The sequence below is a fragment of the Polypterus senegalus genome, chromosome 8 (assembly GCF_016835505.1).
Source record: "Polypterus senegalus isolate Bchr_013 chromosome 8, ASM1683550v1, whole genome shotgun sequence".
Lineage (NCBI taxonomy): Eukaryota > Metazoa > Chordata > Cladistia > Polypteriformes > Polypteridae > Polypterus > Polypterus senegalus.
The window spans coordinates 128,195,625-128,267,713 of record NC_053161.1 but is presented as its reverse complement, the minus strand read 5'-3'; positions in this window follow the sequence as shown (position 1 = coordinate 128,267,713).

Below are 72,089 nucleotides of genomic sequence, written 5' to 3'. Positions count from 1 at the left end.
TCCATCTTTCCACTTTATAAACAGATACTCAAAGACATTCATTAAACAATGCCTACACAGGATGCCAAAAAACTCGAACCAGAATTCCCCCTATATATATATATATATATATATATATATATATATATATATATATATATATATATATATATATATATATATATATATATATATATATATATATATATATATATATATATATATATATATATATAATTTTCAGTTTATGAAAGAGAACCGAGATTAATAGTTTTTTGGTTTTTTTTGGGTTTTTTTGTCTTATGGAGCTAGTGTAAAGGATTACACATGGATTGGTATCCCCGCCAGGACTGATTCCTTTCCATAAACCAGCCAGGAGGCCAACGTGACAGAATTATGGAGGGAGACTTTGTTTCAAAACTGTATATCTCCCCAACACGCTAGATGGCAGCAACCTGGGGAATGGGGACCCATTCCAATACCCACCATAAATCATGGGTCTTGTAATGCAGTAAGGCAGTCCTGCAGGCATTCATTGGTGCCACCAAAGTGCGCTACAGGGAGTTGTGCGCCCTGCTTTTGGGAGCTTCCAATTGACCCAGAAGTACTTCTGTCGGGCTATGCAATGGCACTGAAAGTATCTCAGGCCAAAATAAAAGGAGCCGCTCAAACTCATTCAGCAAGTTGGAGTCAGAGGAAGAGGGCAACACTTGCTGGAGGAAGAGGAGTTTGAGGAAAGAAGAGAAAAGAAAAGAATCACTGTTGATCATGTTTGTGTTGGTCAGAAAAGTATTAGAAACCTATTTGAACCCGTGTGTGTGTGGGGGTGCCCACACTGGAAAGACTAACTGTAATAACTTAACACTACATTTGCACTGACACTTCAAGCAGAGTACACTATTTTTACTATAATATTGGTAAAGTCTGTTGGTAGTTTTACTAAAAGTACGAAGAGCCTACAAACTGATAAAAACTAAATGTTGTTCTTTTTTATATCAATTTTTATTTTTTTCTTTGTTTTACATTCACAGCTAAATATACCTGTTATTATATAAATAATTCAGAGCCAAAATATTTTCCCCTGCCTCTTTTCATTCTCTTTATCTCAAAATGTATGTTGCTGTGTATCAGTTTCAGAGTTGTCATTTTCTAACCCACTTAATCGTGGGGTTGCTGGAGCCTTTCTCATCTCGCACAGAGAGCAAATCAGGAACACACCCTGGACAGCGTGTCAGTCCATCACAGTGTGAACACACACATACATACCCCCACACACACACACACTAGAGACAATTTAGCACCTAACATTAATGTCTTTGAACACTGGTAGGAAACTGGAACACCTGGAGGAAACCCCCAACATGTAAACTCCACACAGGGAGGATCTAGGACACAAACCATAGCCTCCTTATTGTGAGGCAGCAGAGCCACCACTGCGCCACCTGGTTCAGAGCTGCACCAGCACATATTAGAATCGTCCTCTCAAACTCACTTGCCATTTGAACTTGTAGAAATAATGTTGGATTCTTTCAAAAAGCATATAGCACTTGACAAACTTCCACAGATGTTTGTCTCTTCCATGAGTTTAAAGAAATCAAAGCAGTTTTCTTCAGAGCTGTCAAGCTGCAGAGAAGTGGGGTCAGAAGCTCCGCGAGCAGTCTGCAAGACGAAACAACCCCAGCCTGGAAAAGAACTGCTTGTATTAGTCAATCGGTCACATATACAGTAAGGCTTTTTATTACCTTGAGATATGTGCAAAACTGTAGATGATCCTGCGTTTCTGAAGACTACAGTCGGTGTGGAAGTAACTGAACCAGCTCAAGACAGCAAAAACACGGCCTGATATGTGACATACATGTATACTGTATATACTCATTATGTTTGATTAACTACATTTTTTCTATTCTAATTCTGCTTTGAGAAAAGGGGAGTAGCATAAGACTTATTTGCCGGAATATGTAACATTTTCATAGATGTGAAGAAAAAAGGAAGCACTTTAAAGGTGTTCATTGCTTACAAATTTATTTGACATGGAAATGTGGCAGTTTTCTTTTTCAGTTATTGCACTAATTTAACATTTGTCATAGCAAAAGAAAGCACTGGAAATATGCTCATTTCCCACATGTTTAGAAATGTGTGCACTAATTTCTCAACATACTGGCATACTAAAAATTTCAAGGACCAATTAACCAACAGTAGCACATGGAACTTTTAATTTTCTCACTACTATTCATCTGGCCATTTGTCAACGATAATATTGATAGAATTATATTATTGTCCTTTTCACATCTTTCTTTGTGAAATCACATCATATTACTGTGTTTAAACTAGTCTATCTTTGTGTGAGCATTAAGTAATTAGTAATTTGTAAAGGCTGTAAATGCATTTTATGTATGAACATGTTACAGCTACTTGTTACGCAATGGTAGCACTGCTGCCTCATGGTAAGGAGACCAGGGTTTGTTTCCCTGGTCCTATGTGCATGGAGTTTGCATATTCTCTCTGTGTCTGCATGGGTTTCCTCCCACAGTCCAAAGACATGCAGGGTAGGTGGTTTGGTGAAACTAAATTAGACTAGTTGTGGTGGATGTGTGGTGTGTGTGTGTGTGTGTGTGTGTGCGCACGCCCTGTGATGGACTGGTGTCCTGTCCAGGTTTGTTCCTGCCTTGTGCCCTATGCTAGCTGGGATAGCTCCAGCATTCACTGCAACCCTATTCAGGACTGAGTGGATTAGACAATGACCGACTTATCACAGCACTCCAAGCCTACAAATTTTGCAAAAAAGACATAACTGCTTTAGAAGCAGTGGTAAAATAGTTCAACTAAGTGTATCCCTAGATAAGGTCAGGTGTCCTATTTTAGCAGACTGAAGGAAATTAAACTGTTTAGTTTAGAAGAGTGGGTTTCTTGTGCAACTAATTTAGTTGTTAAACATTCCCAAAGGCTTTGCAATGCCATTGAGGTGCTTTTATGGATGACCTGTCACAGATAATGGCCATCAGAGAGCAATAAAGAACATTAATAACTCTGACATGAAAACCAAATATTAATTATCAGTATCTAATTGAGAATAAAGAAAGTCAGAACAAGTAAATGGCAAGAAAAAAACAAACTCAAAGCACTAATTCAGTCTGGGAATCTGTCATTCCAAATAAATGTCCTAGCATTTCTTGATCAGGATAATAATCTAAGGAAAATTGGCAATTTATTTTTAACAATATTTCATTAACTTAAATAACCAATTCTTAATATTCACTGTTAATGATGATATATTGTGAAATTAATGATAGTCAGGTTCAGTGAATCCATTGATTTAGATCACTGATACTTGTGTTTTGGAAGACATGAAAATATATGGTCATATCCTGTGAAAATCAATTTAAAGTTATACCCATTTTTATGGGACACTAGTAGAGATAGGCGCCTCCAGCGCCACATCTGTGTCATTCAGTTCTAACAAAAGCACATGGTTTAGCTGTAAGACACATCGAGTAAAGAGTCAAAAAAAAAATTATTTCCTGTCATAGTTTTTTATGAAAGTTGTGAGCATGTATCCATGAAGGACTTATGTTTGGAGTTGTTAATCATTGTACTTTTCCTCACAAACTTACTATCAAAAGTTAACCATTTAGAGTAAAAGTCTTTCACTATCATCATCAAGTAATTTTGCACATCCAGGAGATTTAACTATCATCTTAATTCAGCATGTCGGTAGGTGAGCTCCTAAATCAATTGAGTATTTATTTTTGTAAATGATTTGGCATTTGGTTTGTTAAATCTGAACACAGCTACCATTGGCATTATAAAAAAATGTTTTTTTATTGATTCCATAAAAGTTTGCTTGTTCTAGATTTGGGCATTTCTGGTTTGTGTTCCTGTGTCCAACCACTTCTGCTTGAATATGTTGCTGGGTTGGAAATGCAAAAGGATGTCATCCATCCATCCATTATCCAACCTGCTATATCCTAACTACAGGGTCACGGGGGGGTCTGCTGGAGCCAATCCCAGCCAACACAGGATGCAAGGTGAAGGGATGTGATGTTTGTTGTAAATCCTTCTGTGCTTTTCAGGCACCTCAGTTACATACAGAATGACTATGTTAAGACAGAAACTGGTACACTTCAAAGACCTCAACACCCAGACATGCAGCATTGAGTAGTGCAAAGATCTACACATTGGGTAAGAAGAAACAACCGCTAAACTAGCACATGGTTTGACATACAGGGCTAAATCCTCCAATCAGGACTCAGCTATCTACTTAACACATAAATGACAAAAGGCCTTGCCTTTAGGATAATAAGATAGACATTTTGGACACAGAAAATGACTGGTTTGAAAAAGCTATCTAGAGTATTCAAACTCCTTTCACTTATTTCACAATTTGTTATGTTGCATTCTTATGATAAAATTGTTTAAATTAATTTTTCCCTCATCAAACAACACTTGATACTCCAGAATAATAAAGCAAAAACAAGATTTTATTAAAAATAAATATCACACTGACACCCTTTACTATGGTAATGAAAATTTGGCTCAAGGGCATACCATTTTGTTAAACATCATTGAGATGTTTCTACACCTTGTTTGGAATCCACCTGTGGTTGATTCAGCCTAAATGTTCAACATCATTAGGAAAGGCATATGCCTGTCTATATAAGGTCTCGCTACAACTGACAATGTGCATCACTGCAAAAACCAACCCATGAGGTCAAAAGGGACTTCCTGCAGAGCTTAGAGGCAGGAATTTGTTGAAGCACAAATCTGGAGAAGACAACAACAAATCCTTGCAACATTGAAGGTTCCTAAGAACACAGTAGCCTCCATGATTCATCCTAGAGCTGGCTGCCTGGCCAAACTGAGCAATCCTGGGAGAAGGGCCTTGGTGAGAGGGGTGACCAAGAACCTGTGTGGGGATGGGAGAAACTTCCAGAAAGACAAGCACATCTACAACATTACACTAATCTGGGGATTATGGCAGAATGGACAGACAACACATGAATGCCCGCTTGGAGTTTTCATAAGGAAATCTAAAAGACCCTTGAACTATGAGAAACAAGATCCTCTGGTCTAATGAAACCAAGATCGAACTATTTGGCGTGAACGTTAAGCATCATGTCTGGAGGACAACTGGCACCAATCATTACCTACACAATCCCTTTCCAACAGTGAAGCACGATGGTGGCAGCATTATTTGGTGGGGTTGTTTTTCAGTGCTAAGGACTGGAAAACTACTCCCTTCAGCTTTCCCACAACCCTAGGTAAAGTAAAGAGACATCCATAAGGAAAACCTAAGTGTGCTAGAACTCTGACTAGACCAAAAATGTGACTACCAACAGGATAATGACCCTAAGCACAAAGTAAATTCTGCAAATGTTCTTGAGTTTCCCAGCAACAGCCCAGAACTGAACCCAATTGAACTTCTGTGGGGAGGCCTGGATATAATTGCCATCCCTCCAAAGTGACAGAGCTTGAGAGATTCTGCTGACAATGTTTGTGTGCAAAGTTTGGGTGTCATATTCAAGATGCCTCTTGGCCATCATTGTTGCCAAAGTTGTTTCAATAGAGTATTGAGTAAAGTGTCTGAATACCTGTGTTATTGTCATAGGTCTACATTTAATTTTAATTAGCAAAAATTTCTAAATTCTAGTTTTTGCTTTGTCATTCTGGGCTATTGAATGTTGCTTGATGAGGAAAAAAAATGTAATAATTTTACCATATCACTTTAACACAGGAAAATGTGTTAAAAGTGAAGAGGTCTGAATACGTTCTGAAGGCACTGTATATCAGAATGGAGCAACCATCTCTAAACAGAGGGGTAGGGCTCCGGCCCCATCTATCAGCCACATGCATTGCCATCTTAACAACTTTACCCCAGCAGTTTTTGAACAATTCACACTTCCAGCCATGTCATCCACTTAAAGCCTGTGTCCAAATGTTCTTGACACTATGGTGAGTGGATTATGTTAATTGAATCACCCATAAGTGTTTAAATGTCAGGGGAATTTTCCTTTACTTCACTGAATTGTTGAAACCTCTAAGAGGAGTGGTGAAACGTCTTCATGAACACGCATCAGGTCCCTTCACATACAATTCCTACATCAATTGCCCCATTAATAGTATATTAGTCTTTATTTATTACGATCAAGAGAGTGGGCTAATAAGATGTAACCAATCCCAGAATGAAAACCAGAGAAACCAAAATTATAAATAGGAGTGACTTTATTAAAAAAAAAAGCCATAAAAGCCAGGGAACAAACGATAGAGAAAAAAAATGAAGTTAAACAGAAAACTGTTTGATTACCTGACCTATTAAATAGCCTTGGTGGGGCTGTCAAAAAAACCGATCTGTTAAAGCCCATTGAAGCATTGCTTGTGTGATTTTGGGCTATACAAGAAATACATTGTTGTTGTTGGCTGGTCCCTTTTTTCCCCCCCTCAGTGTTTCATTTCCTTTGTCCTTGCCCCAATCTTCTGATCTTACTTGTTACTACCAGTCAGTTTACCTCCCAACTCCTGCCTTGCTGGGGCATACAATGGGAGTGCCTTTTAAGCCCATAAACCACTTCTGGAGTGAAGAACCTCATCTTCTTTCCTACAATCTCTGAGCACAGCTCTCACTTAAAGAATCAGGCAAATAGCCCACTCATCATAATGCAAAGTGGGGAGTGTATATATAATGTGATAAGCCTCCCTGATACCACCTGTCAAAATGTAGGTATTTCTGTTAAAATATTAAATGTGTCTTTTAGTGGTACGCTTTATGAAAATCTGTTCAGTGGCCCGTGTCTGTGTTTCATTTATCCTCCTGACCTACTGTTGTCCGCATTGCTAGTTCCTACCTGGCACATCTTCACATACTGTAATATATTTTAACTTTTTTTTTTTTTTTTTTACGAGGGCTAAAGTGCATGCTATAAGTTTGATAAGCGGCAGAAAATCTGTCCTTTTTCAGTGTATATACTGTATATGTGTGTGTGAGACTGGCATTCTTTTCTCTTGGCTTATGGAAACACAATAATGAAAAAGTGATGTTTAAAAGGTGTGGATGCATGATGAACACACATTTACAACATTGCATCACAGGTTACTAATAAGTATATTGTCACACATGTACGTTTAGGAGGCAGTCAAAGAGCCTAAAGGTGAGTAAAACATCACAAGATAAGGGGATGTCATGTGGTACTTACCTGAACTCTCTTTTGCCAGCAGGAAACAAGAAGAGAATTAATCCCACAACTTCAGGGTTTTCAAAATGGCCACGATGACGTCACTTCCAACCAATATTGATGACGTCACTTCCAGCACCCACAAACCACCTCCCTTCTGGCTTCTTAAAATGACGTCACTTCCAGTTCCTATTGCCACATCACCATTTTGCCAACCATTTCCTGTCACCTGTTTTTTGTTCTATAAAACCGCCATTTTGTTTCAGTAATGTTGTTCATTGTACTTTCAGGACTTTGAATCATTGCATTTTTTCAAGATTGTCTGCACAACAATATACGGGGACGGTCCCCAAATCTTTATTTTGTATTTATTATTTTATTTTAGCGCCCAGACTCTGGAATGACCTACCGAAATTAATCAGGTCAGCTGACTCCATGAATTCTTTTAAAAACAACTTAAAACTCATCTGTTCAGGAAGGCTTTTAGCTCTACTTGACTTCATTCCCTTCTCTCAGTTTACCTCTCTGTCAAGATGCTCATGTAACCTGTATGTGTGTGCTAGACCATCAGTTCTGTTGTCTGTTAGGCTTTCTCTGAGTTTACTGTCTTAATCTTCTTATTTATTAATTTGCTTTGTACTATGCTATATACTGTATACCCTGCGTTCTTTCTTATATTCTGTAAGTGCCTTGAGCATGGGAAAGGCGCTATATAAATAAAATGTATTATTATTTTGTATTTGTGACTTTCTTTTCGATCACAATATACATTCTGGGTGAATTTAGTGTTGCCATTTAACCTGTCAGAATATTATAAATACATTGACAGCAATCAAAATGCTAGTGTCTGGAAAGCGACTTAATCCCATGTTTGGCCACATATTGTGGCACTCTTTTTAGTATTTTGCATATAGTATGTATATGAATGTGATAAATACCATAACAGATGATCTTAATGGATTGTAAAATGTAAGTGATACTCCAATTTGGTGTATGTTAATTAGAAACTAACTTAATTAGTTTCAAGCCAGAGGTATGTCGGTATCAAAATTAGATTTAAAATAATCTGAAGAAAATGCTTAACTTATTATATGAAATAAACAAATTGAATATTTTTCATCTGTTTTTCTTTTGGTTATAAATCTGTTATGATAATAGAAACTGTTTCTTTTTTGTTATGTAATTGTAAAAAGATTACAAAGAATGAATTGCAATTCACTCTGGCAAATAATACTGTATCTTATTTGAATAGAAACTGCTATATTTAAAACCATTAAAGAAAAAGGTTCCTGACAAAAAAGCTCTGTTTTGGGCTTTAGTAAATGATTGAAAAGAACTTGTTATTTGGTTACAGTTTATATTTCATAACTGTACTGCAAATATATTAAAGAAAAATGACCTTTTTCATGACACCAAAGTTATGGAAAGAGCAACAATTTGAGCCCTTTCATGTGATGTGCAACCAGTTACAATCCCCTATGTGACAGGCCTTATTTATAAAATCTTGGAGGTATACCAAACCTGCAGTTTAGGCTTCAACACCAGGCAGTACGCCAGGTCTCTTAAATCAAACCAAATGCTCCTAATATACTCTCCTGAATTTTTCTAATTTAGAAACTTCTGAAAATAGACAGAATGTATCTCTAAAGGTGATATGGTGTTCCTTAGGGTCATAGACACGTACAGGATGACAGAGTCACTGAAAGACTGCAAAGCATTAGTAGGCAGGTCAATAAAAGCATCTTTTTCCATCCTTAGTGAATTTACTGTCTATTTGGAATTGCTTTTTCTTTACTCCAAATGCAATCGTTAACATTCCTAAATGATATGCTTTACACATAAGCACTGTGGCGGTGTACTTAAAATATCATTTAGTTAAAAGCGATACCAAAAATTGCATATATCACAAATTTGTCTGCAGTTGTGGATGCTCGGCCCTCTTTTATTGCATTATACCTTATTTTTATTAATTCTATTAATGGTATGTGGTAGAAAAAGAGAGGTTTTAATAACATCCTGCTACAGCACTACAGGGATATATATGTAGGAAAGTGGCTCTAGATTTTATTCCAGGCAAGGCTTGAATCACAAGTTAGGGTTCACCATTTTTGGACAACTATAATTAAACAGTCTCTTTGTGTACTAATTGATAATTCTGCCAAGCCAATAATACCATAAATGGTAATTTTGAAACCTTCACAAGACTGCTTATTCTTTAGAGGATAACCTGAGCCTACCCTGTTAGTATTGACTGCAGGGCAGGAACTGTTAACACATTGTCAGTCCATCACTCTGCCCAGCCATGCGCTCACTCTCATACTAACTTGGAGACACTTTTAGAATTGCCAGTTAACCGAACAAGCATGTCTTTAAGATGGAGAGGGTAAAAAAGTGTTCATAGGGAAAAATATTTCAAGACCTGAGAATAATGGACAGACTCCACATAAAATGTGGCATGGCACAGGATTCTAATTGTAGATAGATTTTTTTAAAATTCCTTTATTAAACAAAAGAACATTGCCATTATTTGTATCTGAGATGATTGCTGAAATGTCACCAATGCAGGCTGCCACTTTAAAAGATTCACTGAGGCAGTAAGGGATGGTCAGGCCTTGCATTTGGCACCTAAGCTATTAGAGCAGGGGACCGGAAAAACAGAATGGCAGACAAGGTACAGCCTTGCCAAATGCACTTGAACAATGGAAAGGGAGAGCCCAGCCCACTGTTAGTGGCTTAAAAATTAATACATCTGTACAGTATACTGTATAACTGTTTTATACAATTCATAAATGATGATTGCCCAAACCCAGAAGTTGTTAAAACAAAGGCATTGGTGATCCACCTTGTCCAAAGCTTTCTCCCGAGCAAGAGAAATAAAACCCACCTCAAAACCAAAAGTCCTAGAAGTAGCCACCAGTTCACAAACAAAGAAAATGTTATCGTAGACAGATGTACTGCACACTTGGCGATATATCTCTTCATTGGAAACAAGATGATCCATAACAGGTCTCAGTTGGACAGCTAACATTTTGGAAATTATTTTGTTGTGTGCACTTAAAAGACATGTGCAGTAGAGATCTCCTTTTTTTTGGTAGCAGAGCAACAGCTGCTCTGTGGCAACTCAATGTAAATTCATTTTTTTTTATTACTTCAGTTCAACAAGTTCTCTGCCCAGCTACTTCCAAAAGACTTTACTGTATAGAACCTGTTTGGCACTCAATCAATCCTTGGAGCTTTCCCAGAACTAAGAATGTTCAGGGCTGAGGTAAGTTCATCAAGGGGCAAGGAGAATATGAAAGTTCTCTTTCAAATTCTGAAAGCTCATGCAAATCCTAAAAGAAAAAGTCCATCTTTGGTGAAAAAAATCTCAGAAGAACTGCCAAAAAAATGTGAAAGCAAAGTCTCTAATGTCCTCAGGACTGTGTAGCTCCTTTCCATTGTAATTTTTTAAGCAAGGAATGACTTTGGATTGAGCAGATTTTTTGCAAAAAAAAAAGTATTCATTAAGGGCATCAACCAGACATAAATGAAGAAATCTGGATCTCAACAGAGCACCTTATTCCTGTTTCTCAATTAGGGTCATCAGAGACTTTCAAAACGTGCAGGATCAAAGCCAGCCTCCAATGCTGTATAAATGGAGGCAATGTCTTCCTAAAGTCTTTTGACTGCCTCGGTGACAGTGGACAGCATACTGCTGGTGGGACATCTTGATCTAAACTTTGGAAGAAGTGCCACAACTGCTGGTAAAACAGACATTTACACTTGCTACTTTTTCAAATTTCCCAAAAACAGCAGACCTGCCTTGCAAAAATGGAGTCCTTCATTTACCTGCAGTTCAGGTGCCAATAAGATTTGAAAATGGCTTTGATTGAAAAAGCAAACTACAAATAAAATAAACTAGCCCATTGGTAGAAATCGAGCACTCCAACACTAGTTTGAGCCCATAAATCTGATCTAATCTCGCCATTGATACTGAACCCCTGGCCATTCTCCCCCATGTACGCTGTCTGCCCCCAAGATGTAAATTTATCCACATCTACTAATTTGTAATTCTGTAACACTGACTGTAATGTCTTGGCTGACCTTTGATGAAGTTCAGCCAACTTCCTATCTAACATGGCATCTTCTGTAATGTTGAAGTTTACTGCTACATATGGGATACTGGGATATAATGTCATCCCTACTATTACACTGAATCAGTAAATCAGAGTTAGGAAAAAAGTTAATTTGGTCCTTTCCTTCCTTGGGGACATAAACTATAATAAATACGAAGAAACCTCTGTACCCTTGCTTTTAAGATTCACCCCTCAATTTCTACAGAGGATGTCGAGTATGGAGCAAAAGATGTCGTGCCACTCCAGTCCCTCTGCTGCTTTGCCTGATTATGTATGTCCGTGTGTGTTTTCTGTAAAAATAGATCAAACAGTTTGGCTCTTTTTTTACAGCATCTGTGTAGCTGTTAATGTTTAAAGAAACCAAAAAACAACAGAAATAGGAAGAAAACAGGGGGAAAAAAACATCAAAAGAAAGGAGCAGTAAGGCATAAAGACGACTTAGTTTCTGCTGGGTTTTAAGGAAATGTCTTACTTTGCTGATGTCTTTGCAGTTTCCATAGTCTGCTATGCTGTGCATAACTGTCTTTTATGAGGCAAAATAGAGATTTAAATCGGGGAAAATAATTATTACATTTATTCTGCACTTGGCTTTAATAACACCTGTCTAATGCTATCAATGTTATAGCCACTTCTTCTCTGAGAACTCGATAAAACATCACCTACTGAAGAGGAGTCGCTGTCATATGTTGCAGCGTCTTCAGCACTATCTTGCTATGGCACCTTATCACAGGACGCACCTCCTTAGATGGAGCAGCAGATTCCTTAGCCAGACTGATTTTACTGACCCATTTAGCTTTAACACCCTCCCCAGATTTCTCCTTCCTTTTCCGTTGCACAGAGTAACCTGTTCTTGTTCAACTAGCCTTCCTTCAGCCGTATCTGATCCAATTTTTGTCTTTACTTCAGTGGTAATCCTGATTTTTATTTTCTACAGTAGAGGGACTTTGTCCATCAGCTGGATTGGAGTCAATACTAGTCTCTTCCAGATCACCCATCTCATTTACTGTAAAAGCAACATCAGGCAGAGCCACAGACAGCTCAAGCAGGATATTGCCACAACCTTTATTGTGTACAGGCACACCATTTTTAAAAGATTTATCTGTTTATTCTATTAATCTGAGGATTTGTTGGTTTAATTTTGGGGTGTTCTGCCAATTCCAGCTAGCATAACTAAAGCATTACTGTCCACCCAACTATTTGCCAAAACTTCTGAGACTGCTGTATTTTTAGCAAACCTTTGGGTCGCAATTATCACAGAAATCTGTACATCGCCATCTGAATTCTGTTTACCACTTTTGGCAGCAAACTTCACTACACTTGAGTCCTAATCTGGTGCTTCATCTGTCCCATCTGACTCATTGACTGTAGTGCTGTCGTCGGACTCCTCACCCATTTCATTGATCATAATGTCAACACATTTACATTCACTGGCTTTGTGTTTGACTCTCCCACAACTAAAACTTTTCAGCGATTCAGATAAAATAAAAATAACATCATCAAAACCATCTACTGTACCTTCAATGTCAGAGCCATATTCAGTTCACCATCAATCTGCTATTGCTCCGTCCTGGGTATAACGTTAATCTGCATCCAGCCCTGCATGTAGGCTCTCCAACCTGCTGGGAAAAACTTGGGGGTTGGTGGCAGAATTGGCACTCCAGCCACCATGAACTAGTGTGGTGCTGAGGTGTCACCGATTGCATGGCTGCACTCGGGTCCGAATCTGGATCCTGAGTTGGTTTGTCGTGTGATGGGTGCGGCAATGCACTGTATTAGTGTGTGCTCCTAACCTCCTCGTCCTCATTAACGTTATGCAGCAGTATAAATGCTTGGCTTCTAAAAGAAGGGACATACCTCAGGTCAGGTGTTTTGCATCCTCAAGGATTAATTGTAAAATCGGATAAGATTTCACCCTAGTAGCACAGTTATTTCTTTAGCAACTTGTTTTTCGGGAATGGCTTTACAAAATTGTAATCAGTTTCACGGTTGTTGATAACAGAAGGACACACATCAGGGCTTAGTTTGTTACAATCCCCTCCTGTACCAAATTATGAACTAAAATGTCATCACTAAGAAAAACAATGACTGCTTTATTCCTTAGCAATTTCAGTTCCTTAGAAATTTCAGTAACACACTTCTACCAGGACTGCAGGATTAACGGCAATCGTGACCCTGTGTCTTCCTGTAAATTTATCATATTTGTGCGATAAAAACCAGATGTTGGTGTTGTTTTCCCAGCTGCCCCTAAAACACACACAGTTACATTAACCAATCAACTGTGTGGAAAATCCATCCATCCATTTTCCAACCCGCTGAATCCGAACAAACTGTAGAAAATGAAAAGCGTAACTTAACTAAATCCCTACTATAAACTAAAATAATAGAAAAAGTAAGAAAAAGAAAATTAATAAAAAATACTTGTAGATAAGCTCATCCAGGCACCTTCATCCAAATGTCCTCACCTGCCAAACTGTGGACATGCCCATGACACACGCAATAACAGAGTGTCCGACAGTCGAGAGAGTTTGATTGATAGCACTTTGTCCCCAAGGAGCTTCTTTTTACAGAAGCTCAGTAAATAAGTAATGTTATTATATTATGATAAACAACAAACCACTCACAAATACAGCCCAGAATGACTAAAAAGAAAAACCTTCTGACATGGTAGTCAGTCCCAGTGAGGCATTATAAAGGTGTATTGTTTTTGATAAAAAGGCGGCCCAGTAGCATTTCTTGATGCACTTTGCCGAATAATTCATTCACCGAAAGTCTTTAATGTTAGTGTGTCACAAGATGATGTGCAGCTTCGCTCATAATGGTCCTCACTACTACCTCCACGGTAAGTTAACTTGTTGATTTGGCGGACTTCTCTTGAATTGATTGTTACAAGCCCAGCACACCACAGTTTAATAAATTGCACTGGGTATCACAGGGTTGTAGATGCTGGATGTGTAAGGAAGCCATGCTAACCAGTGCATTAGACACATGTGGGGGAAGGTTGCTCGTCCAGAATTGGATCCCACTTTTCAACCAAACAGGAGAAAACACACTTTTGTACCAGGACATGTTGATATTATCTCTTGCAGTTTTTCACAGCACAGTAAATGCTTCAGATATTGCCATCAGCAAGCTCATGGTTGGCTCTCTAAGATTCCCAGCTAAGCAGGCAAAAGTATAAATAAAAAAAGCTTTGTGTACCAACTTCCCATCATACACTGCACTTCTTATCAGCTTGATAAGATTTCAGACTGGAAGCAAAGGCCTGAAAAGTTTAAAGTATCTCCTGTATATCCTCTAATAAAATAAGAAAATAGTTAAATATATACATTACATTCAATACCTACTCTTCCCAGCTAGTATTGTGAATCATGTTATTTATAAATGTATACATACTGTGCTCTGTCCATGTGCTGTATACAGTTTATATGTCTCAAGTGATACATCTCCTAAAATAATTTACACATTGCACACATGGCTCTAAATGAAATAAATAAATAGATAAAATGTGTTTTATTGAAAAATTGATCACAACTAACCTCAAAATTTGATATCAAGTCCATCACATTTATATAGTTTACTCTCCACTTTCTACATTTTAAACCAAAGTCAATACATTTAAAGTATTGTTAGGTTTCGACTACAACATAACGCAAGAAACTAACCCACAGGCTTCTCAAATAAATATGCTTCATAAAATATGAATGCAGCTTACTGAGAGAAATTATTGGAATGTATTGTTATATGAGAAATCGAACTTCAAACAACACCACTTCTTACAAGGAGGCAAAAGTCATTTTTCAGCTCAAGTCCAAAGCAGACAGAGTCAATAGAAGAAGCAGAAGTCAAATTAGAACTGAATACAATCAATGCTGTTTTATTATTGTATATTTTAAAATGTTGGGTTATCAGTGAAACTATAAATGCTTTTCTCACTCCCTGCTGCAAAGTATTAATGGACTACATCTACAAATTTGTGTACACACACACACATACAATAGCTTCAAAGAGTATTCAGACCCCTTCATTTTCTACACACTTTATTCTGTTGTACGTCTTATTTTTAATGGATAAACATGCCTTTCTTGACCATCAGTCTACTCTAAATAAACCGTGGTGACTAAGTGAAAACATGTAATGACAAAAACCAAGACATGAAGGTCTGGAAAATCTCTGTAGTCCTCCACCATAAAATTATGGTGAGACAAGAGTTCAGGGCAAGATTTTGAAATCATTTCTAAAACTTTGAGCATTCCCAGGAGCACAGTGGCCTCAATAATTGTGAAATGGAAGATGTTTGATACCACCAGGACTCTTTTTAAAAGAGTTGGCCAAGCGACCAAACTAATTAACCAGGAAAGAAGGGACTTGGTCAGGGAGGTGACCAAGAACTCAGTGGTCACTCTAAAAGAGCTTCACCAGTCCTTTGCTGAGATGGGAGAATGTGTTGGAAGGATGGCCATCTCTGCAGCACTCCATCAAGCTGGTGTTTATAGTAGAGAGTCTAGATGGAAGCCATTCCAGTGTTAAAGGCATATGACAGTTTAAAAGAACTCTGAGGGCATGATAAATATTTTCTGGTCTGATGAGACACAAATTGAACTCTTTGGGCAGTACTCCAAGCACTATGTCTGGTGTAGAACATCTGTGGAAAGCCCTGAAGACGGCAGTTTACAGATGCTTCTCATCCAATCTAATGGAGCTTGCCAGGATCTGCCAGGACAAATGGGATAAACTGCCCAAATCCACATGTGTAAGGCTTGTGTAGACTTACCCAAGAAGACTTAAAGCTGTAATTGCTGCCAAAGGGCTTCTACAAATTATTGAATAAGGGTCTGAATAATTATATGAATATGAGATTTTTGCAAAGCTTTCTGAAAGTGTGTTTTCACTTTGTCATTATGGGTTACTGACTGTAGACTAATGGGCAATATGGAATATCTAACAATTATAATAAATCTACAATACAATGAAGTGTGTTGGAAAGGAAGTGGTCTTAACACTATTTGAATCTACTGTATATATTTATACAGTGTATATATACCTGTATATAGAAAGAGGTGGACAGATAAGACAGATGAAAGGAGAGAGCCATCCTGGCATCTCTCTACTCTTGGTGTAAATGCAAAGTCATCTCAAAGACATAAAAACTGAGTTTTTTTGATAAAAATGAATGTACTCAACAGAAAACACAAAATACACATAACCAAACACAATTAAAACCCCTGGCCCACCATCACAGCTAATTACTCTGTGTGATGTGCCCAAATGGCTGGTTGCGAGATTAAAGGCATTCTGCCAGACCACCTTGGCCCTCTGTCAATGGAGGATTTACGTCTTGAAGAGGGCAGAATCTACCGGTGTACCACCCTCTTGCTCAACCTGTCCTCCCAATTTGTTATGCCGAAGTGTTCTGGCCCTGGCCACATTGTGCTTTTTCTTCTGCGTAGATTTTGAAAGAGGCCAAAGACCTTACCATTTAGATAATTATTTTAATAGAACACAGGAAGGAGCAAAGTTTCAGTACTAGGAGCTAACACATGTCTCCAGAAGAACAACAAGCCTATAATTCATGTGTTCAACATTCTATTCTGATTTTCATTAATTAAAGGAGACCTCCAGTTTACCTTGAGAATGTAACAACTTTGTGACTCTAAATTGCAGAAAGAAAACTGTTGGAGAAAAGATTGTTGTTCTCCTTTTCTTCATTGACCTACCTCTGTTCTAATAAGTGAAGAACCTGTCTGGAAGCCTAATCTATTTACTTTCTTCTTTTACAGTTAGCACTTTACATTTATTCTGTTTTATACATACTATATTGTACTGCTGTAACTCCTGACATTTGAGTGCTTGTTCTTGCTCCAGGCTCGTATACATTTGCGGCTTGGGCTGGGCTTAAACCCCAGCCAGTTGATGACACGGTCAGTTCTGAAATCTTCTCATTTCTGGGTTTAGGGAAACTATGTAATTATATGAGGAATTACAGGGAAGTGAATATTCTATGAGTCTGGCTTTGAGCTCTAGCAAGAGGTCAGGTTTAAACTCTGATCCTGACATTCAGGTCCCTACAAGGCTCTGTTTTTCAACATCTCCAGTCTCTTCTCTCCATACATCCCTCCAAGAAGTCTCCATTCTGCATGAGTCTCTCTCTTGACTATTCCTCCTCTTGGCAGGTGTGCCAAAATTAAATGATGCCTCTCAATTCTCATAATCTAAGAAATGAGCTTTCATGACCATTAAAACTGCTCCTGAGCTACAAGTGTTCAGACACTTCTTGTCTTGACATGACATAAAATAACTTGAGACTGCATAGATTCTATACCTTTCTGCTGCCCTCCTGCATACGTGAAGCTGTACTCACTAATCATCAGTCAAGCAACTCTAATTCTAATTGCTAGTTTTTATCATGCCTTAGGACTAACTGTACTACTACACTTGTGCTTAACTTTCCTCTTCAACGTTTGTTAATTTTGTTGTTATGAATCATTCATGTTAACATCAACATCAGATTTGTGTAAGCTGTCTTGAATTATGACTTAAAATAAATGCTCAGTAAATAAGAAGCCTTTAAGAGCAATCTGAGTAAGGTAGCATCAAGGCCGTCTCACTCAAAAGGGCCACACAGCTCCACTACATCCTGTCAATAAACATTATTTTGTAATTTTTGTGCAGGACAGCCACATATTTGTAAGATTTTGTAATCGGAAGATGGTTCAGAAGAGTCAATGTTGTAACCTGGAAGGCAATAACTAAGGAAACAATGACCAGGGAGTGTAGCAAAAAATAGTGTGAAAAAAATCAAATGCTCAGAAAGATATACAAGAGCAAAGTTTTGTGGATTTCTTTTAAACAATCACACTGAAATGCTTCTAAAAGTAAAAGGGTTGTGTTTCTTCTACTCAGTAAATCTTTTATAGGGCAGAAGCATAGTACTTTATAAGCTGACTAGACAAAGATATTTCTTACTATTCATATGCAGAGATAAGAAATTATACATTACTATAGTCAAGGATTTGTTTTAGAGAGTGTAAAGTTACAGCTATCAAAGTTAATCAGAGCCAACCTTAAGGCGTGTTTATACAAAAATCCTGTAAAAGTAATATGTGAACATACACATACATGAAAAATAAACATATATAAATCTACATATTTAAGAAAGATAGATAAAACATTTTTTTCTAAACACAGAGCTTAATCGCAAAATATTTAATGCAGTCAAGAGCAGAAAAATAATATATTGTATCCAAAAACGTAAGAAGTAACTTTAAAATTGTGTGCTGTTTTAAGTGAATCCAATCTTGGCTATCACGAATTGCACAATGCTGATCTTTCACCTATGCAATATTGAGATCACATACTTCCTTTCAATCTGCAGTGCAACCACTAATAAAACAATGGCAAAATGGCGGAGCCATCAGAAAAACAAAATGGCAGTATAGAAGAACATTTTGTATTGTCTCAGCTGTGTGGTGGCAATTCTATAAGCATAAGTGACTGACGCAGCATTTGTTTTTATCAGCGGACTTCAATCCATGCAAATTAAAGTAATTGAAAGAAGCTGTGTACTCCACAAAACCAGTGAGGTTCACAGGAGAGGACATTTTGTGGTCTTAAATCAAAGAGAAGAAAAGTATTTAAGAGGGGAGCTGCAGTGGGGTGGAAGAGTCCAAGAGTAAGCGAGTAACAGACTGAACTGAATAGGTGCAATAAGTGGAAGTTACAATAGCTAGATGGTGTGCTTTGAGGAAACACAAAGGTGGAAAAAGTAGATTGTTGAAACATCAAGAGTTTATTGTGAATTTTGTAGCTTTGCCCTCCTGTGTTATTTTTTTCTTATAATAAAAAACCAAAAATAAACCCCTTTCTTGTCTTTATATTTTTGGTGTCTAATTTTTTCTTCATATTTTAATACATATTATTTATTTTGAGTTCATTAAGCATCTAATTAATCCAACCTGAAGAAAACCTGCTCTAATTTATTCCAGTTTTATTTCTCATTACTTTACTGATGAACCATTCCAAATATTCCAACAGGCTGATTAGTGGTGATGACAGAGACAAATATCCATGGTCTCAAACCTCCTGTTTCTTTCCTCCAGCATGAAATAATTTTACAATTAGCATTAGAGTGCTGAAAATGTATGATAATTAAATCAAAGAAATGTAGTAGTAGTAGTAGTAGTAGTAGTGTCATGAGTACAGTGATCTTCTTAATTGTAAGTCTGGCCAGACATAAACATATGTTGCTCAAATTAAACAAGCACCATGATAAACAAAAATGTATTATAATGCATAATTTAATTTTATTCAATAGAAAACAAATCAGTTCAAGTAGTGAGAAAGGGGATTTACAAAAAGAAAGTCAACAACAATCCTGTTAGACAATCACTACCATTCATTATATTTGGAAATGCATAAAATATTCAGAACAAGGAAACTGAACTCCACAACTGTGCATAATTTCTTCTGGACCAGCAGTTCTCAAACTCCTTCCTGGGGTCCCATTGTGGCTGAGGGTTTTAGTTCCAAACAACTTCTGTTTTTAATTGGACTCCTAGGCTAATTAAATGAGCTGTTATTTCTCAGGTTCTGTGTTTTGGGGTCAATGAAGAAATTACAGAAATAAAGCATTAAAATGTACTAAGCAGTTATATCAGTCATGTTTAAGCTTTCAGGAACTGAGCTAGCAGCAATGGATACCAATTTGGGTATGGGTTCAGTATGCTAGCCCTTGAGGGGGAAGATTGGAACTAGAAATCCATTAAAGGGCGAGTTAAAGAAGTCTCTGGATTTATCAATGAGAAATTCTGCAACTCATCTCCGATTTCATCAAAGCTACAGGTCTCTACAAAGGACAATAAACTCTTAATTTAATCTGAAGTACTATTTTTTACCACAAGGAACATAGCAAATCAGACATTTATTTTGAAAAAGACAGTGTACTCCTTCTTACTTAAATGAATAGAAAACTGGCCATGCCTTACAGATATTTGGAAACCTAGGGTGATAATAAATTAATGTTATACTGACTTGGTGGATTAGTTTAAATACTTTGGATCAACAGTACAGAGTAATAGGGATTGTGAAAAAGAGAGTGCAGGCTGGGTGAAATGGGTAGAGAAGAGTGTCAGGAGTAATTTGTGACAGACGGGAATCGGCAAGAGTGAAGAGGAAGATCTACAGGACATTAGTGAGACCAGCTATGTTATATGGGTTGAAGATGGCGGCACTGACCAGAAAGCAGGACACAGAGCTGGAGGTAGCAGAGTTAAAGATTCTAAGATTTGCATTGGGTGTGAAAAGGATGGATAGGATTAGAAATGAGTACATTAGTGGGTCAGCTCAGGTTTGATGGTAAGGAGACAAAGTCAGGCAGGCGAGATTGTGTTAGTTTGGACATGTCCAGAGGAGAGATGCTGAGTATATTAGGAGAAGGATGCTAAGAATAGAGCTGCCAGGGAAGAGGAAAAGAGGAAGGCCTAAGAGATGGTTTATGGAGGTGGTAAGAGAGAGGACATGCAGGTGATGGGTGTAACAGAAGAGGACAGAAAGATATGGAAGAAGATGATCCACTGTGGCAACCCCTAACGGGAGCAGCCGAAAGAAGATGGTGAAGTTAACTCAGACGCTTGTTTTCTTATATAATCATTTTAATGCTATATTTTGTATTTAACAGGTCTTCTGTTATTGTGTCTAATCTGCATTTCTGTAAACAAAATAAAGTGAATATGCATGATTAATGCAAGAAGCAGAGGATTTGGGGTTGATCAAATACAAGCTGTAAAGACTGCTATTTAAACACATAATCATAAAACGCTTTATCAAGTTCTTAATGATAGTTCTGTTCTGCACTGTTAATTCAACTTTAGTCTGATAACAGAGAAAGCCATGTAATGCAAAATAAAAACAATGCAACATGCCTTCAGGAATTTTGTTAACAGTAAAGAAAAACACAAGAACTACTGCAATCTAAAATATGCCTAAGAGGCCATTTTTTTACCTTAATGTATATTTTCTCTTTCCTTTGTCTGTTTTTTTTCATCTTATCCACTTGTAACACAGACAACACGTCAACTTTTCCGTAGAGTTTATCTTGAATTTCACAATAAAGTAATTTGCAGAATGCATATTAGCTGAATAGTACATAGCACTTATAGTAAATATCATGCGTTCCCAGTCCTCCCTGCGTGGAGGTTGCATGTTCTCCTCTTGTCTGCGTGGGTTTCCTCCAGGTGCTCTTGTTTACTCTCACAGTCCAAAGACATGCGGGTTAAGTGCACTGGCAATCCTGAATTGGCTCTCGTGTGTGGTTGGGGTGTGTGTGTGTGTTCACCTTGCGATGAACTGGTGCCCTATCCAGGGTTTTTTCCTGTCTTGCGACCTATGCTAACTGGGATAAGCTCCAGAAGACCCCTGCCACCCTGTACTGTACTAAGCGGGTTAGAAAATGGTCGACTGACATGTATAAATATACAGTAAATAGTGAGACAGCCCAGCGTCAGTGGAGGTACTTATCTGGCTATCAATTGTTGTTGACGAATCAGGCCCCAACTTTTATGACATTGATCTGTGGTGGATTTGTAAAATCTATTTATTTATTATTTTGCTGATATATTTCTTTAATGGAATGTACTAAAAACAAAATACACGGTGCTTGGCAAGACAGGTAAAGCAACTCGGTATACAATCTTAACTAGCATAGAGAAAATATGGTACATCATTACTTAACATTTACAACCTAATGTGTTTTCATAGGTAAAAGCAGGAAGATAATTTACAATAACTGAATTGACTTTGATTTGTATTAAAATAATATTATAAGGGAGCCAAATATAATTTGTATTAGTATACTAAATCTGATTTAAAAAGCAGATATATAAGGAGTTTTTCTCAGTAAATCTTCTTAAAGTTTAACACTGATTATTTATTCATTGTAAATAAACATTTAGATTGCTATCAGCTTTGCTGTTCTGAGTAGTCGCATTTAAAATTCAGAAAGCGTAGCTGGCATTCTGCTGTAAATTAAAAATCAGTCTGATTTTGCTACTTTGCTATGGGTTGTTTTGAAGATTATAGTTAATATAACCTGCACAAATATCCTCTAATATGTAAAACAGGACATAATTTGCATGTCAGTCAACTATCGAAAAGATGTTTTAAAATAAAATGTTAACATTTTATGCTAAGGTGAAAAAAAACAGACCAGCAATTTAATGGTAGGGAAGTTTGTCTTTGACTGAAACCAGGTTACATTTTATTACTCCTGTAAACTCTTTACCTTGGATTTTCAAACTGACGTTGTTACTGTTCAATAGAAAAAACAATTTTACTCAAAGACATTGGAAGAAAAAGTGTATTATTAAGAGTTTTAATCTCTGATCATATTGTGCTGTTCTGGAAGGGATGAACTATGCATTTCATTTTTTTAATATTCATTTTTTGAAGTATATTTTAAATGTACCCCTTTCACTTCAACTGCCTTTATTTCTAAATGTTTATCCTGTTTTGTTTCTGTTTTTCCTACATCTGCTCAAAATTTGCCCTTTGAAATTAAATGCAACAGTTTGGATATTTTCCAATGCTTTCTTGCTGAACAACTTTGGCACAATTTTTATTATGCTCACCAGCCCCTAAATGTTAATAGATAGATAGATACTTTATTAATCCCAAGGGGAAATTCACATAATCCAGCAGCAGTATACTGATACAAACAACAATATTAAAATAAATAGTAATAAAAAAGCATGTAAAAGCAGACAATAACTTTGAGTAATGTTAGCATTTACTCCCCCGGGTGGAATTGAAGAGTCGCATAATGTGGGTTTTAATTCTCTCCTTTGCTACTACCTCTTGGGGGGTCAAGAGTGTGTCCTATAACTGAGTTTGCCCTTTTAATTAGCTTGTTGATTCAGTGGGCCTCTCTTGAAGTGACATTACCAATCTGGCACAACACAGCCTAGAAAATTGCACTGGCCATTACAGAACATGCAAGTGACATGACCTGCTGTTATATTTATAGTCCGAGGTGTACAGAGTGAAGAGAAAAGGAGACAGGGCTGTTCTTTGTGGTGCTTTAGTGTTGCTCACTTCTACATCAGAAACATAGTCCTTGAGTCTCAAAAACTGCGGTCTGCCCAACAGAGAGTGCATAATCCAGGACACCATAGGTTCATTCACCAGCGTACCTCTGAGCTTACTGCTTAACAGGGATGGGTGGATGATACTGAAGGTACATAACTGTACACTTAAACACTGGCATCTTTTGGTACCACCAAGGTTTTGTCAGGCCTATTTTACATATTGGATTTATCAGTATGGCTGTGAATGAGCTAAGATTTGTTATCAAATGACTGGCAATAGATAACTCTTTGATTTACCCTCCTAATCCAGGCTTCTGTAAAGAACCTAAAGGTTTTTGAAAATCCACTAAAGATTTCCCTTTTGCTTTTGAATAGTGTATGATGTTTCCCAATCACTGGAATATTGTCTTGGTTCTATTATATATATGTATATTAAGAGCGTCTATGGATAAGTTGTTTTAATGTCTAAAAAGTGTCACACATGTACTGTATGGTAGCAGTTAAATACTGCCAATTTACAGTATAAGCCCAAGGAAATAATGGTTAGGGACTCTTACACGAAATTGTCTTTTCAAAAATCTGAAGTAAAAAATAAATGCCTAAGAGTACAGTAACAAATCACAAATCTAAATGCTCTAGAAATTGATCATTTTAAGGTTTCTAAGGAGTAAATAAGAGTATCAAAAAGACCTACCTTATGGAATTACAGAAATAAATAGATATTATGAAATGGAAGGTCATCCACTCATTCAGTTCTCAGTAAATCCTGTTTGGCCAAGGTAGTCATGGCAGACCACAACACAGCAAGACCAAGGCATTAGAGGAGAGCCAAAGGCCAGAACTGAATTCCAGACTCCAAGGTGCAAAACCAAAAGACAAAATTCAAAAGCGAGCAAAGCATAGCTCTAATTTTCTGAAGGTCTCTACAATAAGGCTCTTCTATACTTTATATTGTCAGTAAGATAACATCCACAGTGCACTTCTGGGAACTAAATGGTAGCAAAAAGGGCATGAGTTATAACAACAAAAGACACAAAATCACAGCATCCATAGACAAAAATGAAAACCAAATCTGCGGCAAAAAAATAAATAAAACATTGTTAAAAATTAACATGAACATCAAAACAAAACATAGAACACTACATAAAAACATGTTATACCACTAATAAAACCCAGATTCATTACAAAAATACAAGTCAATACCCAAAGACTAAAATTATGAATTAGGCAGAATAACATTTTACAGAAAACGCTAAAAAAAAAAGAAAAACCACAAAGGCAACAAATACATTGCACTGCACTCTACCTGTCAGAAACACTCAAGAAAATCAAATACTAGAGACACTTTTCTTATGTTTTTTGATCCATGTTGAATTATGGCAACTTGACCTACCCTCCACCTTTCTCCATCCCTCTATTAGTGCTTCTTTAAAGAAACAGTATATCTCATCTGTGCTGGAACACTTGCATATATTGATGCCCCTACACTGTGTGTACTTTCTTCTTGGTGCATGCATTCTATGATTGATTTGTCTTTTCTGCTCTGGAATAAGTGCTTGATATGTCCCTGAATGAAAAGTGCGCAAGTTCTTTAATTTTCTTTTTCAATTAAGATTATCAATGTTTTCCTCAAGTTCAATGATACTTTTTTTGTAAATGCACTCACCTTAGGAAGTCCTGACAATTATTTAGAGTATTCAACAAGCCTGACAATGTAGAGGCCTCTTTTTTAGTTCAGGACGAGTTATATAGTTTTTTTAAGTAATGAGATAATGTATTTCAATTTAAAGGGATTACTCATAACCTAGAAGTACATTACTACGTACCTTTGTCTAATGTAGAAAAAGATATCGGACCTTTCTAAACCTGCGCACATGCTCATCCCATCTAGGACATATTAGTTTGTAATTATGATATTTCTTTCTTAAATAGTTTAAATGTGGAAACTATTGGGAGGTGCATGAGTTGTAATTTGGTCTAGATCTGTATTAGAAAAACTGCCTAAATTTACACAGAAAAACAGTACTGCATTGAAAACCATTTCTTTTGATGAAAAGATTCAGCTTTAAATAACAATCCTGTAGTGCATTGCTTCCCAAACTCGGTCCTGGGGACCCACTGAGGGTGCAGGTTTTTATTCCAACCAGATTTATAATCCGTGACAACACTTCATAACGCTGAGCTCATTTAATTAGTTGGTATTTTTTTCTCTTGTTTTACATTCAGAAAAGCACAGCAGTATGATTTTTACATTTATAAGACATTTAAAAATATTTCTGCTTTTGCTACAGATTTAAATGCTTAGCTCTCTTTTGTTGATTTCATTATATTTTGCCCTTTCTCTGTTCAGTTTCTCCCCTTCGTTGTGTCTTATTAACAACAATTAAAAACGAGCAGAGCAGACACAATGGCAAACAACGCTGAACAACTACTTTAGCGCCAGACCCACTAATTAGTAAATAATGGATTAATTAAACAATTAGAACACCTGGAAAAGTAGAATGAAATCCAAGATGAAAATATTGTTAAAAAGAAAATATATATATATATTATTCCCATATAACTGCTTAGTACATTTAAATTTTTTTTTTTTTTTTTAAACCAAACTTAATTTATCTAATTTCTATATTGTTCCCAAAACACAGAACTTGAGAAATAACATTTCACTTAATTAGTCCAGGAGTCCAATAAAAAACAAAAGCTGGTTGGAACACAAACCTACAGCTACAGTGGGTTCCCGGGACTGAGTTTGGGAAGCACTGCTGTAGTGAAATGGCCTTCATACAGTGTACAAAACACAATTTCTTCCCTTTTATGCACTTGAGGAAGTATTCCAAAGTTTGCTGAACTTAAACTATACAGATAAGTATAGTTAATCGAAAATGCAGAAATATACAACAGAGCTGCAATAATTACAAAATGTGACAAGGAAGGTTTTTGATTGAAACTGTCATAACTAAGGGGAAACATGGAACAAAATTACATGCTGGAAGTTAACCAAAATTATGAATACATATTACCTCACACATTTTCCATTGCATATTTCTTTATCATCTTTTTATTTATTTCAATGCCAGGATATGAAAAATTTTCAGTTGAGTTTGTAAAAAAAACAAAAAAAACAAAACAATGTTTTAATCTATTTCTTCTCCAAATGTAATTGAAATTGGATGTCTACCCTCTAAAAGTATTCACTAGTAAATGCTTATCTTTTATGATTTTTATTGTACTGTTTTTAGTAAACAGTTCTACAAATTCAGACAAGAAACCCGTTTTATTCCTGTTTTTAGGAAGAAACTATTTCTTCTTAAGAAAACAGTCCTTTTTTTTGCATGGTTTTAGAAATTTTATAATGATTATATTAATTACACTGATTTATACTGAAAAGTTATATTGAATATTAAAATACAGTTATAAACCGTATCAGCATGTGTGTAAAAGTTTTAAATAGTATACTTTAATTCATAGTAACATGCTATAAAGAATAAAATAGAACATTGTATACAGTGAAAAAAGAGTCAATCTTCCTAATTATTATGGAAAATAATTTTCAAACATATCTAAGTCCTGCTCAGGTTTCAGCAAATTCATAATTGCCAACTATTCTAACATGTACATCGCAGCAGGAATACAGGAGTACCTGGAGAGCAACCCTTTAGCTGTGTTGCCAACCAAAGTGCCATCATGCCACCAATACATGGTACAGGTTAAAAACATTTTGTAGTGTTCTAATGAAAGGAGATTTTTGATTGATTTCCTGTAACTACCGAGCTTTCACGTTCCCATTGAAAATAATAATACTAAATCTTGTACATGAGATCATTTGTCTTTTAATTACTTATTCTATTTTTACTTTCAGCATGAATATTTCAGGTCAGACAAAAAGCACAGTAAAGAGGCAATATTCTATTTGATTTCTCAGTTGGCAAGCATATTTAATACAATCAGTCTACTGTGATGTCCCTCAAAGTTCAGTACTGTACTTGATTCATTTCTTTGGATATGTTCAGCTGGGTCAGAGAGTTTAATTTATGAGTAAACCGATGGCACTCGGCCTTGTCCATCACTCATTGGTACACTTCAGCTGCCAAGATTTCTATCCACCTTACCCAGGATTTTAGAGTTTGACAAATCTAAATCTTCTGGGAAGTGAATTGCTTGTCTTAAATTAGTAATTTATAGAGCTACTTATGAACATTGAGTTTCATATGTAATGTGATCAACCTTAAAGCTTATACAACATTAAGACATATTTAAAGTTACACAAATACATTTATTTATTTATTTCCCTGCAAATTAGTTCTGTACACTCGCTAAAAAAATGCTAAAATTAGTCTGTGAGAATGCAAGATCCACAGAGGATTTAAAAGCATCTCTTGGAAATGCCAATGTCAACTACAAAACGACTTACTTTAAAGGCATGTGTAAAGTTGTCTAAATGTCATGTCAATTTTGAATAGGATATTTTGGACAGGTGAGTCAAAGGTTATACACTTTCTTTATAATACTGAATCTTACACATGAGAAAGTTCACTATAATAAATCATCTGAATCGAATTGAATTCCTGTTGGCTGCTATGACTGCATAGAAGAGATGTCACTTTGGGTGATTTTCATCACTAATTTAACCTGGATTCTTCATTTATGATACACTACATACAGCACAGTATGTTATTTTCTTAGTAGGATAAACGTTCAGTGTCTACTCTACTTAAGCAGACCATTTCACCAAAACAGGTGAACATGAGCAGAGCATAATGGTACTTAATGACAGTAGCTCTACAAGTACATTTACTTCTTACTCTGTACTCTTTAAAGACTCCAACCTCAGCCCTTAACTCATTGTTCTCTGCTAATCGTGATGGTTCTCTTCGTCAGAATGTAATTTTTGAGGCATTTTTTTTGACAAGAATGCTTCTTAGAGTAAGATATATAATGTTCCAGTGGTTGTAATGATAACCAGTATTCCAACTCTCAAACAATGTAATAAAGCAAGCACTGGTGAAGAATTCCATAGTAACTAGTGACACACTTATGGAACCTCTCAGTGGAAACCCCATCATATCTAAGAGTACCATAGTGAGGTCAAGTACAGATTCAGAAATGACTCTGAAGTGTTTGCATTTGTAAAGTGAAGTTTGAAAAAGTCACAACTCAAAAAAAGAATCTAAAGACTCATTTCACTTTGTCACAATACTGTGACTGTTTCCATGGTATATGTTATAAAGCCAAATGATTGATTGATTGATTGAAAGATAGATAGATACTTTATTAATCCCAAGGGGAAATTCACATAATCCAGCAGCAGTATACTGATACAAAGAAACAATATTAAATTATAGAGTAATAAAAATGAAAAAAATGAAAAAAAAATTTATGTTAGCATTTACTCCCCCGGGTGGAATTGAAGAGTCGCATAGTGTGGGGGAGGAACGATCTCCTCAGTCTGTCAGTGGAGCAGGACACTGACAGCAGTCTGTCACTGAAGCTACTCCTCTGCCTGGAGATGACACTGTTAAGTGGATGCAGTGGATTATTCATGATTGACAGGAGTTTGCTTAGTGCCCGTCGCTCTGCCACAGATGTTAAACTGTCCAACTTTAATCCTACAATGGAGCCTGCCTTCTTAACAAGTTTGTCCAGGCGTGAGGCGTCTTTCATCTTTATGCTGCCACCCCAGCACACCACCGCGTAGAAGAGGGCACTCGCCACAACCGTCTGGTAGAACATCTGCAGCATCATTATTATTATGATGATATAAAATCTGTACTAAATGATATAATGTTTTTTAACTTTTAAGTTAAAAAATGTATTAATTCCTTTACTGGATCATGAGGGAATGCTGCCTATCTTGTCAGGAGGAGTAACAAATCCTTGGTGATAGGACACCAGTTAATTGCAGGGCACACTGATGCATCCACCCATATCCATTCAATTTAGGCCAATTTACAGCTGCCATTTAAACTGACATGCATGACTTTGGAAAGTGTGAAGAATATGCAAAAAACTTACATGGCAAGAAATTGTGCAAAAGACACACCAACAGTGAAAAGGACAATGATTTTGGCCAAGCATTTTGGAGCTGTGAGGCAATACCACCAATAACATAGAAATGAGATTGCCCAGTCAATCACATTTATTTCATATAATCTCTTCCACTGAGAACAGTCTCAAAGTATATTTTTTTACAAAAAAAGAATAAAACACCTAACAGGTCAAGCATGTTCAAGGTAAGGTCCACATTTGACAGGTGCTGTGTTTGACTAGATCATAGTGCTGGAAAGTACTGACATGGTGCAGGTTTGTTGGACTTGAGAATATAAATTTCACTGCATTCTGTACATGGAAACTATTTTTAACTTGACAATAAATATGCAAAAGTAACCAATCATGTACTATTAATATTAAAAAAATGAAGAATGCTGAGACTTTAAGTATAAAGTTTGCTATTATATTAGCATCACATCTGTAAAGGTATGACAAACTGAGGGAGAACATCAGAAAAGAATTTTAGCTAGCTAGAGCTTATGTATAATACAGTACATCAAAAACAAAAATACTGCAATACTGTTGATAAAAAAAAATAAAAGCAAGGTTAATGATCTAATGCAGAGTAAAATGACAGTTTCCAGTTATGACCAAGAGAGAGATTTCCATGGGACAAGAATTACAATGTGAAACATGGAATCTGTGAGCTCCCATGAAAAGAAGAATCTGTTTTATGAGTATTCACAGTATATTATAGTAGATTATAGTATATTCTCTGTGCACAAAATATAATATTCTTTTTGTCTCCTTATTTTTGTGTTCATTATAATTGTTTTTTCCCCAACTCTTGCTGAAATATGATGTTTCAGATGGAAGGATATACAGTTCAGCAGGATTTGTGTGGTTAGATCACGGTGTAGATTTTTATTGAAGTTTTGAAAACTTAATAAAGACAAGATGAAGATAAATATCAGCAAAAACCTTAATCATTCCGTTAGTTTAGTTTAATTTCAAATGTTGTTAATTTCCTCTATCATTATTACTATTATCTGTCCACACCCAACAGCAGTCTCATATGGAACTGTCAAATTATTTAAAATTATAGATGGTTGTTTTTCTTTATCAATAGTGTGGCAAAGGTGCTATATAGGCATCAACCCGACACAGACTGACAATGGAGGCACGTGTAAAATTAACAAAAAACTTTTTTTTTTCTTCAGCTGTGAGGCACGTCTTCTCTGTGTCCCACAGGCCCAACACAGTCCAAAAACAACACACAAAGCAAATCACCCCAAACCAAACCTCTTTTTCCTCCATTACTCCTCCCAGGCAGCTTCGTCCTCCTCCTCCCGACTCTGGTGCGCTGAGTAGTGGCCGCAGGCTCTCTTTTTATAGTTCACCCGGAAGTGCTCTAGGTGGCAATTAACCTAGATTAGGCTGTACTTCTGGGTAGGGCTGCATTGCCCAACAGGGATGAGCTCTGGTGTTCCAAGGTATTGGCCCCGATGCAACCCAGGGGGGCTACCACCAAATGTTCTGGGGGATGTAGTGTGCATTCCATGGCTGCTCCCCCCGGATCCAGTATCAAAGGGGAGTCCCGGCCATCCGCCACAAAGTAGGCTACATTTTGAAGGCCATACTTTGTAAAATGAATAATGACATTAACTGTCATTTATCAGTCTTTCCTAAGGATATACATTCTGAGCAAGAGTCATCCAGTGCTGCTAAGCCCTACAGTTTTAATAACAGCTTCTCAATATTTTGCATTTGAATAAAGACATGTATGGTATATTATACATTTTAAAATTCACCAATGCTTATCCACATAGTTTATAGTTATTACCAGATTTACATGCACATTTTATCATGAGCCTCCGCCAAGTATTAGATGTCTGCTAAATCATGTGCTGAATTTCTACCTAAATTCTGCCCAAGGCATTCACAAAACTGCTTCACCTCTGATGCTCCACAGTCCGAGTGCACTCAAGCAGTTCTTACTTCTGAACTGATTTGTGCTCAGAAAAACAACAAAAAATGCTTAAATCTGCTAACAATGTGTTACACTTCACTGCTCTCCCCTTTGCTCTCAAAAGCTATATATAGGTCGATGTCATAAGAGCAGCATTAATGGGAACAGTATGACTACTTGGGCTACATTGATCTGAAAGCCTGTTGAGTCCCTAGGGATATTTTTGTTAGGGGAGATAATCTCACCGTTCTGGCTTTCTTCAGTCTTTTATTATTAGCATTTCACCACAATTCACTTCTAGTTTTTGTTTTTATGTGAAACAATAGGAATACATTTTACTACGCAGTGCCTTATTATTTTTCTCGTGCACTTTTCAGTAGCATGAGATATTAGTTTCCATATTTGCAACATGATTCTAACAATATCTTTAATATTCTTTTTTAGTTTCTTACAGTCTAGATTGGGTAAGGATATATAGAGAATCCGTTTAAAGCACTGGTTACACGATGCCTAAGTGTGTTTTTTTTTTTTTTTCTTGCCAAGCAACCAGACATGTTTTCACATTAGCTGTAAAGAAGGAGAGGGCTGAGACAGTGCTAAACAACAAGCTTCATAAAAAGCACAATTACCAGGGACTAAATGACACGTGCCTTTTATTCCAGTCACGAATACTCAAGGCAGCTTGGCTGGACCGCAGCACAGGCGCACTCTGCCTGTGTTTTTTTAATTGCAGCCGTCCTCTTTTTATTGCCTCCTGGCACATTGGATTGTGAGCAACCACAAAGAAGTTGTTAAAAATGGACCAGGAGAATGTGTGCATTTTTGAGAATCTGGAACAGAAACCGTTTTCTAGAATACTGAAGTTTTGCTATCAGAAACAAATTTCTGAAAACAAGAATTGCAGGGGTCATTTAGAAAGTCACAAGAATATCATCAGTTGTCAAAACACTAACTATGAACCAAAGCAAGAAGTGGGAAGCTATGAATGATTAAGTAGAATACCTAACACTATAAGCTCAAGACTTACATTGTTCAACGTTTTAATCTGTAATTACAGGGAGCTGAAATGTTGGGCTGAGTTTTACAGCAGAGCCTTTGTGAGGTGATGTGTAGTGCTTCTTGGGAGAAATGATATCTTTTTCACACTAAAGAATTAATCCAAACCACACATGTACTAATGTTCCTTGAAAATAAAGCTCAAAGAATATTCACAACAAATGAACAAAACATTTTATTTTTAAGCGATATTCCTGAGGTTTACCAGTTCTTAATAATGCCTTTTACAGAAATGGTTTTTGATAGTTTATTCAGTTTAAATGTATTTGAAATTGACCCACTTCTGTCAATTGCACATTTTAATTGCTTATGAAGAAATAATCACACTTCCATATTAGCCCAAGCTAACAAATAGGAATGATTCTTAGTGTTACACTCAGAGCAATGATTTCTAGAGCGACATCACAAGTAGCAGAAGATGCAAAGATCCAAGATTTGTTATTTGTGTTTTTTGAAGGATTTTGCAATTGTAATTGGTACAGTTTTCCAGAAAGCTGTTCCAAAGCTAATCTTATAAGAAGAAGAATTATTTGACCAATTCAATTTGTCAATGTTTCTCAGAATGATGCCCATATAAGCAGCTCCCTTTTTAAATGGACAAGTCAATAACATCTTCTAGATCTTACTATTTCAGTATGATATGCCATTTTGTCTGTCATCTGTAAATTAATGTCAAATAAACCATCATTGGAGCTTCAGAAAGCCAGTTTACCTTCTTCTGCTGAACTCTAAAATTCGACTGAATAATCTAAGCTCTATCTAAAACCCAAATCATCTGTAGCACCACTGCTGCACAATACATTAGGGGTTGCGTAATAGAGTGAGAGCTTAGCTGTCATCACAAGAAAGCACTCAAGTTTGTTTACAGTCTGTCCAAACGGTTAGTGGATTTCTTCTTTAGTGAACATTTTAGGGAAGCTATTCCTGTGGGCCTGTGTAATCCAGACATCATGGATTTACAGCTGACCACTGACAGTTACCACAGTGCAAGATAGATCCTGCTATTATAATATACTTGGTGTAGTTGCCAGAATTTCCACTATGGACATGTACAGTGTGCTGGTGATGCTGCACAGTATGGTAAGGGCTCAACAAGATTGTGAGCTCAGCTGCTGTCACCAAGAAGCACCAGGAACTTTTGCATTGCTTTCAGCCTGTCCCTGTGCAAACAGTTAAAAAAGCTACTTCCGAGGGCCCGTGTAGTCCAGATATTGTGGATTCACAGCAGACCACTGATAGTTACCACAGTGCAAAATGTGTGACCTGGGATAGATCATGGTGGGATCTATGACAACACATTTAGTGTAGTTGGCAGGATTTGCACTGTGGACAGGTGGAGTACGGTGGTGATGCAGTGCAGTAATGTTGGGGATGATTTAGAGATGTCACCAGGAAGTACACTGCTTTGCATTGCATGCAGCTTGACCTTGTGCACACATTGAATGGAGTTGCCCTTTAGTGTACGCTTTAGGGAAACTGCTTCTGAGTTCCCTTGTAATCCAGATGCCGTGTGTTCACACCGGCAATTACCAAAGTGAAAAATGTGTGACCTGGAATGGATCATGGTGTGATCCCAAAGTATGCATCACCTTAATTATGTGTTTGCGTTAGAACATCTCTTTGCCAACTCTTGAAAAACTATGCACATGATTAACACAACACATGAATTTCTTATTCGATAACAAATCAAGACCAAATCAGGATGCTCTTGAAATTATAGAAGCGTTGTCCTATTAGAACAAGCATTCATTTACTGATGGCTTCCTGAGCTTTATTAGTCCATATTTGTTCTGTGATTTTTATTAAGATTTGTAATTGGAAATATGACAGTGCTCAAATTCTTTATAATAATTATAAGTAATTCCCAAAATCAACAAAAAATTTAACTTGTTTGACAGAAGGAGGTAAAGGCCAATTCTTAATTGCTTGAACTTTAGCAGCATCTTTATTTAATTCCCGGCAGGAATATGGTACCCTAAAAATAAAGCAGAAAACTGGTAGAATTCACATTTCATTTCTCTAATTTAATAAATAGATCATTTCTTCTTAACCAGAAAAAAAAAATCTCAAACATAGCCAGCATGTGTTTCTATATCAGGGGGAAAATTTTCATATAAATCAAACTAAATATGTCTTAAACATTTCAGAAAATATTGTTTACAAATGAATGAAATATTGCTGAAGCTTTTTTTAATGCTGAGATAAGTGCAGCTTTTTTCATTTACCACCTTGCCTAATGGATAAAATTGAAATTTCTTTATAAAATTAGTCTTCTAAATATTATTGAATGGGTAATCTTGATGAGGAGGTATTAAATCAAGGTAAGAATGTAATTATTCTTGATAGAAATTTAGGTGCAGTGTGTTCCCAATTATCTCTGATGAGCGTGTGCTGTCTTTTTTCTCTGCAAACAAAAATCCTCCTTCAAATAGATTGTCTGGTTGGTAAATAAAATCATTTGCTAAATTCTCCTTTACTGTATATAGTCCTCCACTACCTTGTTCTCCTGTTCAGGTAAAAGCACATAAACTCAATAATTACCAAGAATGAAATTATGGATAAGACCTGTAGTCAGTCACAATTAAATTTTCAGAATCCTAACCAATACAGCCTCTATCATTCGTTTGAATTTTTGTTATATGCTTGGTATTATTAATAAGTAAATTGAATCGTTGAACCAAAGCAGAGGTAATGATGTACTTATCAGCTCCAGAATCTATGAAAGGTCAGATATGAATTTTATTTGCAGTAAATACAGGAACTGTTGAACAACCTGCTAGTAACCTATACCTTCTCAGTTTCATAATATTAGAGCCAGACGAATTACTTCTTAATTTCCCACAAATATATAGGTGTCATGTCACCCTTACATTTCTTTGACAGCCTATTACTAAACACTGAAATTGCAAAATCCCTTATCTCCCAGTTAGATGTATATGTCCTTGAAAGAATTAGTCTAAAATTAATTCATTTTGCAGTCTAATTTAATATAGCTCCCTGCTGGGTCAGAAATGATCAGAGAAGCCACAAAAGGAATTGCTTTTGTGATCAGTATTACTATGCCTTTAGTTTTTTTGCTGTAATTGGAATGAAATTGTTGTGCAACTATTTCTTTCTTTCAACCTGTTTTAATCTTTAATATTAAAATGCTTTTCCTCCATGAAAACTATATTTGAGTTTAATGAACTAAGATGTAAGAAACACATTTTTCTTTTCAATTCATGATTTACTCCCTTAACATTCCTATTAATAAAGTTTAATGAAGGATCACAGGCCTTTGGTTTTTGCACTTCATGTTCCTTAACAACATAGATATTTATTATCCTTATTATGTCATGTTTTTACTTGTGGGCGCTGACTTTCCCTCAGAAAGTGGTATTTTGCCCTGTTTGCAAACGCCAAGTTTCACACATCAAACCCTCCATTCCCATTCTGCTTTAATCACTTTCTAAATGTTATTGGAAATAGTGTTGGGCTGCAAAACGACGAAGTATCTTAAAATTAAATTCTTAACATTATTTTCAAGTCTATTTCAAATCTTGTAAAGATCTCTGTTAAATTTATTAGGTAGTTGTTGACTTTGCTCTTGGTTCCTTCCAACTTCATTACCAGTGTAATTCTTTAGTAGAGAGGGAACCGAATTATTTTTAACTCACAATGGTAGTGGCCTCAATTAAAAGTAAGAAATACTATGCTTCTGTTTTTATATTTTATGTTCACCTGCCAGTTCTTAGCACTTCTTTCAATACTATATTCTAAATATTTTAAAACCAAAAATACACACATTGTAGTTTAAGATAGAGTTTGTTGTTATGTGGATACAGTGTAATGAGAGTCTTAATTGTATAAATAACAACCAACTGAATAATAGAACTAGAGGCTGAATTACTTGTCGGTTCATCAGAATCATATTGTGGACTTGCTCAATGTTGCTGCTGTTGATAGTGGACGTGCATGGACATTCCGCTTCTTCCTTGTGTTCAACACTGTTACCACTTTTGAACTTCTCAATCCATTTGTAAACACTCTGTTATGGTAAAACACTGTCTCCATGTTATATAGAAACCCGCCTATAAATTTTAGCACCAGGTACACCTTCAGTCCATAAAAAGCAGATCATTGCTCACTGCTTTTCCTTTAGTAGAAATGCAGAGCAGACATGCCATTTTTACTTCTAGAAAACAACATGATTATCTAACTAAACAAAACTGAAACTTTACCACTGTAACCACAGACACAGACAATGTTTCCACTTGTGCATGAGGAAAGTTCTACCGCCAACCCAAACAAAAGTGTGAATATTTATTGGCTTATCCTTGTATATGAGGGACATTGCAAAAGTCCTTTAGCCTTTCATTAAAGAAATAGCAATTACGGCAAAAAACTTTTTCCCCAGTTGAAAACTGATTTATTGGTGACTTCAACACAGCATCAATTCACTTTTGCCATGCACTTGATCCATTTGTCAAAGCAAGCAGCAAAATCGCCATCGGTTAAGCTCTCATGTTGCTTATTCGCACATCAGGCAATTCATTATGTGTCTCAAACATTTTTCTGTGTATAGGTTCTTTTGAGAACAGTCAGAACTCACAAGGTGTTAAATAGGGTGATAAGGAGTGGGTTCAATCAGCCGGACACCAGACTTCTCAAGTTTCCATGGTCAGCTTTGCAGCGTGCACCGGCACATTGTCATGGTGGAAAAATGATTTGTTTAGATTCGGGCAAGGGGTGACCTCCACTCCTCTCACTCTTCCCTCTTGTAATATTCATCATGATTTCCTGTAGGTAAGAAACTTATATAAATAGAGGAAAGAATAAACCTGATCTCCAATTGATGTGAACATGGTGGCAGCTTAATGAAGACAAAGGACTTTTGCAAGGCCCCTTGTATATTCTAACATAAGCACAAGTTTACCAAAAGAAAGTTCTGGGGCTCCAAGTGGGCGATTCCTGGGAAGTACAAGGGAAAAAGTCAAACAAAAGTATGTGAATGGCAATTTTCAGTTGAAAGACTGCAAGTCTACTCCTCAAGCTCTAGTCAAATAATGACTTTTCTCTCAGGTGTCCTTGGCTTTATTCTGGTTGGGTGGAAGAGGCAAAGCTAGAGGCATTGCAGAAGTGACATGAGGCTTGTTTCGGTTGGAGTTCCTCTATTCTAAAGGGGGAAATGGACACAGTATTAATAAACACAAATGCAAAGGAAAAAAAAAGAATAACAACTACAGTATTCAATCACTACTCTACTGCAGTGAAAACAACATCATAACATTTCAAGAAATCTTTTTCTTATGGCTCAGTGACGCTACAGTTTAGCGATAGTAATTATTACCACAGCAAAAAGAGCACACCCTACTGCTTTTGAGTACTTCAGGGTAGCTCTATAATGCTAATCTAAACGTAAACTATTCACACTTTATTGGTAGTTTTATTCACTGCCTCCTTGTGTTAATTTTCTGTTTTGACTTTGGCAAAGTGCCAGTGTATACATACAGATCTACTACTTTGTCCTACTTAAACAGTGGTCAGTTATGTTCCTCTAGATAACTAAGGAGCAACTGGCACATGACCAGCTTTTGGTCTAAGCATATGCACGGAAGTTCTTTGTAAATAAACTTTCATTACAGTTATGGCCAAATAAAACAGAAAGGTGCACAGAGTGGATGTAACAGTCATCAATTACATTTTATGTTGTATGTTTCAGGTGCATCGGCTTGTAAATTACATATCCTTATGGTTGTAAAAAAATATGAAAGCTGTCAGCATCAGCAGGTCTTGACGTATAATTGTGACTCAATGTCAATTTGATAACAAATAATGTCAAAGGGGACTAAGAACTGTAATTAATCATCAACTAATCACAAACACCATCCACAGAAAACTACTGTGACTTTCTGTTGCCTGAATTATTGGACAGTAACCAACTTCCCTCAAAGGAAAACTCAATAAAGAACACAAATGGAAAAAAAGAGGTACTTGTTTGGAGAAGAATTTGCACCTAATCCCTACATAATTCCCATTCATTCAAGCAATAAGGTTGGATTTGAGGCTCAGAATTGCATGGCTTTTTACCGTCACGCACTTTGCAAAAATATGCACTGTCTTTCAAATGTATTTTGACTGAAGTTCAGCTTTTAAGCTTTTGGATTGAGAGTATTGTTTTGCAAAACGTTCTTAACTTATACAGAATAGTAAAATCTATATAAGTCATAGCAAAAGAATTAATATAAAGTCTCTTACCATATTTAAAATACATTTTATATAATATGCAGTATTTGTGCATACAAGTAGGCAAATATAGCTATAGTGTATATACATGAATATTAGTTTTACAGTCCTTAAATGGAAAGTAAAGAAATATGATAATACATATTTTTTCATAATTTAAAACTTCCCTTGTACTTGTCTTAAAATTATAAGAAGCCATTGATCAAGGATAATGTAGTCTTATGGTTCTTTAAGGCTGGATTTGATTCATGCCTCCATCACTGTCAAGAGGCCAGTCTATATGAAGTGCCCTTGTATGATGTTTGCTCAAAGATGAACTGAAGAGTTTAAAACAGACTGAGGGTGTTGTGTTGGACAGACTTTTCTTTTAGCACACATTTCTACCTTGTCCAGCATGATCCTGGAATAGTTTCTAGCTCCCCAGGCCCCTTGGAGTTCAAAAGGTTATAAGAATGCCCATGACCATAAACCTAAGAGTTTTAACTGACACAATGTACAAGAGCTTAGTAGAAAGTTTGGAGCCTGATGCAGATTTTGGAAATGGCCAAGGATGAGGGTCCGTGTACTAAAGCATGTGACCAACTTTTACGATGTGCACCCATGTTGACTAAGTGAAAATGAGTCTCCAAAAGTATATTGTTCTCTTGCATTACACTCAATGATCGAATGATGTTTAATTTCATGGTTTCCACCTTCCATGTTGACTTGGTTTTGAAACAAGAAACATACACTTTAAACCACAAATGTTAGAAATCTTTAAAATGTATTGCTTATCAAAATCCATCCATCCATCCATTGTCTAACCCGCTGAATCCGAATAGGGTCACGGGGGTCTGCTGGAGCCAATCCCAGCCAACACAGGGCACAAGGCAGGAACCAATCCTGGGCAGGGTGCCAACCCATCGCAGCTTATCAAAATACAACCATAAAAGCAATATTTTAAATTACTGTGATATTGAAACAACCTTTGTAAATACACAGTCATTATTAATGTACATCAGCATTTTAAGGACTCATTAAAATCTCAAATATCCTTAACCTACTAACATGTGCGGTAGCTACCCATCTGTGCCTGGAAGAAAGTGATACTGAAGTATCATAGCCGGGATGTTTCCAAGTTATACAATTTACCTTCAGTTGCTTACAACCTACCACACAAACGCTTTTTCTAAACACCAAAGAGATGGTAATCATTTACAACAAGGTTTGATTGGAAAGGTCGATGATTTAACATTTCACATTCAAAGCATCGTAATACCTCACAAGTGGTGTTCACAGTGTGCAATGTGGCACGATCATGCAGTAAGGAGACTTTTTGGTGTAATAATTCAGGGAATTTCCCAATAACAACCTGCTAGATATCCTTAACATGTAGCACAATGCCCCTTTTATATCTAGTAGTCAGTGTAGTGTATTGGTTAAGGACTTGGATCTCAAACGTGAAGGTTGTGAGTTCAAATGCCGCTACTGACACTGTGTTACGTTGAGCATGCCGCTTTACCTGCCTGGGCTCCATATGGGAAAACAAAAGACATGTAACCAACTGTGTCTCTCAAATGATGTAACTTGCCTTGGATAAAACCATCAGCCAAATTAAAATAATTTATATTTGACCACGTTTTGAGACGTTTTGCCATATTCTCATAGACAGCAGATGGCATTGAATCACCCCCCATTTATGGCCTAATATAACATAACTACACATAATAATATATATTAGCGCTGCATAGTGCTTTCCATTATTGACCCAATGAATACTTTCACATTTCATTTCTGTTTTAGCTAACTATAAGAATGGCTCAGTTAACAACACTAGAATTGAGATGATGTCACGGGGGCAGGCTTTTCCTTTTCATAAGTTCCCCTACACCTGGCACTCCAGACACTCATTTAAATGATGGAATTCCATGTCGTTCTGCTCCTGATGTCATCTTCAGGCTAAAACAACTTGTCAGTGCTGTTATAATATTAAAATCTATTACTATAATGACAAATCACACAAAATCTATTTTTGAAATACCCTTGCATGGTCATTATCACAATGACATTCTCACTGAAGCAAAAGCCCAGTTGTGTCTCTGTAATCTGGGTCAAACTAGCCACATTCATTTAGCCATCACATGTACACACACACTTCAAAAATAGACAAAACGTAATGAAGCCACCGTATGGAACTCGGTGTGAGCAGGGCAAGATTTGTTTTGGAAGATGTGTAATCTTTTGGTGAATAGGCGCTAGCTAGAATACACTATGGCACAGGTTACATGGCACTAAGAATACTTTGTCTCATTACTTACTGTTTAAATGTGGACAATATATTTGTATTTGTTTTTAATATAGTGACTCCATATAGCACACAACAAGAAGAGCAAGCAGTGAAATATCTCATTTCCACTCCATTCAGTGTATATTGTATAGTGTATATATAAATGTACAGTGTATTAGTGAAACATTGAATTAAATTCCATGTGAGATCTGTTTTTAAATTATGCAGTTACCTGTGTTTGTTTATTTGATTTGGTGTATTTTATTTCCTTCACTGTTACAGGATTGTGATCAACAATACCAGATAAAGTGCATATATCAGGCAATTTTACACACCTACATCAACAACAACATTTATATAGCACATTTTCATACAAATGATGTAGCTCAAAGTGCTTTACAGGATGAAAAAAACAAACAAAAAAACTCCAGACGACTGGAGAAAAAAGTAAAATCTGCAGGGATTCCGAGGCCACGAGACCACCCAGTCCACTCTAGGCATTCTACCTAACATCAATGACCTCAATCGGTCCTCATCGTATTCAGGGTTCACATAGAAGAACTTGATGATGACAGCCATGTGGACTTCTGACCTTTAATCTGTCATTGTAGGGACAGCATGATGCTTTGATCAGTTAGTGGTGGCACAGATCTCCAACACAGAAAAATGGAAAAAGGACAGCAGAGAAAGTAGGAGTTAGTACAGATTTTGAAGCCACCATGAATGATAATAATAATTAATTGAATATACAGAGGATTAAACTAAAATAAAGCTATGAGAAATCCATGTTAAAGTAATGTGTTTTGAGCAGTTTTTTTAAAGTGCTCCACTGTATTAGCTTGGCGAATTTCTATTGGTAAGTTATTCCTGATTTTAGGTGCATAACAGCAAAAGGCTGCCTCACCACTTCTTTTAAGTTTCCTATTCCTAGAGGAATTGTAAGTTCAGATGTCATTAATTCATTGTCCTCAAGTAATAAGAAGTGATTATACATACCATACCAATTGCAAAGCCTACTTAATGCAGACCAGAGTCACTGGATGCTGAAGCCTGTCCCAGCAAGCAGGAGGTGCAAGGCAGAAAAATCTCTAGTTAGGGCGCTAGTCCATCGCACGACAAACACACACACAGAGCAAATTTTATCAACGCTAATCCATCTAACTTGCATGTCTTTGGACTGTTCGAGGAAACTGGAGCACCCGGAGGTAACCCCTATGAACACAGGGAGGACCTAGGAAGCAAACCCTGATCTTCTTAGTGGGAAGCAGCAGCACTTTCACTGCACCACAGTGCTGCCTGAGAAGTGATGATCCCTCTTAAAATGAAAACATATCCAAAATACTTTGAATTTTAGCCACAGGAATCACATAGTGTAAGTATCAAATATAAACATTAAAAAGCAATCAGAGTTAGGACTACCTTAGTAGTGTTTGCCATTCTTTTCCAACTGTATTTGCTCTTGTTTGTGTTTCTATACATAATGTCTATTTAACCCTATGAGAATAACTACTAATAATAGATAGATACTTTATTATAGTAATAAAAATGCATGTAAAAGCAGACAATAAATAATGGAAGGTTACTCCTTTTCATGCCCTAAGATAGTTTTGCCCATGGCAGGAAGAACGTCCTTTATACTGTAAATGAAAAGGTAACTAGTTTGATTTAAATAATTTAATGAGCATCTTGCTATTGCTTCAGGTGCAAAACAATCTGAGCTGTCTCGAAGATGGCTTCCTCTACTTAATTGATTTTAGCAGCAAAATAAAATAAAAATGCAAAACCATTAGTGAAGGTTAAGAATTTCACTCCAAATTGATGCAGTAACAGTGGCAGGTTTCATTTGAACTAGTGATTGGATGTCCACAAACTTTCATGCTGACACTCAACACATAGGCACAAATAAACAGAGATGGATCGCTAAATAGACTGAACTTTATTTGTCCCCAGTAGTAGTCTGTAAGTAGTCAAATCATGCCCAGGATGTATAAACTTGGCATTTTGATCCTTTCCAGATGCTTTCTCCTTATATGCAGTACTATATACATAGGCACAATGCATTTAGATAAAGTAAGAAATGTACAGTTTTTTTATGTATCGGAATTGAAATTATTTAGAAATGGTCAGCATTATATAATAAGGTGAAATAATCAATCCATCTTTTAAACTTGTTTTTATCCTTAGCAGGTCATGGGAAAGCTGGAGGCTATCCCAGAAAGCATAGGGTGTAAGGCAGGAACAATCCTTGGACAAGGTGCCAGTTCATGACAGGGTAAGATAAAATAAATTATGATGAATTATTGTGCTGTCATCTTTTCCTAAATTTTCTGCCATAACTGTTTAAATTGTTTTATATTAATATCGGATGAAAACCAGTGGCTAGACTGAAATAGCAGTAAATCATCCATTTACTGAATCTTCTTAATCTAATTTTGCACACTCCGTTTTATAAAGAATCTTTCTTTACTGAACAAAATTCCCAAGTGGCTTTATATCTGTGAGATACAAAAAACATCTGACTAAGTATTCATGTTAGTTTATGATCAACCTTGCCACCTTTTTTCCCCATAAACTTAAAAGCTCCTTTAAGTCTGAATGGCACATTTCATACTTAAGATTTCCACTGTCTTCTATCTGTACAGTATTCCCTGATGAAATGCACATAGCGACAGCATTTCCTTTTACAATTGCTACTGCGGGAAACAAAGTGGTGGATATTATCCAAAAACTACTAATCAGTCTTCTGAAAAGTCAGCCCGTACATGTGTTCTGGCACGTTATTTGTTATGGTTTGAAATGATGCACGTTACCTTTTAAATATATAATGTTTTACCTCCGGCAAAGTCTTACACCAAAGCAAATTATGTGATGCCTGTGTAACTAATTTCTTTGTTTAGGCAATAGTGCTTGGAGAAAGAAGATCTTATCATGTAATTAGCACATACATCCAAACTCAAATTATTCTTGTGTTTTCAGGATGGCATTAACCAATTGTGTTTAGTCCTCGAACAGGAACGTTAGCACTTTAAAATGTATACAAAGGTAGAAGCTTTTCATTTCTAACAACCATTTCTACAAAGCAGATTTTGACAGAAAGCTAAATGAAACAGAGTTGAATATCTTCAATCTTCATGACTTTTGCTTTTTTAACTGCCGAAAGCCTACCTAATTTAATGTAGGGCATAAATAACCATCATGCTCATGTGGTCAACCATGCTATATAAACAATGTGAGTGCTATGCCTGCAACACTTTGCCATTGTCTGGAACATGTAAGGGACTACATTATTGTGCTTGCTTTTTCCAATGTGTTATTAATTGTTTCTTTACACTTTCTTGTTATTTTTAATCATTATTATTATTATATTATGATTGCTTTTTGATATTTTCTTTTTGCTTGGTATGTTGTAAATTTTTATTCCTTCATTAATTTCTTCCTGTCTTTCCCCTTGTTTATCAAAGTATGTCACTATTTATCTATCATCACCATATCTATCTATTTTTGTGGCCATGGATGTGACAAATCGCCAGCCATTGTTATGTTCTGTAACTTGTATGACACGTGGCATTAGCACACTTGCATTTTAAATAGCACGGTGAAGCTTCTGAACTTTGACTATTGAAAGGAAAGACTTTGTGAGAGACATTTGGAAAAAATTTTTTTTCTTTTTGACTCATGTTTTGTTTCAGGGCATGTTATTCTACATTCTAAATCCATTGTATCTTGCCAAGTCCCAAATGATAGCTGTATGAATTCTCTGCTAGTCACAGAAAATTAAAAAAAAAATGTTCCTTAGGGTCTTATCATCATCCTGTTTTTGTTTCCAATACTCCTAGCAGCAATACATTGAGCTGGGATGACCAGGAGTCACTATCGCATACCACTTTCTCTAGACCATTCGGGGGAATACTCATACAAGCTTAAAAAAAAACTGAGTAACATAATTCCTTAAGTATCTCCTGGATCTACCACTTGGTCTTCTCTCAGGAAGCTATATAACGTCTGTGGGATAGACTCAGGGTTCATCATAAATGCATACCCAGAGTAACTTAGGTGGCTCCTCTTAATCTAAAGAAGCATTGTTTTAGTATAATGTTTGCAGAACTACTGCTGCTGCACCTGCTTTTTAGTCAATCATATGATCTCCTCTACGGTCACTTCATAAAGAGTGGGCCTAGAAAATCCTAACAGGGAGTGAAGGTGTGTTGGAGACAACTAGCCGATGACTTTAACTTCTGATGTCAGAGGAGCTTCTCATTTATTTCAAAAGAGGTCAGGGACATAGGAGTCTCAATGGAGTGGATTTTGCTCTGGCTTTGGAACAGTAGACCAACTTTTTCTCCGTGTACAGATAGTGGAGAAGTCATGGGAGTTTGTCATATGCTTTGGGGACTTGGAAGAATCTTGACCATGTAGTTCATGAATATCTTATGAAAGGTATTAGATGGGTGTGGGGTTCTGGGGACTCGGCTTCAAGAGATTTGGTGCCTGTGCTTGTAGCCCAAGAATTATTTTTTTGATATTTGATTTAAAGTCAAGACCATTCAATGTTAGACTTTGGATTAAATTGTAGCCAGGAACCCCAAACATCCCTGGAGTGAAACTCATTTGTGCACAATCGCACCCAATTTTGAACCTGCACCGCTTGGGCATGATTATTTATTTAAAAGCAGCACAGCGCCATGGACTACTTATCAAAATTGACAATTGCAACTGACAACCATGAATAGGGCAGCATTCAGGTATCATTCTGCTGGTAACTGAATATCTTAAACAGTTCAACCTGGGTAGTGTTGGTGTCTGCTTGAAGTGGAATACACACGACCATGAGAATGACAGAAGTAAACTCTCAAGGAACATAAAATGGTGTACATTTAATTGTTGGGAGCTCTAAATCAGGTGAGCAGTAGTGTAATAAGTCTGTTACGTTCCAGCTATCGCACCAATTGTTGTTTACCATGAGATGTACACCTCCACCTTTGGATTTGCCAGACTCCTCTGTTCTGTCCGTTCAGTAACCTGAGAGATTTTGCAGTCCAAACAGCATTGTCCAGTACCAACAGAGTCCGCCATGTCTTTGTGAGACAAAAGATGTTGCAGTCTTGAATATCTCATTGGAAAAGTTTTGCTGCTCTGGTATCATCCAACTTGTTCTCCACTGACTGGACAGGACACTGAACAGTGGTGGTTGGTGTATTTTGTCCCTGATTCTGGTGATTGCAGAAATTGAAGACATCTTGTATGAGTTATTTTAACTCCCCTTTTGTGAAGTGTTGCTTCCTTTACCTATCGTGGCTGGCCAATGTTAATTTTTGCACATCACGTTTTAAACACATTTATAGATTTCCAATTAACAGGTTAAATTTATTTTAATCAAAATTTTTATTTCTGGATTTTATGCTATTTCATGTATTTTAATTAATTTTTATTATACTTTTTTTTTCTTTTTTTTTTTTACATTTACACACGTCTGGTGTGACAATATATCACATATTAGATCTTTTAAAACTATGGGATAGAACAGTGAAAGGCAACCTTTTTCGAGTTGCGGCGCATTAAGTCCAAAAGTTTTCTTTCGTGGCGCACCTGAGGGACTGCCCATAAATAAAGTCGTGACGACACAATCTATGGACAATCGCCAATAAAAACAGTTAATTTTACAAGGTTGAAAGACATTTTATTAATAAAGGAATCAAAGGATAAATCTTAAATTTAATTAATGTAAGCGCTGAGATTGTTTTTCAGCACATATGAGATTGATGCGAGGATCAATTTTCGAAAGACAAACTCGCATTTCCTTGTCGATCATTTGAAGTCTCTCGCGTTTCTTAGACTTCATTTCTGTAAGTGTTCCAATATCTGCTTTTCCAACATAAAATATATTTTTTTAAACATTATCTTTTTAATCAACCAAAAGTTCAAAAACACTAGCAATTTTAAATATTTTACAAAAGTTTTCGTGGCACCCCAAGAAAATTCCATGGCTCACCATTGCGCCACGGCACAACAGTTGCCCGACAATGGGATAGAAGTTTCCATTATCGACATTTTGTGCTTTTCTGATGTGGATGCAGGAGAGGAGCCAAATAAGAAGTACCATAAACTTGTCTGATAAATGACGGAAAATCAAGAACAAAGAATTATTATATTAGTTAGATGAATAATTAAGTGAGTTTTGTACAGGCCAAATAATTGGTGTGCATGACAAATGATGATTATCTCCAAGTTTTTGTTTTTTGCCTGTTCCCACCGTTTTCAAATATCAGCAGTACTGTTTTGTCAAAATGATTTCAGGAAAGCTCTTCAGATGGTCAGTAAAGATCTTGATTCTAAATTAGCAACAATACCATAAAAGCAGTAAATTATGTAGCTGTCTATTACAGAATCTCAATGAATGCTTTCCACTTTCTACAGAGCACTATCTAAAGTTGTGCTTGAAAGTTTGTGAACCCTTTAGAATTTTCTATATTTCTGCATAAATAGTACCAAGTATAATATTTTTGTCTTATTTGTTTAACTGGTTTCTCTTTATCTACTTTTAGGACTTGAGTGAAAATCTGATGATGTTTTAGATCATATTTATGCAGAAATATAGAAAATTCTTAAGGGTTCACAAACTTTCAAGCACAACTGTATACAGTATGTACTGATGTGGACTGCCATCAGCAGTCATCTCTGCTTTGATGGTAGGCTTTAGTATCCTGGAGTGTAATAGATTGCTATTGTAGGAGTAGAATTTACACATGCTATGACGGAAGGTAATGCAGAACTGGTTTACTTCAAGTCTGGTGCACCTAAAATAAATGGTGGCTCTCCATGCATCTAGAATTAAAAAACAGATGAACTGTCATCTCTCACAAGGTGACAAAAAATATATTTTTATCACTAGCATTCTATCCTTTGTAACATCCAATTCTGTATTTAAAAGTAGTATGTTAAACATTTAATTGCATTTTCTGACATTTTTTTTTAAATATACAAATATGCAGAAAACTTTAATACTTTAATAGTTTGTTGATTTCCATTTTGGCTCCTTAGCCATAAGCTTACAATGGCACGTGGTAAAGATGTATATGGTGTGAGCATTTTGAGGAGTCATATTCTAGAAATATAGTACAGTGCCCTCAAAAACACAGTGTAAAAAGATTAAATATTTTTTATTTGTCTCCTTGAACTAAGGGATGTTTTCTAGAGCTGTTCCTGTAGTTTGCAGTAGACTTTGTGCTTACTCATTAGCCATGAATTGTCCTGTAAACACTCCACGATAAATTAGGAAGATACATTACTTGTGTGAATATGTAATTTAAATGCTTGCATTGAAAAAAGCTCCTTACTCTGTTAGCACTGTAATTAAGGTGTGCGGATGTCTCACTTAATGGTATAAATGGTGCTTATCAGTGCATATGGCAGCCAGGTAGAACACTTGCTTATGGGTTACACTTCAGATTTCTGTCAGTTTTTTGTACATGTGTATAAAAACAAAAATATCTCAAATTATTATATCTGCTCACCCATTCATCAACAGGATGTCACACAGAATAGGTGTCAACTATGCAGGTAATAGTAGCCCATTAACTATGAGAAAAACATATTTATATTTACACTAAGCAAATTTACTATCAAATTTTCCAGCATATTTTTGGAGAACCCAGAGTCTCCAAAACGGTGAAAGCAATAAAAACATGCAAACGGAAAAATAAAAGCTTCATTACTAAGAATTGAACTAATGCTGCTCTCCACTTTTTATTGTACCACTGTTTCTGTTTGACATTTTAAATTGAATTTTTTATGAAGTTGCAGGACAAGCTTTCATTCATAACCTAAGAATGTGGGACAGTTTAACATCTTGATGCGGTGTATCACAGTACAATTTGACAAATAACATTCAAATTCTGATGCTTCAGATGTACAATGTAAAGCATTGTTGCCAAAGGTCAATAGAATAAAACATTGTAGTGACTTGCGGAGAGAGGGATACCCTTTAGAATTAGGATTGGGGAAGAATATTTTTTAAATCATTTCTTTAATTAGAAGACAATTCCTGCTGTTAATTAACATGTCATTTAATTAGACACCTTTTTCAATCTAAAAAATAGCCATAAAAAGTGCAAAGGCCTCTCACTCACAAAAACTGACTGCAGTAGGCCATCTTTCTGAACTTTGTGAAGATGAAATGTTTACACTGTTAGTTCTTTCTGACTGCAGAGAGCTAAGGTAAAATGTAATTGCTATTATTGTTTTCCATTAATTTATCATAATATTGCTCCTTTCTCAGGATGGTGGTTCCACATTATAAAAGACTGCACACCACGGACAAATAAAGGCCTTGGCAGAGGATTGGTCAGTGCGGGCAATGGCTTTAACAGTAATGCATTCAGCATCAGACCACCGTATAATTCCACTGAAATCATAAACAAAATCTCTTAGCGTACTCGATGAACAAGCTATGAAGTTTAGCTAATCTTTCCAGAGCTTTAAGATCTGTATAAATTGGAAACTGACTGTTTTTTATAACCACCAAAAGTCCTTAGTTTAGCAAGTCTTATCTTAATATTCTTTACATAGCACTAGCATTTACTGATATTACCATCATTAGGAGTCTGTAGATATTTTAGATTTGCATTTACATGTTTTTTAAGTGTTGTCCTCCTTTATAGATAATTAACTGCTCTATTAGATGTGCAGGCAAGATTATATCTAAAGCTTTTATGCAGTTCACAGGGAAAATAGGGAGGCTAAGACCTTTGGTACTATTAACTATGGTGGGAAGCCACAAGTGCCGTCATAAATGGTGAAATTCTCAGACTCAACATTAAGCTGATGGCAGTTGTATTGTAAAAAATATAGGTGAAAGGAGTCGATTATGTGGAGAATAAAAGGCACAGCTGCTGTATGAACAAGTTGATGGAGTTGGCTGCTAGAAAATTAGTTGAAAACTAGTTATTTTTCAGCACTGCACTTGCAATGGCCTAAGAAACATAAACACTGAACAGTGGAGAAATAGAATAACAAGTGCAATGAACAGCGATCAGGGAATAAACAATGTAGTAGTGTGATGTTATGAAGTCTGTGAGCCGAACAACATTTTAAAGCTCCAAGGTATATGACTGTCGTTGCCAATCAGGTGTAACATCTATGCTATTTCTGTCTGAAAATCAAAATTCAGAACAGGAGAATCTCCCATGGTACAAAGACTAGGAAAGTTCTGGAAAATTTTAAAGGAGTGTGTCAGCTTAATTGAGTGGCCTTTTCAGTTAGTGGGTCTCAATGTGGTTGAGCATCTCTAAGTTTAATTGAATTGAGCTACATGGAGTACTGGGCCACCATTAGCCAGTTTCTATCAGTAATGGGACACACTGGAGTTCACGTGAATCTGATCTCACTTTTTTTTTTTATTTACATTCAATGAATAAGCTTTAAAGTTATCAACTAATGTTCCATGGAATGGATTCCGTAATAAATTGATGGAAGTAAAAAGGTGTTAATTAACTGATATTTTCATGTTTATATTTTTATTCATATGGTATGTTGAATGGCATTTTCCATTTTATTTTAAATGCATGCTGATAAATATGGTATGTACAGCATTGTGAGTCTTTCTAATGGATAGTGCACTATGCAAAAAAAACAAGTTAATAGTAGATTATACTGAAACACAATAAATGTTAAAGAAAATGTTATTTACCAAAGTATATTAAGAACATGACAAACAAGATATAATGCTTAACATTTAAAGGCCAGGAGTAAATGAAATCTCCATTTGTTTTCAGATGTTGGAAAGTTGAAACAGCTTTAGAAAAGTCAAAGTCTTGGGAACATAAGCCTTGTGCAGGTAAATATCAGTGAAGACTGTGACGTGCTTAGCTCTAATGAGTTCCTGAATTCTGTGAAAGCAGCTTCTATGGCCTTTCCAGGTTTTTTTTGATTATTTTTTAACTGACATTTTCATAATCTGACTGAGGATCTAAACTCAGATTAATAAAGGCTACTTGTGTGAAATTTCTTTTACTTTCTAATACTTTAAATGATGATAAGCTCACTTTGGGATATATGATAATGAGATCATTTGAACAAGGTGCAACTTTACCAGTTTAAGAGCTTTCAGGATAGACTTTGTACAGAAATTCAGGTAAAGGATTCATTTATTTACAGCACTATAAATTCATAGAAAACTCCAATTTCCTTTAGTTTATATTTGCTTTTATTTGAAAAAAGTATGTTTGCTAAGTGTGCATTTCCTGTTGATGCACTGTGAATAAATATTGGTACAATATTACTAGATTTTACTAGATTTTATTGGTACAGTATTACTAGATTTAATTTCAACCCAATGAGTATTATAAACAAAATGTTTTTGTAATCAATTTATACTGGACATACAATATGAAGAATGGAATTATATTAGAACATTAGAACAATCTAGACGAGAACAGGCCATTCAGCCCAACAAAGCTCGCCAGTCCTACCCACTTGTTTCCTTCAAGAAAACATCAAGTCGAGTTTTGAAAGTCCCTAACGTCTTACTGTCTACCACACTACTTGGTAGCTTATTCCAAGTGTCTATCGTTCTTTGTGTAAAGAAAAACTTCCTAATGTTTGTGCAAAATTTACCCTTAACAAGTTTCCAACTGTGTCCCGTGTTCTTGATGAGCTCATTTTAAAATAAAGTCTCGATCCACTGTACTAATTCTTCATAATTTTGAACACTTTAATCATGTCACTTCTTAATCTTCTTTTGCTTAAACTGTATAGGCTCAGCTCTTTTAATCTTTCCTCATAATTCAACCCCTGTAGACCTGGAATCAGCCTAGTCGCTCTTCTCTGGACCTTTTCTAGTGCTGCTATGTCCTTTATGTAGCCTGGAGACCAAAACTGCACACAGTACTCAAGATGAGGCCTCACCAGTGCATTATAAAGGTTGAGCATAACCTCCTTGGACTTGTACTCCACAGATCGTGCTATATAACCTAACATTCTGTTAGCCTTCTTAATGGCTTCTGAACACTGTTGGGAAGTTGATAGCTTAGAGTCCACTATGACTCCTAAATCCTTCTCATAAGGTGTACTCTCGATTTTCCAACCACCCATTGTGTATTCAAACCTAATATTTTTACTTCCTATGTGTAATACTTTACATTTACTGACATTAAATTTCATCTGCCACAAATCTGCCCAAGCCTGTATGCTATCCAAGTCCTTCTGTAATGATATAACGGATTCCAAATTATCTGCTAATCCACCTATCTTGGTATCATCTGCAAACTTAACCAGCTTGTTACTTATATTCCTATCTAAATCATTTATATATATTAAAAATAGCAGCGCCCTAGCACTGACCCCTGTGGAACACCACTCTTAACATCGGCCAGTTCTGATGAGGTTCCTCGCACCATCACCCTCTGCTTCCTGTGTCTGAGCCAATTCTGCACCCATCTAAAAACATCACCCTGAACTCCCACTTCTTTTAACTTGATGCCCAACCTCTCATGTGGCACCTTATCAAATGCTTTCTGAAAGTCCAGATAAATAATATCATAAGCTCCACTTTGATCGTATCCTTTTGTTGCCTCCTCATAGAATTCCAACATGTTAGTAAAACACGACCTCCCCCTCTGAACCCATGCTGACTGTTCAGAATAACTCCTGTCCTTGCATGTGTTGCTCAATCTTATCCTTAATAATTCCTTCCATTAATTTTCCTGTGATGCTTGTTAAGCTTACTGGCCTATAGTTGCTTGGATCTGCCCTGTCACCCTTTTTATATAATGGGATGATATTTGCCATTTTCCAGTCCTTTGGAATCTCTCCAGTGCACAGTGACTTCCTAAAAATATGTGTCAAGGGTTTATATATGTACTCACTAGCCTCCTTAAGAACACGAGGATAAATATTATCTGGGCCTGGTGATTTGTTTGATTTCATCTTATTTAATCTGAGCAGCACTTCTCCCTCTACAATTTCCAAATCCCTCAGTACCTCCTTAGTAGTTGTTTACCTCTGGGAGGTTATCCACTTGCTCACTTGTAAACACCTCAGAAAAATGTAAGTTTAGGGCATCTGCTATTTCATTGTCTGTATCTTTTAATTCCCTTTACTATTCCTGATGAACTTGACCTCCTCCTTAACTGTTCTTTTACTACTAAAATACTGAAAGAATCTCTTGGGGTCTTCTTTGCCTTATCTGCTATATTCCTCTCCAACTGTCTTTTAGCCTCTCTGATATCCTTCTTAATGGTTGCCCTCATGTTCTCATACGCTACGATTCTCTTTGCAGTCATTAGTCTTATATGCCTTATACAGCAGTTTTTTCCTTTGCAACTTCTTTTTTAAATCTTTATTAATCCATCGTGGAGTTTTTTTTAGTTTCCTATTACTTCCAAATTTAGGTATGTATCTGTCCTGCATTACATGTAAAACATTTTTAAACCTGTTCCACTGCTCCTCGACTGTCTCCACATTTAAAAGCTTATCCCAGTCTATCCTACTTAGACTTTGTCGCATCTGCTCAAAATTAGCCCTACTAAAGTTCAACTTAACAATTTTAGTCTTTGCATCTGTACTCTTACAAAATACTGAGAATTGTATTACATTATGGTCACTTGACCCTAGTGGTTCAATCACCTCTACACCCTCAATTCTATCCTGATTATTACAGAATACTAAATCCAGACAGGCTTCACCCCTTGTTGGTGCTTTAACATGCTGTGTTAAAAACAGTCGCTGATTACTTCTAAAAACTCCTGCTCTTGTGCTCCTCCATCTGTAAGGTTATCCCAGTTAATATTTGGATAATTAAAGTCCCCCATGACTATAATATCCCCTGTAAACTTGCCTTTTGATATTACTAAAAGATGTGTGTTGAAATTACTGTCTGAATTGGGTGGTCTATAACACACTCCTAAAATGAGACCTTTTCCCTAATATTTTCCAGGCGAAGCCACATGTCCTCACTAAGATGGGGCTCATCATCCAACTGAAGATGACTTACATTTAAACCTGTTTGGCATAAACAGCAACCCCACCTCCTTTTCTGTTCTGTCTATCCTTCCTATAAAATGTGTATCCCTCTATGTTACACTCATCCCCATCTTTGTTATTTAGCCAGGTTTCCGTTATTGCTATAATATCATAATTATGCTCTGCTACATACAACTCCAACTCACTTACCTTATTTTTGATAATTCTAGCATTAAGGCAAGCTATTTTTAATGTGTTAATCCTTCTACCTTTACGTGTTTGCTTAGAATTTACATTACTATGCATTTTTATTTCTATACCATTGTTTGTTCTTCCATGTATAGATCTAAATCTGGCCTGTCCTAAACTCCCTGCCCCCATTCCCTAGTTTAAACAATCCTAGACTAGCCTACACATACGCCTCCCCAATACATTGGTGCCCCTCCGGTTCAGATGTAACCCGTCACGGCCGAACAGGTCCCATCTGTTCCAAAAGGAGTCCCAATGCCCCATAAACCTATACCCTTCTACCCTGCACCAAGATTTGAGCCACGCGTTAAGCCTTCTAATCTCCTCAATCTTACCTGGACTGGCGCGTGGCACAGGCAGAACTTCGGAGAAGACTACCTTGTTCTACCTTTACCTTACGCCTTGTGACCATGACCCACCTATTCCTACCTGTCTGGTCTGGAATCTGCTCCCGCGCCACCTTAGGGGTGCACACTATCTCTCTAAAGGACACCTGGGCCAAGTCCGCCAATTCTCTATTACAACACAGGTCAGCCAACTCCTCCTGCAGTTCAGCGACCCTGAGCTCGAGGTGCTGGATCAGCTGGCATCTCTTGCAGATGTAGCCCTCATAGACAACTGGTTCTTCCAAACCATCATCTAAAAAGTCCAACATCCAACAGGACTTGCATTGCACTGGCCTCATTATTAAAATTTGACTTGGGATTACTAAGCTGCTTTAACTATTTTTTTTCTTAAAATTAAATTTCTTCTTCTTTCAGCTGCTCCTTAACTTAAATGGTAACACTAAGATCTGCTACAGATATTTTACACCTTTTCCCCTTAAGCTCCTGTACTGTTCTCCCTCTCAGCTGCTTGCTATTTGCCTTTCTATGAGGTTAACTTTACTTTTCTCTGTCTCTTCTCCTAACTTTGCGCTCTTCTTACTTATAAGCTCTTCACTCGCACTGTTTGTATTCCCCCGTATTAATGAACCAATACGCTGCCGCCCACTTAACTGTTCTGCCTCTGGACCGCTAAGGACTGTTTAATCTAAAATAAACAAATAAATAAAACATTACTACCTTATTTGCTCCTACTGCTCCTTGTGCCTGATCGGTGTCTTAACGCAGGCCGCTTACCTGAGCACTACTGAGTTTCCACCTTTTACTGCTTTGAAGTCAGCCGCGGCATTTTTTTCTTTTCCTTTAAACTAAGGAAGAGAATATAATACAAACAGATTTCATTTTTTGACCACTTAAGATATTTAGACAGAACAGATAAAATCCTACATGTTACAGTGTCAATGGTATGTTCTCCATTACATGCTAACCAGTTAAGAAACTTTTACTTCTTCCAAAATGCATTGTTCTGGGTAGATTAATACTGACTATTGAGTGACTGTTGCGGGCTGTGCTCATTAAAAGCCTAGCAGGAGCCAAGTTGACTTAATCTTCTTCTTCTTCTTTCAGCTGCTCCCATTAAGGGTCGCCACAGTGGATCATCTTTTTCCATATCTTACTGTCCTCGTCATCTTGTTCTGTTACACCCATCACCTGCAATGTCCTTTCTTACCACATCCATAAACCTTCTCTTAGGCCTTCCTCTTTTCCTCTTACCTGGCAGTTCTATCTTTAACATCCTTCTTCCAATATACTTTGCATATCTCTTCTCTGCACATGTCCAAACCAACGCAATCTCGCCTCTCTGACTTTGTCTCCCAACTGTCCAACTTGAGCCAACCCTCTAATGACTTAATGCAAATGATACTATTTTTGTGCTGCCATTCACTTCAGTACACACACGTATAATGTTTTTGCTCCAACAGAGCTTACTCTACATGGATGCATAAATTTAGGCATCACACAAGAGCCACTGTGAATTATGCATACAAAGCAATAATCAGCTGGTATGTAGAATGTGTGTAGTATCTGATTATTATCGAGGTACCAGACATACATACTTACTGACCTAGTAAGTCTTGTATAAGGAACAGATCAGCTACATTTAAGAATCAAATTTTGTGAAGGATTTCTTTAATTACATTAATACAATATGTATTACTATATAGTTTAAACTCTAAGTTATAGTAAGTCAGCCAATCTGCTTGTTTTATATTGTGCTCTCTTGATGCTCTATAAAAGCCTCACAATTTGTGGGTCCTTACTTTGCTTCCTAAGTTTTGAGACAGCCTTTTTATTTTCATTTTGTGATTTGTTGACACACTAGATGCACTAATATAAATTTTGGTAATCAGGGCTTCACATGCAATAGATGCTTCTTCCTAAAATGCTTAAGGTTGTGGTTTGATAAATGCACTGTTATTACTTTTTTTTTACTATTTTATTTAGTTCCGGAAGGTTCACAAATTTGATTTAAATGATAAAATCAACTTGTATAACATCATAGCCCAATTTAATTTCCTAAAGGAGCCATGAAAAATGAAAGATGAATACCCACAGTAAGTTTAAAACATATTTTGCTGTTCCAGTAGCTTATAGTCATGACAGAGCTGTCTACACTCAGATGATTCTGCACTTTCTGATAAGGGGATGAGACAGAGTATAGGGGTCAAATGGAGAACTTTGTTTCTTGAGGCAAAGACAATCATCTGCAACTTGAAATCAGCAAAACCAAGGAACTGGTTATTGAGTTTCACCATAACAAAGAGCCTTCATCTCCGGTCAATATTCAGGGAGTGAATGTAAAGGTGGTGAACTTCTACAAGTACTTGGGGGTCCTCATTAATGACAGGTTGGACTGGTCTTCAAACACAGAAGAATTGTATAAGAAAGTACTACAAGTAATACTAATAAAAGTTTATACATATATGAAGCTGTAACAGAATAAATTATTAAACATAAGAAAAATGATTGAATGTAACTCAAGGATTAACTAAATGTAGCTTAACGCTTAAGCATGTGAGGTCTGTGCCTCATCTTAGAGAAGCCACCAATGGGATTTTCCAAGGTTAGAATGAGGTAAATAAGTAACGAACACCCCTCTAGAAAGCGATGACAAACTAATAAGAAAGTTCAAACAGTCCATCTAAGAAGTGGCAATAATATTAATAGACCGATCTGCAAACACCCCTCCTAAGGAAGCAGTTTTCAGAATCGACATGAGTCCAAAATTACTTGGGGCTTTAGTTGATTGGATAGGGTGATAAAGTTCTGCATATTAAGAGTCAAATGATGAGATATTTTAGATAAAGTGATGTAATCAGAAAAGTATAAAAGATGATGAATTGTTTAATTGATTGCTCACTCCATAGACTGAGACATTTGTTAATACCTCTGTGCAAGCAGAGAAATGTTCTGCATTCTCATCTGGGCTCTTCTTTTGAAGATGAAGGAGTTTTTTTTCCATGACAATACCAACAGCAATATGTGTGCATAATACCTGACTGTGACTGTAACAGATGAGACAAACATTTTCTTTTATTCTGGTGTGTGTTCAGACCATATTGATATAGATTAGATATGTAGATATATAGATATATAGATATATATATATATATATATATATATATATATATATATATATATATATATATATATATATATATAGATATATAGATATATAGATATATATAGATAGATATATATAGATATATAGATATATAGATAGATAGATATATAGATATATAGATATATAGATATAGATAGATAAAAAAAATATAAACTGTGTGGCAGGCTAGTCCATTTTGCCAAAATTTAATTGCAGCAACTCAAAATTATGTGGCAGGCAGTCCATTTTGCCAAAATTTAATTGTATGGCCCTTTGTATGGCCCCTGTGTTCTTGTATACATGCCTGACAACATCGGTGCATGCTTCTAATGAGATGACAGATGGTGTTGTGGGGATCTCCTCCCAGATCTGGACCAGGGCATCACTGAGCTCCTGGACAGTCTGAGGTGCAACCTGGTGGCATTGGATGGACCAAAACATAATGTCCCAGAGGTGTTCTATTGGATTTAGGTCAGGAAAGTGTGTTGGCCAGTCAATGGTATCAATTCCTTCATCCTCCAGGAACTGCCTGCATACTCTCACCACATGAGGCCAGGAATTGTCGTGCACCAGGAGCCACTGTACCAGCATAGGGTCTGACAATGGGTCCAAGGATTTCATCCTGATACCTAATGGCAGCCAAGGTGCCTTTGTCAAGCCTGTAGCGGTCTGTGTGACCCTCCATGGATATGCCTCCCCAGACAATCATTAACCCACCACCAAACTGCTCATGCTGAATGATGTTACAGGCAGCATAATGTTCTCCATGGCTTCTCCAGACCCTTTCACTTCTGTCACGTGCTCAGGGTGAACCTGCTCTCATCTGTAAAAAGCACAGGGCACCAGTGGTGCATCTGCCAATTCTGGTATTCTATGGCAAATGCCAATCGAGCTGCATGCTGCTGGGCAGTGAGCTCAGGGCCCATTAGAGGGCATGGGGCCCTTGGGTCACCCTCATGAAGTCTTTCTGGTTGTTTGGTCAGAGACAGTCACACCAGTGGCCTGCTGGAGGTCATTTTGTAGGGCTCTGGCAGTGCTCATCCTGTTCCTCCTTGCCCAAAGGAGCAGATACTGGTCCTGCTGATGGGTTATGGACCTTCTATGGCCCTCTCCAGCTCTCCTAGAGTAACTGCTTGTCTCCTAGAATCTCCTCCATGCCCTTGAGACTGTGCAGAGAGACACAGCAAACGTTCTGGTAATGACACATATTGATGTGCCATCCTGGAGAAGTTGGACTACCTGTGCAACCTCTGTAGGGTCCAGGTATCGCCTCATGCTACCAGTAGTGACACTGACTGTAGCCAAATGCAAAACTAGTGAAGAAACAGTCAGAAAAGATGAGAAGGGAAAAATGTCAGTGGCCTCCACCTGTTAAACCATTCCTGTTTTGGGGGTCATCTCATTGTTGCCCCTCTAGTGCATCTGTTGTTAATTTCATTAACACCACAGCAGCTGAAACTGATTAACAACCCCTCTGCTACTTAACTGACCAGATTAATATCTCATAAGTTTCATTGACTTTATGCTATACTCTGATTAAAAAGTGTTCCTTTAATTCTTTTGAGCAATATATATATATGTCCCTTTGTGGGTGAAAGGTTAACCTATCAAAGCAAAGTCATAAAATGTCATTGCAGAATATAAAAAGAAACAAAGCAGTTATTTTAGACGGTCACCTTCACATTATGGGAAGATTAGTAGGACCACGTATGACAGAATTGCCTCATCGTTGTCCCTCCACCAATGCCCCCAATCGCTTGTTCCTTTTTAAATTTTATATTTGTAATTTTACCCCAATCCTTTACCCTCAATGTTGTCTTTTGGTTTAAGGGATGAGGCATCATTGAAATTACTCACCTGACTGTATTGTTTAAGTCCCTCTTTCAGCTACTGTACCAGTGGCAGCAGTGGTATTTCTATTCTCAACTGTGCTATTCTAATAAAGATGTTTGGCAATATTTATTATTTATTTATTTATTTTTTGCCTCCCAGGTTGTTTTTTTAACTATTTTGTTTTGTATTTTCTATTGTTGTTTGTAATTTTAGCTTGTTTTTTATTTAAAGTTTTTCATTTAGGCTCCAGTTCTCTACATTTCTTTATTTCTTAATTAATTTTCTTCAATAAGAGTTATAAGGTTATATATTTGTAAATTCATTTTTTTTGCCTTTTTCTCTGATTTTATCTTATTTAATTTAATCTATCTCTATTCAATTCTTAATGAAATTCTTTATGATTTAATGTGTGTCTCTTTGTGATTGAGTGTTTTGATGGTTTTACCCACCCAAGAGGAACACATCACAGAAATATGTAATAATTATGAACAGACTACACTAAATGTTTCTAAAGGAAAGGACTCTTCCACATTCTTGACATGTTTGGAGAAGAAATGCTAAATGCTGGTGAGATCCAGACATACAGGTCACCAACAAAGTAAATGATATACCACCTGAGTTAAATGGGAATACAGGTCTTTTGAAATGTACATGCTTAGACACTGTAGTTATCACACAACTAATATCCCATCATTCATAAGCACATTTCTAAAAATTGAGAACTGGTATGCTTCATTATATTAGTTGCCTTACGGAACTAAGCAGCTTTCATAAAGGGTTGGTTGTTTGGACATCTTTGACAGTGATGAATACTTCCCCATCCAGCTGGCATTGCATTCAAGCGGCACGCTTCTCACAGAGGTTGCTGTCATTGAATTCAATGAGAAAGACATTTATCATCCAGTGTTTACTGTGGGCAAATGCACAAATCATTTGACTATAATGTCTGTTTCATCAACAACTGTGTGTTCAGAAAATCTCAAAAACAAATATTACAGACCAACTGAGATGCCTAAATTTCTTATTGTATAGATATTTGTATTATTTTCTCAGTTAAGTGTTAAATGGAATACAAGCAGTGATCTTCTGCAAAGCATTGAAATGTTACGTGATCAAATGAGATGTGTGTCTCCTTAGTCTCAACAACTGGTCAAGTACGTTAAATATGTGTAGCACAAAAAGAAATATTTACAGGGATAGACCAAATGGCTCTATAGTGATGTGGGGTACAGTATATTATATTGGCACAATTAAGGTCGAGTGATTACCTGGTAGCATTTGTTAAGTCATCCTACAGTTAAACATCTCTGATGGTAGTGGAAAGTTTACTTCAGTACAATCTCAAAAAGAATGGTCAGGCAGAACCTACACCAAAAAACACTGAGCTATTATGGCATGTTGTGTCAAAATGAAGTCTTTAAAGAACAATTTATATCAAGTTTTTCTTTATTTTGTCGATTATCTGAAAGTGACCATTCTCATTTACTGTAAAAGTGCTTGAGAATACAGGAAATATCTAGATACAGGCAATTATACTCAAAGTTGATTTTGTGTAATAGTAAGAAAACAAACTTATGTATGGTTTCACATTCATCTAATTGTTCTGCTAAATTATAGGAAAACTTTAGGTAAGAGATGGTAGCAGAAGGTGAATCATGATCAAAAACAAATTGTTCTGATTCCATCCACATAAAAATAGCACAACCCAGGCTGAAATATGATGCAAATAGCAGGGTTTAAATCAACCCTTGGCAGAAATCAAAAAACTAAAAGTACTTTGAAAAACACACACTAGAAGTCTTTGAGAAAGTATCCACAGCCTTCTGTGGTTTGCCAATTGAGACTCCGACCTTTACACCTTCATGAGTATGACACCATCATGTGTTACCTCAAAAGCCATGTCCTTTTCGTGAGTCATGACATCATAGCAGAAATAATAACAACCTACTGAAACAATAAGATGGCATTGTGGGAAAATTCAAAACAATCTACAATGAAATAAATAACTCTTAAACAAAATGTATTATTGGCATATAACATTCAATGTGAATATACAATACTTCCAAACATTAAGAAAAATATTGAAGGCACTAAGAAAAGTTTTTAAACCTAAAAAAAAAAAAAAACCTTAAATAACAGATGTTTTCAGTGCCACATCATAACATTAGTAATCATTTGACTTGTGAGTTGAAGGCCATAAGCAGCTTCATTGTTCTCCATGGTTTGACTGATCATTTCTTCTATTTATTATGTCCTTTCCAGGATACTACTTTTTCTTACAAGCAATTTTATTTTTAAACAGCATCAACATTATTTACTGCCTTTAGTATTTTGAAATCATGTCTGTGAAGATCATTCATTGTTTTCATGTACTTAAGCTAAACAGATTTGGCTAATTAAACCTTTCCCTATAACTCATACCTTAATTCTGAAATAATCTGCTTGCTGTTCTTTGCTCCCATTATGTTATAGTATTGCTACAAAGGCCAAACTATAGACAGTCTCATGCATGCATGGCGCAAAATCACCCTTCAGGTTCTTCTGAAGTATGTGATACCACTCCAGGATGAGAGGGGCACTGGCGTGAATCCTGTCCTCTTTTGTTCCCTTTGCAATACTAAGAAAAGATCAACCAAGGGCAGTTGACTGTGCCCCTACTAGTTCATTGCCTATAGGCTGCTGGAAGGAGGCATCATTCTGTAATCAGAGCATCCTTCAGGATGGAACTCTATCCTCTTGACCTACACTTGAAAAACTCCTTGTTTAAGCCCTTAGAGGCAACCTGAATATGTTTTTGTTTTTGCATCTGCGCCCATAGAGTGTCTATTTGTTTTAGGTGTATGGAAAGCCAACAAGAATAAAACGGGGATGGCTGGGTTTATGTCCAAAAGTTTATGTTTGTCCAACTTGTTGTTTCTGTCTCGACCACAATAGTATATAAAATCCACAGTCACTTCTAGTTCTGTTTCATGTAGTCCAGTTGTGAACTAGTTAATTAACATCTCTTTAAATAAATGAAAGTCCTAAATTTCCCTTAATGTTAATGATTATTAAATGAGGGGTTAATGGCAATAATGGGACACTGGAACCTGTCCCTTGTTTGCAGTGTGGCTTATGCACTGGAGTTAAAACCAGAAAAAAATAAAGACCTTTTGTACTATTTGTCAGAAAAAAATCACATCAATTGGTTTGTGATTTTGGCAGTAATTATTCCATTTTTAGTTCTTTGGGTACATAGATCAATGTCATTAAGTTTCACTCTTGACTAGAATTTTATATATTTAACATAAGTGGTTTCTTTAATACAATTACACATTTCTGAATACATTAAAACTCACCACATAATACATCAGGACCCATGAGCCATGAAAGCTATAACCAGGAAATTAAAAAGAAAATCATATGACATGATAGATTCGACATGGAGTTTTTGACAATTTGTAATAATAAGAAAACGTGTTTATGTAGGAAAATAATGAAATTAGCTTCTAATGCTTATGGCAATCATTTTCCATATAGCTAGTCATTAGAAAGTGTATGAACTCTATGGATCTAGCCATGTTTTACTGCTTTGGGATGTGAGGAATGATTTAAGTTTTTAAATGACAGTACAGTGCAAAATAAATTCATCTGTGCCACAGATTTGTAACAATAAATTTTACTGGTCACCATGCCTATATGAAGTAATCAATCTTCTTAGACTTTGGAAATTTTTCTGCTACTCTGTGAAATCTCAAAAGCTTTTTTTTTGGCAATTTTGTTGGCATACAAAACACTTTAATGTCAGGCTGAAAATAAACTAGTGCGCCTTAAGGGTCACCATTGCCTCCAGATCTCTCAACCCCATGCATAAGAAAAGGAGACGGGTAACCTGGGTATGTCTCCAGATCCAACTCAGGACAGCATGTAGGAGATTCTAAAATTATGTGCCATATTAGCAGACCAATAAGACATTGGGGTGGATTTCTTTTTCTTGTAATTATACATTGTGGTTTAGAAGAAGACATAAAGATCAGTTGCTTAACAAAGCTTTGGTAACATCCTCCTACAAAGTCATTCTAACCTGTGTAGATTAGTCACATAGTTTATATTTATTTGAAATAGTCTGAGTAAAGTCTATCAGTCATAGTTAATAAAACCCATAGTTTAGAACAGGGGTCCTCAATCACGGTCCTGGAGGGCCGCAGTGGCTGCAGGTTTTTGTTCCAACCCAACTGTTTAATAAGAAGCCCTTATTGCTCAAGTAACACTTCTACTTCACTTTAGTTGTCTCACTCATTAAGATTTTGAACCCTTATTGCTTATTTTAGTCTTATATAGCTGTATTCTTGGCTTTTAATTGCTTCTAATTAGCAATAACATGCAAATGACAAAAGAGACCAGCATTTCTCCATTTATCTTGCTACCATCTACTCCTGTGTGTATTTATCATGTACTAGTGGGTTTAATTAAATACTTAGAAGGAAAGTGAAGAGAAAAAAGTGAAGGACTGAGAGGAGCTGGACTGAAGGACCATTTTAGCCTTCAAATCATTGGGATGATATCCTTAGAGAGGGGAAGAAAATGTAGGATATGAGAATGGCCTGACATGGAAGAGTTAAAGCACTAACAAGCCATGAAATTAAATTATTGACAAGAATTGCTTTATAATTAAGCAACAGGGTTAGAACAAAAACCTGCAGCCACTGCGGCCCTCCAGGACTGTGATTGAGGACTCCTGGTTTAGAATATTCTATAGATAGATCGATAGATACTCTTTTAATCCCAAGGGGAAATTCACATACTCCAGCAGCAGAATACTGATAAAAAACAATATTAAATTAAAGAGTGATACAAATGCAGGTATAACAGACAATAACTTTGTATAATGTTAACGTTTACCCACCCGGGTGGAATTGAAGAGTCACATAGTGTAGGGGAGGAACAATCTCCTCAGTCTGTCACTGGAGCAGGACAGTGGCAGCAGTCTGTTCCTCTGTCTGGAGATGATCCTGTTCAGTGGATGCAGTGGATTCTCCATGATTGACAGGAGCCTGCTCAGTGCCCGTCGCTCTGCAACGGATGTCAGACTGTCCAGCTCCGTGCCTACAATAGTGCCTGCCTTCCTCACCAGTTTGTCCAGGCATGAGGCGTCCTTCTTCTTTATGCTGCCTCCCCAGCACATCACCGCGTAGAAGAGAGCGCTCGCTACAACCATTTGATAGAACATCTGCAGCATCTTATTGCAGATTTTGAAAGACACCAGCCTTCAAAGGAAGTATAGTTGGTCTCTGTCCTTTCTTGCACAGAGCATCAGTATTGGCAGTCCAGTCCAATTTATCATCCAGCTGCACTCACAGGTATTTATAGGTCTGCACCCTCTGCACACAGTCACCTCTGATGATCACAGGGTCCATGAGGGGCCTGGTCTTCCTAAAATCCACCACCAGCTCCTTGTTTTTGCTGGTGTTCAGTTGTAGGTGGTTTGAGTCGCACCATTTAACAAAGTCCTTGATTAGGTTCCTATACTCCTCCTCCGGCCCACTGCTGAAGCAGCCTACAATAGAAATAAATTAATGTGCTTTATCCCTAATTAGCACAGTAATTTCTTTTTTTCTATACTTTCTCTTTCACTGTTTTTGGTAACTACTTGTGAGCTGTGACTTTTAACTTCTCCAGTTAATCTGCACCAATACTGGTTTGTTCAGTAAAAGTATGTGCTTGATTTCTGCACCAACAAAAGTGCTGTGGATCAAACTTTTTATGCCAAAGGCACGGACAGAAGATAAACTTTATTACTCTCAGCCTTCTAGAGGCTCACTGTTTCATTTCTGTGGTGTTCTCACACACACCAGCACCCAGGATGCTAAGGATATAAAAAAAATAGAAAACATCTCATCCATCTTCATGGACCAATCACAGATTTGTATTTGCAGTTTTGGTTTCTGTGTTCCGACACCACATAATGTTACTGACTCCATGAACTAGATAGTTCAGTTGATGCATCACATGTTGCTGGAGGCCCATCTCTCTTATGATATTCTTTTCAAACCATTTTAAAATTTCAACACCTACTACACTTTGTAAAGCAAATACTTGCAGAAATTGTTAGTTTTATCAGTGTTTTAGCACAAATCCATGTGCTTTGTACATTTCAACATGTCTAGTCAAGCATTTTTCTTAAAAACAATCAAACTATGTCTTGACTGATTTTTTTTATTTACCATCCCATAACAGACACAACATTTACATACTATCTCTGCTTTTAGGCTTTAGTATGGGCAGTTACATTTTTTGGTTTGTTGTCAATTTCAAAATAAAGAAAACAAATGACTGTGGTGTAGTTAAGTTAAAAAAATAAGGGTAAATCTTAAATTAAACAGTATTCTTAATTATTATCTACTTTTTATAATCTTCATCAGATGGTGGGAAGACAGAAATTTGAATAAAGGATCTGTAGAGCTGTGGATCAGATGAATGAACCACTGCACCGCCATGTCACCCAATTTTACACCTTTCAAGTTTATATATTTAATTTAGAGGGATCTGTACAATTTTGTTTTGATCTGATTTTTCAAGTACTGTATTTAACCATAGAAGAAGGAATACAATTTTAAAAAATGTATGTTATTTGTAGCAGCTGAAGCAATGGCTGACGTTATGCATCCTTCATTTTGGTGATGGAAAAGCTGGATTTCCATGTGTTTTGATCTAAATGCAAGTCCCTTTCATCTAACCGAGTCTCACAGCATCAAGTATGAAAAATAAATAAAAAAATTAATTAAAATAAAAAATATGAATAAAATCCTGAATCTTCATCAAACACTGAGCCTGTTGCTGACATATATATATGTATATGTATATACATTCATATATACATACATACATACATATACATGTATATGTATATGTATAGGTATATGTATATATATATATGTATGTATATGTATATGTATGTATGTATGTATAGAGTATGTTTCTACTCTACTCCCTACATCCTCACCATTCCACTGACCTCCTTCTCATTCACACACATGTATTCTGTCTTGTTCCTACTGACATTCATTCTTCTCATCTCTAAAACATATCTCCACCTCTCCAGTGTCTCCCTGACCTGCTCCTTACTCTTCTACAGATCACAATGTCATCAGCAAACATCATAGTCCACGGGGTCACCTGTCTAATCTCGTTTGTCAACCTCTCTATGACCATTGCAAATAAGAGAGGGCTCAGAGCCGATCCCTGATGTAATCCCACCTCCACATTAAAAGCATCCATCACTCCTACTGCAGACCTCACCACTATCGCACTTCCCTTGTACATATCCTGTACAACGTACTTCTCAGCCATTCCCGACTTCCTCAAACAATACCATAACCCCTCTCAAGGCACCATGACATATGCTTTATCCAGGTTCACAAAGACGAAATGCAACTCCTTCTGACCTTCTCTATACTTCTCCACCAATATCCTCAGAGCAAACATTGCATCTGTGGTGCTCTTTCTTGGCATGAAACCATACTGGTAATCACTAATCATCTCACTTCTTAACCTAGCTTCCACTACTCTTTCCCATAACTTCATGCTGTGGCTCATCAATTTTATCCCCCTGTAGTACTACTACAGCTCTGCACATTCCCCTTTTTCTTAAAAATCTGTACCAGTACACTTCTTCTCCACTTGTTAGGCATTCTCTCACTTTCCAAGATTCAATTAAACAATCTGGTTAAAAAACTCCACTGCCATCTCTCCTATACACCTCCATACTTCATACTACATCTGGACCAATGGCCTTTCCATTCATCATCTTCTTCACACCTGTCCTTACTTCCACCTTGCTATCCGTTGTACTTCCTGATTCACTATCTCCACATCATCCAACCTTTTCTCTGTCTCTCATTCTCTTCATTCATCACCTCTCAGAATATTATTACCATCTGCTCAACACACCGTCCTTGCTTGTGAGTACAAGTCAAGTCAAGTGAAGTTGGGGAGCATGCATTGGTACAGTGCGTTGCCGCACCCACTACATGGCGAAACAACTCAGGATCCCAGTTTGCAACCCCACAGGCAGACACACAGTCCAGTCCCACCCTCCGGAAATGACCCTCTATCTGCCACAACCAGGTGTTACATGGGCCACCCCTTGGCCTGGTCCAGCCACTTGGGTCCCCAACAGTGAGGACACTCTTTATCCTTTATCACCCTAACCTGCTGCACATCTTTACTAGCTCCGTCCCTCTCTCTAGCCAATTGGTACAGGTCCTTTTCTCCCTCCTTAGTGTCCATGCTCACATACATCTAATCATACGCCATTTATTTAGCCTTCGCCACCTCTCTCTTCATCTTATGCCTTATCTCCTTGAACTCTTGTCTACTTTCTACATCTCTATCCAACTTCTTCTTTGCCATCCTCTTCCTCTGTATACTCTCCTATACTTCCCCATTCCACCACCAGGTTTCCTTTTCTTCCATTTTTCCTTTAGTTACATAGTATTTACAATAACAGGAAATAATTACAATTATAACAGAAAATACATATGAATATGAAAAATAATAATTTAAAATTGACTGAAAGTTCAATGATATGTATCAGTTAAAATATAACACCTATCTGTCATGTTGCTTTGGCAGCTAGCTAAAAAACCTGTTGCATTATTTCCCATAGATCCCTGTGAATAATGAAAAGATATTAACTGGGAGCGAATACCTACTGCTTTTGAGCACCCTTTGGGATCCAAACTGTTAATGGTGAAGGATTACTAACACTGTAAATGTACAACTTCTGCACTGAATCGTTCATATTTCTAGTAGTGGAACTGTACTGTATTTTAATGCTGCCTGTAGTTTGTCAGGGACAGGACATAAGGAATCGGGAAAAGGAAGGGAGTATTGGTGTTGCAGCTTGTTTGCTTGCTTTACTGGGGAAAAGTGTAAAAAATTCCTTTAGATTTGCAACTTGTGACAGGAAAACAACTAAACTATAGCTATCTATTTGTAAAAGATATGTCATAAAAGGCATGTAATGCTCCCCTGTGGTTTTTGGAAGGCTGCAGTACTTCAGACAGAAGCAACAGTAAATGGTGTCAACTACAGAGCACAAAATGTCCTCAAAAAAATCTCCTGTCCTGTCTTTTGCACAACTGATTTAGATTTATTTACATATATATATTAACTGTAAGTCATTTGGCTTAAAATAGTACACAATTCTATAAATACAGTTAAAATCTTTACATGAGGTTAAGGGCAATGTAATCAACACACTGGCTTCAGGACGACTCCTTGCTTCTTCACTACAGTCGGACCAATGCTCTAATTCAAATGAATAAAATGTCACTACAAAAATGAATGCTAATTTACAGTCAACACAGAAAAGTGTAAGTGGTTAGACGACAAATGAGCATATAAAAAATTAAGTGTTCTTCTCACTTCTTCATGAATGAATGAATATTTTAAGCCTCATTTTCAGTTACTTTCTTATTTTTTTAATTGGCTCATTAATCTACAGACATGTATGTAAAAGCAGACTTAACACTATGCTATGTATTAAAGGATGCAATAACAAAAAAAATGTCCTAATAAGCTGAAATGTTTTCCTGAGGTGAATTTATTCACTTTTTAAATCCAATTATTGCATTATAGGGTGTTATTTATGTGGTCATATCGAGTGTCTTATGGGGACCCGTTTGTTTAGACATTGGGGGGACTGGACAGGGTGTTGAACTGTAGCAGTAACAATTTCCATTCCTTACCCCATTGCAGAATAATCCCGTCTAGAGACACATCCCAACATAGTCTCTCCATACTCCTCCCTATTCCCCTGCTCCAGATAACAAATACAGGTGGACATTGTCAATTAAACAGCAATGATCATGAGAAACACACCTTCAGTACCTTGTGCTACGTTGCCGAAGGCCTTACACCTTAATATAAAGAAACAAAATGTTCTATTAAATGTAAATTCCTAGCTCTTTTTCAATTTATATGTATTTCACAAGGGTCATGTGGTCAAGTGGTTTAAGATCTAAAACTAAATGTACATATTCAGAATTGTAGTAACTGAATTTTATCCCAAAAAAAGATAAAACCTCTTTATCACAAAATATTTCCATAATGTATTTATCACCTGTCCACTGCAGCATGGTTTACACTTGACCATATGATCTGAAGTTTCATATTTGGAAGCTACAAAGAACTTCATGGCTGATCTGTGTTTCTGAGTTAATTTTTATGCAAACTCTTCTCACTAGTTTCTCACCCTGCTCCTTCACAGCTTTCCAGAAGGTTTGTGAGAAGAGTGCTAACCAAGTGAGAAAATCACACTGCTTTAACAAATTCCTGCCCAAACAAACCTTTCCCTTAAAGCATCGAATTACAAAGAAGCTTAAAGTTGGGACAATGTATAAGACACTGTAGAATAAGGTGTATTAATAGGAAAACAAAAATAATCCATTGAAATGATTTGCATAGTGAAATTTACAGTAGCTGTCACTGTTCTACTCAGAACAGAAATGTCAATCAGTTCCTCTATTTTCAGATTCCATCCTTCCATCCAGGCATCCATTTTCTAATCTGATTGTCTTCTTCATGGATACAGTAACATAAATTTCTCTGCAAATGACTTTGCAAATAACAATATTTAAAAATAATAATAACACAGAGTACATTAAAGTAAATGTTAGTTCTGATCATGGATACATTATTATACTGTAGAGTGAACATAAACAAACACATGACATTAATTTTCACTCATATGCAGACAATACACAACTATATCTTTCTTTAAACAAAATGATGTTTCTCCAATGGTATCCTTGATTATTTGTATCAGTGAAATAAAAGAGTGGATGAATGAGAACTATATGAATACAGAAAAAAAACGAATTTTTATTTATTTGGGGAATGATGCAGACCACAGCAATATTCTGTCACTTTCTTTTTAATAAAATCACTGTTAGTTTTATTGAATCAGCACGTAATTCAGGCATTATCCTTTACAATACCACATCTTTTAAAACACATATTACAGGTCATGACTAAAACACATTTTTTCCATCTTAAAAATGCTGGAAACTGAAGATGTTTCCTAAATATACATGATACAGGGAAGTTTGACTACGTCAATGTGTTATTCACTGACTGTTCAAATGGTTCTTTATGCAGCTTTAAGTTAATTCAGTACACAAGAATCGTTACAAGAACTAGAAAGTAAGAACACATAACTCAGTATCCAGTTGTGCTATTTGGTGCCACTGCTCTACTGCCAAGCTGTTTTCCTGCCCATGGAAATTAATCTGAAGTACTAGGAGCCTTCAAAACATTGAGTGGAATGATTGTGTTGTCATAGTAGACAGTCCAACACAGATTATTCTTTAGAATGCCCAGGAGGTGGTGAGCAGACAGTTGGCCAAGGTCTACAGGACTGACTGTATCTGACTTTATCTTTGACTTTCTCCATTATAACTGACTGTGAACCTTCCAGAGGTTCATTTTCTCCAGGGATGGATCTTTTGCTCTCCTCCATTGCCAACTGGCTATGACAAAGCTCTATAAAGATCTCTATACAAAACTAAACTGAAGGAGTCACAGAAGGGTAAAAAGCATTAACTATGCGAGCAGTGGTAGCAGTTGAAAGCTAGAACAAGGTATTGTTAAACATGTTTTGGATTATATATTTTACATTTCATTAATTTAGTCAGTCCAACTTTTTTGTTCAGTTTTTCCCCACCTGTATTGGGCACGTAGCAAAAAAAAAAAAAAAAAAAAAAAGGATTGTAGTCCTTTTGAGGTCATGCTCTTTCACAGCCACATTTACATTTAAATAATTTGATTTCTTTGTCTGCTTTAACTTAATCCTTTAATGCTGATATTGGTCTAAGATTTTCTGTATATGGATCACAGAATATTTGAGGTAAAGTAGTTATACCTAATCGTTTAAGTATATAACCTTGATTCCCAAGGCTGACCACATGTTGCATGTTAAATAGGACATATAATGACCCAATCAACTTAATATGCATCAACTTGTTAATACTGAAGGTGGCACAGTGGTGTAGAGGCTAGCACTGCATGTCCTCCCAATGTCTGTGTGTGCCTTGGTCTCGCAGCCCCAAAGATGTGCAGGCTAGGTTAACTGGTAGTTCTGAATTGGTCCAGGTGTGAATGAGTGTGCTGCTGTGTGTTTTTATCTTCTGGACTGGTTCCCTGTACAGGGCTGGTGTCTGCTGACAAGATAGGTTTTGATCTCCCATTTTCATGAACTGAATTAAGATTTTTTTGGAAATTGTTGTACAGTATATATTTCGGTTCAATAACAATCTCTATCCCCCTCTTTTACTTAATGTGTTTGGATTAATTTTGCATGCTTTGTTTTCGGCTGCACAATAGGTACATTATAAATGTACATAGTGTTTTGAATATGTTAGACTGACTTTGTACTTAACAATAATTAAAATCCTGGAATCTTAGAGCTCAGGAAAGTTTATTATGGGTTAAGATACCAAAGACTAAATATACATGACAGTGGTGGACTAAACGTGATGACATATTTAAAAGTTTAATTAAAACTATTCTCTCTTCTACTTTGTTTTGAAACAATTAATGCAGTACAGGTTTGAGGAAAGCTGGTGAAGTATATGGGTGCAAGAAGAGACTGCAGACAGGGCGCTTGTCTATCACAGGATGCAGTAAAGCCTACCTGTTATTAAAGTTTTGAAATTGTAGCATATTAATTAATTTTCT